This window comes from Myotis lucifugus, unplaced genomic scaffold (assembly GCF_000147115.1).
Source record: "Myotis lucifugus unplaced genomic scaffold, Myoluc2.0 scaffold_53, whole genome shotgun sequence".
Classification (NCBI taxonomy): Eukaryota; Metazoa; Chordata; class Mammalia; order Chiroptera; family Vespertilionidae; genus Myotis; species Myotis lucifugus.
The window spans coordinates 6,298,796-6,370,884 of NW_005871101.1; the positions used below are offsets into that span (position 1 = coordinate 6,298,796).

The following is a 72,089-nucleotide window of genomic DNA, read 5'->3' on the forward strand; positions in this document are numbered from 1 at the left end:
ATCAGCCAGTTGAGGGAAAAAGGCTAAACATTTATTAAGAAATCTCTGGGCATATAAATATCCATGACATTAGTTATGAAAGTTATCTGGTCCGGAATACAGGCTTTACCATCTTATAAGTTCAATGGTAAATTTCACAGTCACTAGGGTTAACTATATTGTATTTAAGAACAGACACAATCTGACATTGCTGTGGGGATGTGAGAAATAATGGTTGGCCCCACTGAAAGTTATTTTATTTCCAGAAATGAACTATATGAATGAAATTACACATAATTACTATTAGCTCAAGCTTATCATTTTGCTCTTCTTCTGCAAAGCTGTAGCTCTTACTCTCCATCGCTATGTTCTATAATCTGGTAATATGGATTATATATAGTTTTACCAGAATGTCACATGCTTCCCTTCCCTGTCCTTGTTCAGGTTATTTTTTAAGTTCGGAATGCTTTTCTTTTAAATGCACAGCAACTAAATTCCTGTCTGGCCCTGAAGGAAAAGTTTAGGTGGTAAGTCCTACCAGCAGACCAACTCAGTTTCAGAGAGAGATCATTCTTATCCTTCTATTCAGGTGATTTATATCTACATCAAAGCTAATCATTCATTCATTCAATCATATAAATATATAATATCCCTTCAAAGATTTTACAGAATTTTACTTATTTATTTACTTTTTAGCTTTATCGCTTCTCATCATTAAGTGGTTGCTCTAACAAATAAAACATGCACACATTTTAATAGACCACTTAGTTAATATTACAGTGCTTAAAAAATAGAAACTTCCCCTACCCACATGGGAGTCTATGCTGTAAGATACTTTCCCCTTCCCACGTGGGAGTCTGTACTAGTTCTTCAATAAATTTCCACCTTTGCTATACCAAAAAAAAAGAAAAGAAAAGAAAAAAAACTTTGCAGCTATAAGAGTCTATTTACCACCAACGCAACATGTATGCTCTAAGTGTCAAAAATTTTCACCAGCACACATTAACATTTCATAATATATTCATATTTACCAAATAAAATGCTGGATGCTTAGTTAAGTTTCATTTCCAGTAAACAAATACTTTTCAGTATAAGTATGTTCCATCTAATATTGGAACATATGTATACTTAACAATTGTTATCTCAAATTTAAATAGAAATGTGAATTCCATATTTAATTGGAAATATTATAAATTCCTCAAAAATATTATAATTTAGTCTTATTTGCTTTAGAGAAATTGAGAGAGAGAGAAAAATTTTATTTTACTCATCAAGGTTACTCCCACTGCTTTTCATTCCTACCTAAATATTCAAGTATCCATGAGTAGCACTTCTTTTCAGACTTAGGACCCTTTAAAAAAAACAAGGTCTGTAGATTCTAAGTTTAACTGCTATTTTCAGTAAATATCTTCAGTTTTTCCTTCCTGGGAAAATGATTTAGTTGTATGAAACACAAACAAAACACAACCATTTAAATAATTTTCCTTAAGCCCTGTGCTATAGATTATTTGTGTTCCCCAAAAATGTATATGTCGAATTTCTAACCCTCAATATGATGGTATAAGGAGGTGAGGAAAATGTATAAGCAATTGGTCATGAGGTCAAAGACCTCATACATTGAATTAGTGTCTTTTTAAAAGAGATCCCTTCCACCATCAGAGGCCACAGAAAGGGGACAGCTACCTGTGAAGCAGGAAGTGAGCTCTCACCAAACACCAAATCTATCAGCACCTTGATCTTGGACTTTTCAGGCTCCTGATGTGAGGAACAGATTACTTTTGTTTATAAGCCACACTGTTGTGTTTTGTTAGAACAACCTGAACAGACTAAGCCACCCTGTGAATTTACTTTCTATTGTTTATTTATATTTATTTGTTCTTTACAAATATCTTCTCTCAATCAAACTGCTATTCATTTGTAGATTTTTCTTCATTACTTTCTGATTATTTAACATTTCTTTCCTTTGCCTTTGGTGTTGTGTTGCACATTGCTATGTGTCCATCAGTGGTTTTTTGTTTGTTTGTTTGTTTGTTTTTTGTTTTGTTTTTTTTTAAAGCTATGTATCTATCTGTAAACTTGGAATGATTCTTTCAAACTTGGACTAATGCTTTTCTTCCATTTTAGAAAATTTCAACAATTTTCTCATTAAATATTGCATTTTTTCCATTGTCTCTTTAAGTTTCTTCTGAACAATATTTGGAGTTTCTCACTCCTCCTTGTGTCTGTCCTATTCCTGTCTCTTTATCTCTCTTTACTCCACTGTGGGTGATTTATTCAGACCTACACTCTTCTATATTGCATCTCTCTTCATTTAATACACTCTTTAGCTCATTCACTAAGTATTTTATTGAAGTATATTTTAGTTATTTCTAAAAGTTCTATTTATTTTATCTGGAGTTGTTGGCTCTATGGTTCATGGTTTGCTGCCTTTTCATTGCATTCTTTTTTTTTTCTTAACTTCTACTTCATGAAAAACATTGTAAGGAGGGAAGACAACATGCCAGAATTTCCTGTTTTTAAATCGAATTCATTTTCCCCAAATTCAAGCTTGTTCTTCACTTTCTGCCTGGAGAGCTTCTGTATAGGACTCCTTATATTCCTATTCCTATTTACAATAAAAATATCCAACTTCCGGATTAGTTATGACAGCCATCCCCTCACATACAGATCTTTATACTTTCTGCCTCCAACTCCCATCCTTATTGGACTTGTAAAACTTCACTGTGTCCATGTATTTTATGGTCAGCCATCAAAAAATAGGGAAAAAACCCTAAATCTATGCTGAATATTCTCTTTATTTCGTACTTTAGATAAATTATCAATCACATTTTTGGTCATTGTTTCATCCATAACTCTTTCAAATAATGACTTCTTTCTATTCCCAACCACTGCCATTCTTCATTGTCGGAATCAAGTATTGTACTTTTGCAGTCACCTACCTACACTCTTTCCAAATAATTTCCCCTGAGTCCCTGGTTCCAACAATTCTTCGACCCTGCTGGAACCAACTTCTCACTGGGCCTCCCTTTGCACTACAACTACCAACTTCACTTCCATATTTCCTTTTTTGCATGACTTGGAATTCATAGTCCATTGTTATCATTTTTCATTCCCATTCACTCAATTGGCTCCTGGATGTTTGCACCTATACATAGCAATTTCAACTTAGTAATTTCCCTATATTTCAGGTATTCACTTGGCACCATATACAGTTGCACAATATTATTAGCTATATTCCCTATGCTGCATTTTACATCCCCATGATGATTTTGTAACTACCAATTTCTACTTCTTAATCCCTTCACAATTTTCACCGAGCACCCCCCCACCCCATTTCTTCTGGCACCCTCCATCTATTCTCTGCAATTATGAGTCTGTTCTATTTTGTTTGTTGATACTGACATAAAAACAGACATATGAATCAATGGAACAGAACAGAGAGCCAAGATAACCCCACACTTATATGCTGCAAAAGTAACTTACCACACTAACTTCCTATAAAACTTACTTCTTTCTGGATGCACTTAAACCAGCCCTTTCACGTGTGTGCTAAAAGATAGCCCCTCTATCTTTTCATCCACATTATTTTATACCAGTGTTCTTCTCTCTGTCCTGTATTAATATTTTGACACTTTATTGAATTATTCTATCAACATACAAAAAAGTTTCTATTTCTTGCAAATAATTGAACTAACAAACTGACACACAAAACCAAAAACCTATCTTCAATATATGTATATCTCCCCTTCTGCTACAACCCATTGTTCTCCCCTTTTTAGGAAGAGAATCTTAAAGAATTATGCTCAATATCTCCTGTTGTTAAGCTTTTATAAAAAATGAAAGAAGATTGATAATATGAGGAGGGGAAAAGGTATAACTAGGGAAAATGAGAATGTAAGTGCTACATGGCATGTCAGAAGTTATGTTTCCCTTGCCCATAACAAATATATGGTGCATAAAACTACCTCATAATTATTTAAATTTCTCAACATCTATATTTTTCCCAAATATGCCATTACATTCAAAGATTATGTGAAAAAAAAGAGCCTAGGTTCTAAGCTAGATATAACATTAAGATAGACTAATATGCTTTCAATAGTTAAGATGAACTTACAGTCTTAAGTTATTTTCAGGAGTATCATTGTAATATATAAATAAAAATAAATATTGCTATATTTATGCAAACCCAACTCCTTTCTTTACAAGTGCTTAAAATAGGCACAATGGAAAAATCTCTTAGAAACGTTTCATTATGCAAATTCAGAAAAGAATTATACAATTATTTATTTCCTTTCTATGGTTTTCAAATTCTATTTTGATTTATAGTCATTTTTATAAATGTCAATAACTCCTCTAGTATACATATTTCCACATCTACATTATAAAAATTTTACTTAATTCACAAAAAATATATACATTATAGTTTATTTAAAATACCTACTTTGCTAAATACTATTACAAGCTGAATAGATAGATAGATAGATATGTATTTCCAAATATGAAAAAATTGATTTGCCCTGCTATTTAAAATGTTCTGACTTCAATTTATGTAACAAATGCTATTTATGGCTCATAAAAAAAGATTCTCATTGGAAACTAAAGGTGTAAGGCCACACACTAAAGATGTTACAATGCATGCAAAGAATGCCTGTTTAATTTTCAACAGCATAGGTGTGAAATATTCTTCCTTTCCCCCGAGTTTATCGTTTAGCTATGAAATATTTATGACAGAGGAAAGAATAAAAATGAGAAGACTGCAAAGTGTGGGGCATTAAAAGTGTTGAAATAAACTTGATTGATTCTAAAACAGAAGAAGAACCAAATACTAAAGACTATCACAAATGCTTGTCTTAGAGATAGAAATGCACTGAAATCCAAATGCAATAGATATTTCCTGGCTATAACATTAGTTTGCTTAAAGAATAGTAAGAGAAAAATATGAATCAGTTAAAACCTTAGTAGAATCTTTAAAGTTATTTTGGAGTGATAATCAGAGAACTTCAGAAAGGACATAGTTAATTCACACACACAAAACAGCAACAAATCACACACACACACACACACACACACACACACACACACATTCACATACACAAACTAACCTAAATATTTGATTGCTGCTGGGTAGCTCTAGTGATCATCAAGGTATATGACCTTTTATGTCCCTTCCTTAAGTTTCTCTGACCTAATAGCTAAAACAACCAGATGAATATGCTTTGGGTGACAGTAAAGAAATTGTTCTCCTAAGCCTGGCTCTTTGGGGAATCAGTGAGTTTTCTTACATGGGAAATATTTTAACATACTAGTAGCCAAAACAACCACTTGATTGGGAAAATGTAGAAAGAATTATGAGCATAATTGGTATAAATTGCACATTTACAAGGTTTAGATGCGGGAAAATGAACCTTTATATTTCTATAACTGAACCTAGTTTATCTTATTAATTTCCACTTACATTTTGGAGTGTGATGTCCTGAACTAATAATAAACATAGTGAAGGGTTTTCCTTTCTTCTTCTTCTGTACTTAGGCTCAATGGGAACTTAATGTGCAGAGTTCCACGTGCTATCATGGTATCCAGGGAAATATGGCCTATGGCTTACGACTGTCCTCTCTCCCCTACTAGACTTTGCAAATGTACATAATCCTCTGTGCAATTTCGTTGTTAGGGGACATTTTTTTCCTGCCTTTGTATCTACAATGCTTTCATTGACTCTTTTGTGTTTCTGTTTCCATGTTTATTCAGCATTCTATTCATCATTCTCTTTCCAAACGTGATGCCTCTCCAGATTAGCTCACCAGTAGCTAATTTTTGTTTTTCTCAGGAACATTGGAACTATGCAGATGTAGTATCATGCCCAGAACTCTGTGTGTCTCTTTTCAGCCTCATACAATCTAGGTGCCTTATCATTTCACTGACTTGCTATTTAACTTGGTACCTCACACATCTGCTTTTCAGTTTCTCTGGCATAGATATTTAAACTTCTCTAAGAAGGTTTTAGTCCCCCATACTAAAAGGCACAGTCCTGCGACATTCAGAGATCTCTAAGCCTATACAGGTTTTCCATGCCCACCTTCCTCCAACAACTTAGGGTTTGGGCAAGTATAAGGATGGAGCATTGCCTTCTCTGGACCACTGTCCCATATCTAACTGTATTACTTTCTTTTTTTTTAAATATATTTTATTGATTTTTTACAGAGAAGAAGGGAGAGAGATAGAGAGTTAGAAACATCGATGAGAGAGAAACATCAATCAGCTGCCTCCTGCACATCTCCCACTGGGGATGTGCCCGCAACCCAGACACATGCCCTTGACCGGAATCGAACCCGGGAACCTCCAGTCCGCAGGCCGACGCTCTATCCATTGAGCCAAACCGGTTTCAGCTGTATTACTTTCTTTATGGTCTTTCAGTTCTTAGACTATTCCAAACCTTGACCTAGTCATTGACTTTATTTCTTCTCTGTGTAATGGCAAAATTAGTTCTTTTATTTTTTAATGCATAGTTTCTAATTTATTTCAATGACATACTCTCTGTGCCCGTAAAGTGGGTTGAATAGTGGCTCCAAAGAATTGTTCACATACTAATTCCTGGAGCATGAAAATGTTACATTATTTGGAAAAAGGGTCTTAGTCTTCCAATTATTAATCAGTTGATTTAGTAATTTTTAAATTTATATTTCAATTTTCTTCTATTATGCTCACTGTAGGTTTTTTTCCCTTTTTTTTCACCCAAGATGATTCACTTAACTTCCCATTAAACTGGCTACACACACACACACACACACACACACACACACATCCTAAGACCATTTTTACATGAAATATAAAATAAAAATTACATTGTATTCTTCTACTATATAACATCTAGGGCATCTTATGATAAGCATCTAAAACTACCTAGCCTTTGTAATATGAAATTTTTCCAAATTAGAATGGACCCACTTTTGATTTAATATTTCATGGCCCACAAAGTAAATATACATGCTACTGGATTAAATGTCCTTGCCTGCATATTCTATCTTGTCTGTATTGAGTTATTCAAGACATACCAAAGGAGACAGGTAGTGGAAAAAAGTCCATCCCTACGTTGCCTGCAGCTGAAAGATAGCACATGACTGAGGGGTTTTTTATGTTTTTTTAAAATATATTTTTATTGATTTCAGAGAGGAAGGGAGAGAGAGAGAGAGCTAGAAACATCAATGATGAGAGAGAATCATTGATCGGCTGCCTCCTGCACATCCCTTACTGGGGATCAAGCCTGCAACCCAGGCATGTGCCCTGACTTGGAATCAAACTATTACTGCCTGGTTCATACGTCGACGCTCAAACACTTAGCCACACTGGCTGGGCACACATGACTGAGTTTTGCAATGAAAACACATTAACTGTTTGGGAGGCCTATTCTAGTCTGCTTTTAATGCCATGAAAAGCTGACAGCTCTTAAGCCTTACCAAATACACAAAAGGGACATAGGAAGAGTTGTTTTAAAAGAAAAATAAGAGAAATAAACAAAACAGAGAGTATCTGATTTCTTATCTTTCAAGTTTCCATCCCTCTTTAACTTCTTTTCCCCTTTCTATGGTGACTACAAGAAACATCAATTAAAAGTTACTACCGTAAAGCACCACTGTGTTAACGGTGGCTGCTCTCTCCCCCTTGCACAATGACAGTTCATCCAGAGGCAGGCTTCTCCTTAATTACTGACAGAAGGAGTTTCTCCAGGCTGTGTAGATTCAGCTGCATATGAGGCAGTGAGATTGGCAGCTGTGGTTGAAAAAGTAAAGTAGTAAAGACTAAATACTGGCAATAAATACAAAAGGCAACTATCACAGTGTTAATGTGGTATTTTCCTTATAGCTTGCATGTGTATGACATGTCGCACAAGGTCACACATAATGGCTACACATTTAATACATATAGCAGCTGGTTATCACTCATACCATTTTATTGAAGGCACAACATGACTACATAGGCTTCGACACAGCAAAAGCCTGTGGAGACATCAGCTAAGCCAAAGCATCCCAGTCATAGAGACACCATCAAGGCCCTGCTGAAACAAATCTGAATTTAATTTAAACTCCGCAGGAAAGGGTGCTCTTTATTCTCACTGCTGTTTTTGCCTCAGCACCAGGGAGTGGGGCTTTTTATCAGCCACCTGCTCTTCCACCAAACTGTTTTAACTGAAATGGATTTTTTTTTGTCTTTTTAATTTTATGGTTTTCAACAGTCAAGGTCTATGATCCAGAACTGTGGGCAAAGGTATTGCTGAAGAACAAAAAGAGTAAAGCCTTTTTAATTTTTTGAATCAGCTGAAGCAAAAGAGGAAGATTTATGAGTAAAAAGCATTACTTAAGACTCTATGTATTGATCGTGAGCAGAAGGGAAGCCAATGCCATTGCTGTTTCAGTCTTTAAGTATTTTAATGGGTGGATACAATTTCCAGTGGAATGCCATCTCTTTTAATTATTTATTCTGCATCACACAAACCATTTTTTGAGGCAGATTGCAAATCATTGTTTCTCTTTAAACAAAAGTTTTGGTTTCAAACAATTCTATACCATTTCTGGCATTAAGATAGACTAAAGAAGATTAAATGCTATGGTTGCATGGACTTAATCAAGGCAGTATTTAAAGCATTACTTCAATACTTCTTTGCTTATGCTATTTTTACATATTCTGATCATTAAAGTCAGTTCAGATATCAAAAGGGTGAGGAATTAAGGCCAATGTATTGTATTGAAAAATATTGGGGGCTAGGGATCCATTCTGGTCCTATTAAGATTTTCTCTTTCTACTTACACAAAACTCCCTTTATTTAGCTTTCAAATTGAAATGCCATAATGTGTATTTTAAGCATGATTATTACATCCTGAAATGTTATGGGTGGTATTTTCCCTAGATAAAATTTCAAATTGCCTTAGTAATTTTATCTTTCCCATGTAGTTGAGACTCCAAAGACTTTTTTTTTACTAGTAGATAGTCAATATATTTTAAATAAATTGAGTCTTATTTTTTCTAGGGCAGCGGTTCTCAACCTTTGGGTTGCAACCCCTTTGGTGGTCAAATGACCCTTTCACAGGGGTCGCCCAAGGCCATCCTGCATATCAGATATTTACATTACAATTCATAACAGTAGTAACATTACAGTTATGAAGTAGTAACGAAAATAATTTTGTGGTTGGGTCACAACATGAGGAACTGTATTTAAAGGGCCAGAAGGTTGAGAACCACTGTTCTGGGTTTTTGGGGGAATATAAAGTTGAATAATAATTAATCCCAGTTCTCAATAGCATTTTAATATAAAACTGGAGATGATTAAAAGAAGTGCCATTTAAGAACACAGTCACGTTCAGCCTTCTTTTCAATTGGGTTAAGCAAAATTTATAGGTTGTTGAAAGACAGAAATAGATTCTTGGGGTTACAGCTTATTGAACATTATGGTTGTAGATGGAAAGACCCTTGAATGTTACTAATGACCAATTTATATTTAGGTGAAAAAGGGAAAACTACAGACATTTGAATAAGTGAGTGCCATAGTCAATTTTCAAAATTTCTAGAGTACCCAACAGAGCAGCCAGTAGCCGGTGATTAAGTTACTGTATTGCTAGAAAAGAGGCAAACACTTATCGCTGTGAAGATCATGTAAGGATGGGAAGATGTTAAAAATCATATATGCAAAAAAAGAGAGTTTAAAAAATGTTGGAGGTGATATAAAAATTTGGGTAAAAAATTCTTAAAAGGTGGGTAGACACATGAATAAATTGCTATTTGAACTTGCTCTTTACAAGAAGATTGTACGCATGATAAGTAAATAACAAATAACAATAATTAGAAATATATACAATTTCATAGAAACTTCTATTTGAAAGGTTGAGAACAGAAGGAGAGGGGTGATTAAAAGATAAATCTAACATATTACTTTGAGAAACAAGTGGTACTACTGTTAGAAATGGAGAAATCTGGATCTTTGAAGCTTATTTGGAGGAAAGATAATTAACTCAGCAATGAGAATGTCAATTGGAAGTGCCAGGGATTTCCAGAGGGGATTTTCATAAAGTTATTTGAAATTTTAAATGAGAATACAAGTACACCGGTAAACGTCTTACTTAATAAAGGTAAAAATGCAATTTGGGGGCATAAATGAAGTTAGAAAGAAAAGATTTCCATGACTGAAGCAGAAAAGGCCAAGTAAGGGAGTCTTAGCGAATGTGAACATGTGAAAAATTATCTCTGAATATTTGGGAGTAGATTACAGAACTGAGAAAGTAGATATTATCATTAGTGAGAAAAAAATGCTTCATTGTGTTTCTGTTGTTTGTATTTGTTTATTAGTTTTTACTTATTGCCAATTTATCATCATGCTAACAGCTTATATATAGATATTTTTTTATTTCTCTGCCTACAATTCAATAAGAGAAAGGAAAATGTAGAGCAATCAAAAGAAAAAAAAGTCATATTTTTTTTAGATTAGCTCAGGGTTAGTCACTAAATAACTTTAATATTGATTGACAAACTCCAACCCCATCCCTAGATCTCAATTTAGTTTATTTGACCTGGAGCATGGTTATTCTCACTTGTTAAGTATCTTCCAGGGCCTCTAGTATAATCTTGAGTTAAGAACACTGTAGTCCATGGTATACTTATTGTAGTTTCTTTAGCTATTAAAAAGTGTGGACTATTCTACAACACTATGAATATAAAAATAGTAATTTTATCACTAAGGTAGACTTATAGTCAACTCTTATAACCAAACACCTTAGTGTCATGAAGACTAAAATGTCCTTTAGATTTACAATTTTTGTAAGTGAAAACTAAGACTTGTAGACTAACCATATCTTAACTAGCAATTATGGAGGGCTCACTGTGAGCCAGGGGGCTGTTCTACATCCTTTGTATACATTAATCGATGTGATATTCACAATCAACTTTCATTATACAAATGAAACAAGGAGAAATATATAGGGATTATGTCACTTGCTCAAGGTAACACATACATTTAGTGGAATATCTAGCATTGCTTCGTAGCCTCTCCAGTTCCAGAGCCCACTGTCTGAGTCACAGCTTTATCACAGCCCTGTGAGTCTCCTCACCGCTTTGCCAATTTTCTTTCCACTGCATGACGCTGTATCTTCTTTGAGGTTAAAATGCAGGTGGTCTGTAAATATATGTACAAAAGAAGACTCCAGAAAAAAGTGCTCTGATAAGTGTATGTTGCTATTTAATTTGTTCCTTACAGAAAGGGACTCACAGGCAAACATTTTTAATATATTTTCACCTTGATAAGCATTATGAGATATTCTCAATGAACATGTTTTCCTTACATTTAGAAATAATGAATTCACTAAAATTAAAAAGTGCAGATTTTATTTATTATATGACACAATAAAGCTATATGCCAATAAATTTCTAGCTTTTTGGGTCTTAATCATGAAATTTAAGAGTACACTTGACAACAAGCTCAGCATTCCTGCAAAAATTATTTTGACTAGAACAGCAGCCACTGATAATATGTGCGCAATTATGTGAAGATATATTAATTCAGTTATTTGTGATAATCAAAGAAATTGTGCACAAAACCTGCCTTATAAAATATTATTATAGCCTAGGTATGTCAAGGACAACATGGTTATAGTGAAATTTTCTTGTTCTAATTTAAGACTCAGAAGGGTCTATAAATAACTAAAAATAACTTTAAAAAATAATGAGAACTTGACCAATTTGGGGGAAGTTTTATACAAATATTTTCACTTAAGTGGAAAAGGATTTGTTATATGACATTTTTGTAACAATTTTAAAATTAAATAAGTTGCTAGGATTTTTAGCTTTTGTTATTGCTTTTAAACCAATAAATCCATTAGAAAATGATAAACATATGCATGAAAGTTTGATTTTGATTCCCTAAAAGAATCATGTTTAATTAATCTACATAAATAATAATTGCTCAGTGAACTAATTTTAAATGAATAAGTTATTTGCTTTATTCATTGTACTAAGTAAGTTGGTTTTAGATTAGACACTAGTTGTTTTTTATTGACTATCAAGCAGCAAATACTTTTTCAGTTGGGAAAATTCCCCACAATAAGAAATGTCATGTCTTGCCTTAATTCTACAGAAAATAAAGTACCCAAATATGCCTTCTTATTCCTCATGGAATAAGAGCCTAACATCAAAGTCTTCTTTATTGGGCTAAATACTATATAAGCCTCATGATAAGATTGATAAAACTGCCTTCCCTTTAGGGGAAAAAAACAAAACAACTAATAAATTGTGACTAAGTATGCTTATTATGTTGAAAAAATCACATCAAGATCACAGTGTGCCTTATCCAAAAGATAATTTACAAATAATTCAATAAACTGACTTTGTAAATTAATTATAAATATATTTCTCTCTAGAGGTAATTTTTGCCTCTTTCAAGTAAGAACCATGACTATTATATTTTTAAAGTACAAAAATATGTTTTTTTTATTTTACCATAGTAGAAATAAGTTTATGCAATATTGAAAAATTATTTTTAACCCCAAATAGCATAAGACAAATGTATGGTTGCCATGAGAGTTCACAGAAAAACCCATCACATGTTAAATTATAATTTTTAAAAACTTGCTGACAAAATGAATTAAGGAAGTAAAAGATATCATATATAATTCTCTGAAAGCTTATGTATCATCAAAAATTGACATAGCAAACACTTTTTATTTTAATAAAATTAAAAATACATTTAGCTTAATGTTAAACACTTTTGGATTTCTGAGATATTACTTCTTAACCTGCATTTTCAAGGATTATAAAAATACCAGTTATGCAATGTTTGTCTTTGCTTCTCTGAAGTGCCTACACATTGTTCTAGAAAGTTATAATACATTTCTAAAGGAGTACTTCAGCTTGAATCATAGTTATGTTAATATTTTCTTTTATATGAGAAATAGATTATTGGAAAAGTTTAAAAAGAAAAAGAATATGCAAGTAGAGATTTCCCTTTAGAATGAAATTCTTAATTAAATACTTTGATCTTAATTATTGTTATGATTTCTCAATTTGAAGTATAGCTTGCTGAAATATGTTTAAAAGATTACATATACCAAACAAATTTTGAAGTCACACACACACACACAAACACACACACACACACACACATGCACACACAAATAAAACTTTAAATATTGTTTGTTTCAAGAATGAAGGGATGTTTTATTATTGTCCAAAACTGTTTATGATTTGTGATAGGCAGATTTCTAAGTTGCTCCTATATTAGTTTGCTAGGGTTGCCATACCAAGGTCACCCACTGAGTGGCTTAAACAACAGCAAGTTATTTTTCACAATTCTTTAGGCCAGAGTCTGAGGGCAAGGTGTCAGCAAGTATGGTTTCTTCTGAAGCCTCTCTCCTTGGCTTAGAGATGGCCACCTTCTTCCTGAGCCTTCACATCATCATCCTCTGTAGGTGGTGAGATACACTTTCTTCTTATAAGGACACCATCCTAATATTGGGTTCGCACATATCCTAATAATCTAATTTTAACTTAATTACCTCTTTAAGGACCTCATATTTAAATACAGGTACTGGTGACAAGGATTTCAACATAAGAATATTAAGGAGATGCAATTCAGCCCATAACAGCTCCCAACACCACCTCCCCTTGGCAGTCCTATATACTCTTTTCATATAATTACTTCTTGAATTTGTGTAGGGCCAGATTAAAGGATAAACTATTTCTTTGATTATGTCCTCTATCCATTGATTTTAAGTAAATATAAGAGAAATTACTTTGGGCAAATTTGACCTAATCAGGTGACTCCTCTAAAAGAAGGTGAAGCATCAAAGACCCTCTCATGCCAAACTCAAAAGAGAGGGAGAGAGAGAGAGAGAGAGAGAGAGAGAGAGAGAGAGAGAGAGAGAGAAAGGAAGGAAGGAAGGAAGGAAGGAAGGAAGGAAGAAAGAAAGAAAAAAGAAAGAAAGAAAGAAAGAAAGAAAGAAAGAAAGAAAGAAAGAAAGAAAGAAAGAAAGAAAGAAAGAGAGAAGAAAGAAAAAGAGAGAAAGAGAGAAAGAAAAAGAAAAGAAAAGATAATTGACATGTAGTAAGGGGGCCTAATGGAAAGGGTCATAGGGAAAGCTCTGGGAGTGGAGAGTGGTTCCAGCCAACAAATAACAAGGAAGCAGGACATCATTCACAGAGCTCCAAGGGAGAAAGATCTGTTAACAATCAACTACGTGAGCTTGGAAGATACCGTGTGGTTCAGGTAAGTTCACTGCCCCACTGACATCCTGCTTTCAGCCTGGTGCAATCCAGCAAACCTTTACTCAAATCATGTCGCGAAAAATCTCTGAGATAATATGTGTGTTGTTTTAAGAAGCTAAATTTATGGTAATTTGATGTGCAGAAATAGACAACAAATTCATGCTCTTAAGTCAAACACAATTACTGTGCACATTGAATTATTTTTCCTATAATTATTGTTCCTCATAATTAATTCAACATCTATCAATAATAGACATTTAATATAATTTATGCTGATGTCTAATTATAATGTGGCACACCTGAAATTTATATAATGTATATACCTAATTTACTTCAATAAAAATAATAGATGTTAAATATAATTTGATAGACTTGTCAACAGATGTGCCACCTCACACACCTGAGTCTAAACCAATATTTTCAGCAATTAAAATACTAAATATTTTTGCCTCAAATGTTAGTGGAAGAAGAAAAATATACTGTATACTTAAGTTAACCTCAAATTATATAAAAAAAATTGTTTGATCAACAGTATTACATTTGAGACTTTAGGCTTTACTAAACTTAATTTTTTATCAGATGTTATAAAATCAATCAAAAAGGAAGCATATATGGAGAAAATAAATAAATATACAGAAGGTAAAATATTAAATAGAGATGTCAATTGAAGTTATATAGTAGTGGTTTCACAAATATATTAAGACAACTAAGTTTAGAACTTACAATTCATCAGTCCAGATGAAGTGAGACAGAAGGATATGATTTGCCTATACAAATTAGATGGATCATAAGAAGTAAATATAAAGTTGACATTTTAGGAAAATAGTTCTTTCACTTCTCTGTCTACTAAGTCTCTGAAAGTGAATATTAAATGGGATCCTCTCTGCCAGACAAGTAATTGAATTAATAGGAACACATCAAGTCTAAGAGGGAAACAATATTCTCCAGTCTTTTTCTTTCTTTTTAAAATATTTATTGCCAGCACCGGTTTGGCTCAGTGGATAGAGCGTCGGCCTGCAGACTGAAGGGTCCCGGGTTCGATTCCGGTCAAGGGCATGTACCTTGCCTGCGGGCACATCCCCAGTGGGGGGTGTGCAGGAGGCAGCTGATCGATGTTTCTCTCTCATTGATATTTCTAACTTTCTATTCCTCTCCCTTCCTCTCTGTAAAAAATCAATAAAATGTATTTTTTTAAAAAAATAAAATATTTATTGTTGAAAGTATTAAAGATGTCCTCTTTTTTCCCCATTGACCCCTTCTAGCCTGCCCCTACCCCAAGCCTTCACCACACTATTGTGTGTGTTCGGGGGTTATGCATATCTATATAATAAAAACCTAAGCAACCATTATGGCAGAATGACCAGAATGACCAGTCACTATGATGCGCACTGACCACCAAGGGGCAGGCGCTTGATGCAGGAGCTGCCCCCTGGTGGTTAGTGCACATCCACAGGGGGAGTGCTGCTCAGCCAGAAGCTGGGCTCATGGCTGGCAAGTGCAGTGGAGGTGGTGGGAATCTCTCCCCCCTCTAAGGCAGTGCTAAGGAGCAGCAAGCCGAGCAGTGAGCAGGCGAGTGGTAAGGAGCAAGGGGTCTCAGACTGCAAGAAGGATGTCCGACTGCCAGCTTAGGACATCCCCCAAGGGGTCCTGGACTGCGAGAGGGTGCAGGCCGGGCTGAGAGACCCTCTGCCCCCAGTGCACGAATTTCATGCACTGGACCTCTAGTAAGTATATAAGTTCTTTGTTTTCTTCCCAACCACCCCCACCTTCCCTCTGAGAATCTTCAGTCTGTTCCATGCTTCTATGTCTCTGGATCTATTTTGTTCATCAGTTTATTTTGCTCATTATATTCCACATATGAGTGAGATCATGTAATACTTGTCTTTCTCTGATTGGCTTATTTTGCTTAGCACAATTTGTTTAAGGAAGAATTTTATAAAGTATGAAGTTGTCTTATGCCTCATGTTCTTAGAGAACAACTTGACTTTACATGCATTTTTGGAAAATTTTATGTGTAAATAGAGTCTACTCTCCTTGAGAAAAAATGGAGGTCACTTTTGATATTGTCTAAAGAAAAGCAGAAATGGATGCGGGTTGTTTTTTTTTATAATGACAAGTAATAATTTAAATATTGATTCTAAGGATGGAGGTAGGAAGGAAGGCATAGACATATTTAAAATAAATATAGTGCAGGTGCTAACAGAGGAAGAAATAAAATATGCATTCTCACTTGACATTTTCTAAACAACTTTTATTTCCTAGGTTACCTCATTGGTTCCCTAAAATATATGGTTCAAGTACTTCAACAGGGAAAGATACAATATTGTCAACTACTTTGGCTTGCTTGCATGACAACTGTTCTTAGGTTAGGACAATTTCGGACAATCACCCCTGGTCTTGAGGTGACAGACATCCTGGCCGAGGCTTCAGAGGCTGATGGGAGTAATACGATGTGGATGAACCAAATAGCTCTTCAAGTTAAAAAAGAAAAAGAAACCAAAGATTGATGCTAATTTACATATAATCATCTCAAACTATCTCCTCTGTTATACATTAAATTTAGTACAACAGCTCCACACCACCTTTTTACCTGAATGTTGCCATTTTCTGGTTTATTTCTGTCTTAAAGGATTTCCTTTCTTAGCTGTTTTAGGCTTATTTCAATGGGTTGGGAGGGGAGGGTGGGGTTGGGGGAGAACGTTAGCTTATAAAATCAATTGTGAGTTATTCGTTCATTAGTTATAGTTTGTTTCATGAGGTGATCCTATCCTTAAGTATAACTTCAAAAGTCCTTGACTATAACAGAAACATAAGAGGAATAAGTAAATCCAAACATCTAAGTGTACATCATAATTAGTAAACCTTTGAGTATTGTGCTGTAACTTAAGTATGAGGAAAATAATTATCATTTTCAATGAGATTAATTCCAATTCAGAGAAGAAATGACTTTGATGAAATATTACTTTGCTAATTTTCTTGGAGTAATTCAAAGGTTTTAGTAATTTGCTAGACTGCCTTTACACAATACCGCAGCCTGGGTGGCTTAAAAAATAAAAATGTACTTTCTTTCAGTTGTGGAGCCTGGAAATCCAAGATTAAGGTGCTAGCAGGCTTAATTTCTGGTGAGATATTTTCTCTCTGCTTACAGATGGAGGCCTTTGTGCTGTGTTCTAACATTGTCTTTCCTCTGTGTGTCTGAAGAAAGGGAGACTTCTGATGTCTTTCTCATCTTAAAAGGACACTTGTCCTGTTGGCTTAGGGTCCACTTTTATGACCTTATTTAATCTTAAATACCACTTTAAAGGCTCTATCTCCAAACACACTCATACTGGGGGTTAGGATTTCAACATTTGAATTTTGAGGAAACACAAGTCCGCAAAGAGGTAATAATAAAAATGCTTTACAATTGATAGATCAAGAAAACAATCACTCAGAGTGAGGGCAAAAGTGACCACAACAGAACTATAAAGACCTCAATAAAGTCTCCATACCTGATAAAAGCTCATTTCCATCCTAAATAATATTAGCTTATTTGCTGTTTTGGCCTCTTTAAGCCATAGGTTAAATCTGTCTAGTATCATTAAAATAGTACCCATATTAACTCTTCAAAGGTAGCATTTACTTCCACAAATTTAAAAGTTATCACATCTAATACACAAAAACCTCTGTGCAGCACAATAGTAATAATTGTTATACTTCTCAGCTGGATGCTGCTATAATGTAAAAGTAAGAGCCATAGTCATCACAAAATATTATTCTTGGCAAAAAATCAACTGTATAGATATGCTTTAAATGAAAGGCATAGCATAAGAAAGCTCAAATTCCTTTTCATTAGTTCAATATCCAGATTTCCAATTATAAAGTAACCTTTTCTATTAGTGTTATAGTTTAAACCATTACCATCTCTTAGAATAGGCTTTGTATAATTTTCCTTTCCTTGGGTTTAACATGATATCTTCATCAAACTTAATGGCTTTTCTGCTTAAGGTTTCAATAAAATGTGCTAACAATTATTTGCATGGTTAAGGGAAGTCTCATATTTGAGAAAAAAAACCAAGTGTTTAAATTTCTTCTTCCTTTTTTAAATGCAGTAATGTTTTAGCTGAGTGTCTAACATTCTGTCTCAATCAATTATATTACATTTCCCATGAATCCTCCTTTGTAATGCTTTTCTATCAGGAGATTTTAATAATAGCACAAATCCCCTTTTCATGGAAATGATACTTAACTTCTAAGTACTTCTTTAAAACTTAAGTTTATAAAAGTTTCTTTTCCAAAAATAATTCACCAATGAAATGGCTTTTTAACATCTAACTCAAATCAGACTGCCAAAGGATAGAATAGAGCCATGATATGTACCAAAGAGAGTAATTATCCACTATTAAACAACTAACATAGGCCACTAAACTTGGGACAAGCATTGTCTCTAGAGGTAGTTCACCTGGATTTATATGATTCCAACTACTGGTCATTCTAAGAAAAGGCAAAACTATGGAGACAGTTAAAAGATCAATGGTTGCCAGGATTTAAAATGGGGAAATGATAAATATCCAGAGCCTATAGAACTTTTGGGGCAGTGGAACTATTTTTTGTGATACTATAATGGAAGATACAGTTTACTATAGATTTTTCCAGACCCATAGACTGTGCAACAGCAGAGGTGAAGTGTCAGCTGAGGGCTGCAGCTCCTTTGGCATGACTTTAGCATGTTTTGTCTCTCCCAGTCAGACCATGCTGACTTGCAATCCTACTATTGATCTAACTGACAGGATGAGAGATGGAGAAAGTCCTGAGGAAGTCAGAATTGATTTGTGAGTCACTTTCCTCAATTAGTCTTTGGCAGTGTCTTCAAGCTAGAGGTGGGTTTTTTCTAAGAAGAGCACATGGGCCAACTCTGTACACTCAACTGTTTAAAAGACTTCCTAGTTTCATGCAGGTATACATTCTAATAATTACATTGCTATAGCATAGTAGATATTACTAGTATCTCTTCTAGTGACTAAGTATTAGAGTACAGAGTAATGGCGTTGCACTGCCAGCTACTTGGGGAATAATAAAGCTCCAGGATTCTATCCTTAATATTTCTTGTTTGACCCTCTCCTGGTATTAACTCTTAGGTCAGGGTCTCTAACAGCAGATTTTAGATGATAATTCTTGTTTCAGTGATTAATTGAGAGCATGCTCTCAGAAGAGCTCTGTATGAGAAGGAAGCATGGTCGAACAGTTAAAGAAACTAAATTAAATGTGAATTCAAATGAATGTAATAAATAATATTTATAAAGTTGCAGAGAGTTGTTCCAAAAAATAGTAAATTTACCTAGTAGAATCCTTCCCCCCACTCCTCTTAGTATTTATCAAACCATGTGTTAGCTTCCTCTTTTATACTCACAAACTTTTTATATACCATTTTAATTAATTATGGATTGCCTTAATATTCCATCTGGTAAGTAGTCTAGACCACTAATTCAAGCCATTTTACTATTAATTTGTCTGAGTTTTCTTTGCCTAAACAAATTGTAAATTCTTTGAGGTCTGTGTGTTTAGCAGCTATATCTCTGCATATACTGCAATGAATAATCAAATGTTTTTAGACGCATGTCTAACGTTTCTAATATAATTTTAAAGAATACTTGGTTTTGAACTTCAACTACATTTACTCCTATTTCTTGCTTTTTAAAGTTTTATGATTTCAAAATATTTCCATTAAAATAAATTAAATCTATACTCATGAAATATTTATAATTAAATAAAATTATATCTAGGATTTAACATATAACAAATCAGGAGGGAAGTAGGTGTATAGATAAAACAACATTGTCCTTGATGGGTAGGTGAGGACTCATTACACTATACTCTCAAATTTTGAATATGTTTCAAATTTTCCAAACTACAATGTAAAAAATTTATAATAATGCTAGATAAAAACTACCTGTGTAGAAATATTTCTGACTCTTTCTAAAGTAACATATTTTTATCTTTTTATTACACTGAAAGAAATGGTTTTAAATTTATACTTAATGAATGTTAGAAGTCAACTTTTTGGATTCCTGGAATAGTTTTCATATTTTAATGCATATTGATTTACATAAATGTTCTTTATGAATATATTTGTCTAATTTTTAGCTAAGTTCAAATTCTGGCATAAGGATGTGGCATTAGATATTTAAAATATAATGTATCTGTCTGACACTAAGGAAGCCTATTATGTGTCCTTGGATAACTGAATTAAAGTCATAAGCCAAATATTTACATATTAAAACAATAAAAGTAGGCAAATCTAAATTATTGTTCTATATTTTCATTATTTTATTTACAGCCCACTCATTAAATAAAAAATTGTTTAAATGCATGCCTTTAATGAACATATATATATATATATATATATATATATATATATATATACTGTCCCTTTGTTTTGACTAAGCTTAATTAAAATATGATTTAATGTTTAAGAGAGGATAAACATGGAGTTCTTTTCCAAGCCAATAAGTTTTATCAACATTGCCTAACTTATGTGATACAGATTTTTATAAGTTTTTATGTTATCTTTGCCAAAGTTCATTTTGCATCAGAGAATGACTCATTAAGTTACTGTAACTTTGAAAGTACAATTCACCCACGTTGACATTAATTTTTAATTGCTATAACAAATCTTTACAAATGAAACAGATGTCTTCTCAACTTTTGTTTCTATTCCCTGAATCAATTTATCTTCCAATTGACATTGACAAATTATATTTATATGTTTATGTCTATTCTTAATCTAAGCCAAATTCTAGAACCAAAATGACTGTTTCTAAACTCCTTTTGCTAATATAGAGAAAAAAGCCATCAAAGAATAAAATTAAAGGAAAAAAGTCATAAAGGAAAAGATAACTTTGAGTAAATAGATATTAAGTATATCTTAATTTTTAAAGAGCACAACATTTAAGGTTACATAAAACAAGAAAGCAGTGGTTATTAGCTTATATTCACTTTCACATGCCTTCCATGTCTTTGTAATGCTCTTTAAGGGACATTGCTTTTGGGGATTTTGGCAGGTATTGAATCAGTTTATAGCTGGACAATCTTTGCAAGGGCATTTGTACAGAAAATGGCCTGGGAAGGTAGATAATGTCACCTTCTAGGGCAGAGGGCAAGTTTGTTTCAGGCAAAGACGATAAAGATAATGTCTTCCTCCAGGCAAAGGTTGCTCCTGTTCACTAGTACACTGTTTAAAAGATTGGAAGACATTAATCTCAGGGTCTCTAATCTGTGAGGCGAACCTACCCCAGGGTACAGTATCCCCATTGGACTTGTGGGTCAGGGGGAACAAATGAAAACATAAAGCTCACGTTTCTTACTGTGCTATAAAAAATAAAGTTTGTGTGTGTTTTTCTGGCCTCAAACCTAAGAGTTTCATGTCTTTGCACAGCATTATGAAACTGCCAGGCTAACTTGTTAGCTTCCAGGTAGAGCAGAATATCAGTCCCTGCATGCTCTTGACACACCATGGCCAGGTGCCGTGTATATGATACATACTGTAGGTGGATAAATAAAATGTTTAAGACAAAGGGTAACAATTGAGACCTAGGAATGTCCTATTTTGCTTAGTTTACACCTTAGTGCCTAAAAACATCAGCAATTAAGCACAAAAAACAAAGTATCCTATGGCTCAATAAATGTTTGTAAGATTTCAGAAAATAGAATTTAATGATTTTAATAAATTAAATACTCAGGACAAATCTATCACCATTTCTTTGAACACATTGATTCAAGCTGCCTTATAGTGTGTCCTTGGTTCATTTTATATGCAAAGAACAGCATAACTGGAACATTTTATTTTTATTTAGAAGACAGTACAAAATAGCTGTCTAAAACTTTATTTGCATATAAAATAAACTAATTGCTAATCCTCTTATGTTTTAAATATAATCATGTCAAAACTAAATAAATAATTTTTTATTTTAAACTCATGTAGTACACAAAAGTATTTGTCTTTTCACATAGGAGCAAAGTGAATAAACTTCTAAAGATGTGCCTTTTATCACTTTGTCTTTTTGTTCTTTTGCAATGAAATGAAATGGAATGGGAATTATGTTCTTGTCATATCTAATTCAAAGTGGAAGTGAATTCTCCAAAAAAATATGTCTGAGAAATAAGTAGGCATACAGATACATGAAGAAAACAGAGTGTGAAATGGAACTAGATATAATATTAAATAATGTGATTTCATAAAAACTAGTGAAAGAGCACAGCAGTAAGATCCTTATATTAAATCATGAACACTTGCAAGAAAGGGTGAAAATACTAATGAAAATTAGAAAGGAGGTTAGTGAAGAGAGAAATGAGGCCTGTTCAGAAAGAAATGTATGTTTTTTTTCCCCTGGCAAATGAATTCTGTTATAAAAAAAGGTTGTCATCTCATATATTAGAATACTGATGAATGAGTTGGTTTTCTTGCTACCATCAAAGGGCCCCAGATAGCAAACATTATGATAAAAAGAGGTAAAGAAAGAAGAGGAGAAAATGAAGGAATAGAAAAGAGCTGCCTATCAGAATTCTTCCAATCCTCTTTGGAATGTAAAATAGCCCTGTGAAATTTATGGCAAATCAGAAAGTGCTACTTGTTTTTCTAATGAAGAACCTGTAATTGTTTTGAAGATTCAATTACAAATTAAGTAAATGAGTATTAAAGAACTAGAGGCCCGGTGTACAAAATTTGTGCAGGGGCGGGGGGAGGGGATTCCCTCAGCCCACTCTGCACCCTCTCCAATTGGGGAACCCTTGGGGGAAGTCCGACTGCCGCTTTAGGCCCGATCCCTGTGGATGAAAAACACCAAGCCTGCATTAGGAAAGAGGCCTGGTGGAACCTGTAGTTCTCTGGTGCTATTGTATCTCTCTGCACAGAGTGTGCAGAAGGCCCAGCAAAGGCAAGGGTATAATAATTACAATCAATGCCATTGTGTCTTTTTAAATGTGTAAGTCTTTTAGTAAATCATAAATAGATAAATAATATCATAGAAATGTCTCCAATAATTCCATTATACAGAGATAACTGTATTTAAAAGTTTCCTTTCTCTCTCTCCAACAACTTCATTCCAATTACATTCCAGGCATTAGGGGGATCATTGAAGGAAAAATGATCAACAGAACACGATAGTTTAATGCATTTAATGCTCACATATTCTATTAGAGAGAGAGATAAGAATGAGGTACAGAAACACATTTTTTAAAAGCTATACCTTGTAGTAAGTGTCATAAAAGATACAAGTTGCATGTTGATTAGGAATTATTGGTGGTGCTGAGTAGAAAGGCACTTTGGGATGGTATAGGAAGATTTCTCTGAAGTCGTTAACTCTAAATTAAGTCAGGAGGGATTGAAAAACATCCAGCCATGTGCAGAATGACCAGGAAAAGTGACCACATGGGTGACTACAGAAAATAAAATATTAAAAAGAGAGTGGCACCTGACAAAGTTGGAGGAGTACAAAAAGCACAAAATATCACATTCTCTGGTAAACCACTCATAATTGATTGATTGATCCAATTTTTCAATAAATATTTATTGAGTACCTATTATGCTTCAGAAACTATTCTAGGGGCTGGGGAATATTCCTTATGGAGTTTAAATTTTATGTGATGAAAGCAGAAAATAAATTTAAAAAGTATTTAGTATATTGATAGGTGATTAATGCTTTGGATAGAAATAAAGTAGTGGAGAATAGAGAATAGCCCCATAGGGAACAGCTTACACATTTTATTGTAAAGGGGTACACAAAGATAATAATAAAGATTTGAGCTGGTTTAGGGGAATGCCCAGGTGCTACATTCAAACATGTTAAATGGAAATGATTCTTCGATTCCAAGTGAAAATGTGGGTGGATGTAGACCATGAAATAGCAAATACTGAAGAATGTCATAACTGAGGGTAGAAGGGAATAAGAGTGTTTATCCAAGCTATGACCAGAATATGGGATATGGAAGAATAGCAAAGTCATGAGTTTTTCTTTAGCATTTATAGAGTGAAACATACAAAAGTGAGTTGATCAATAAACAAGTTACTGTCAATAATAATTTTTAAGTGGATGTTTTGTGTCAGACACTGTTACAGTCCCCAAGGACACAGGGGAACAAAATAGAGAAGTTATTTAATATCTTGGTATCATTTTTCTCTTCTATAAAACTAAGTTAAAATGGTATCCACTTCATGGAGTTGCTGTAGGATTACATAAATAAATATGCACATTTTCTCATGGTATTTGTGTTTGTTTAGAACTGACCATTACAGGATAAAAATGAGATAGCAAACTAATGTTGAAAGAAAATATGCTTCAAATTTAAATTTGATAATTTAGTAACTGCATGCAAACATTTAAAAACAATTCGTCCTGCAAAAATAAAATGTTCCAGGGTAAGAAGTTTGGGTGGAAAAAAATTAGATTCCTATAAAACATTGTTTTAAAAAGCTAAAGTCTAAATCTATGATTTCTCATTTGGCAAATGTTGCTTGATTGGATTGGCTCAAACATCTATTTCCTACCTTAAATTTAATTTCTCCAAATAAGTGTATTAAGTCTTCCATACTGAGATATTAAAAAATAAAGATAATCTACACTCCCAAGGTGAATCAAATTAATTTAACTTCCAAAATTCACTAATGTTATTTCAGCTCTGTCAGATTCTGTTCTGAAATCTGTCAAATTTGCATGCACCAGTGATACCTCCACTTCCATTTCTCTGTTATATACAGGTAAATTAACTGTTTTCTTTAAAGTGCTTTTTTCTTCTCTTCCTGAGTTCATGTTTTCACAGTGAACAATTTACCATTTTAAAGGTGTTTTCTGCCATCAACATTGAAAGCAAAATTTATGGCTTCAACTATTTTTACTTTTCAGTATTGGGTTTATATGTTTTCTTCTTTTTTCTTTTTAAGGAATTTCTCAGTTATTGCTTTCCATTGAAAAGCAGCGCACTGTTACAGACTTAACAACTGTTGAAATCTACAAGGACCCTTCTTCTTGGCAACACTATTGATTGGTTGAATTGGTAGGTTTGGTGGATGGGCTGGGGATTTCTTTTGCAACTCCCAAGGAGATATTTTGAAAAACTGGTTTTCTATGTATTTTTTTCTTGATCAATTGCACAATATTTTCCCCCTGGCTTCCTCTTCATCATCTGTGTTTTAGCTTTAAAAGTATCTTCTTCAGAGAGACTTCTGCCGATCACTCTATCAAATTAACTCTCTTCCTACTGTACTCTATCCCTATACCTTCTTTATTCTTGCAACAATTTCTAATTATCACAATTTCTAAGTATCTTTGTATTTACTTTTTATTTTCTCAGCTACTTAACTTGATTACATAAGTCAACGGGATCAGAGACCATACCCATTTCATTCACTTACTTGAAAATATACTTATTACTTAGAAAATCTTTCAGCTAGCTCTCTGCTTCCGGTTGATGCAGTGCTAAGGTGGCCATGGGCACACAGGCTCTTTCACTCAAGTGCCTCACCTGGAGCCCATGTTCATTGCTGCCCTTTTTATTATGGGCTTCCTCTAAAGCCCCTGTGAGAGATGACCCTGGCTCCACCTCTCATTCCTCATGCATACGAAATCCAAAATTGTATGTAAGGTAATGCCTAGGAGATGCTCGATCAATGGGAAATGAGAGCTGAAGGATGAATGCTTCTCTCTTTAATTTTCTGTGTGGACAGTTTTGAAATGAATTTCATAAAGCTCCTCAGAAGCCCTGAAAAACTGAGCATCAGTTGCAAGAATCAGTGGCCAATTCGATAATGCGTCCTTTCATTAACTTTCCCCTTTGTCTCACTTCCTGTCTCCCACTCCTGCTCCCTGGGGTGAATTCCCAAATGAATTATTTTTATGCCAGCCATTGGTTCAGGCTACCCAACTGCAGGTTATTTCCATTTAAATTAATTAAAATGAAATATATTTTTAAAACTAGTTTATCTGTCTTGCTAGCCATTTTTCTAATACTCAGTGGCCCCACATGCCCAGTGATTACCATATTAGAAAGTGTAGATATAAAACATTTTCATTAAAGCAGAGAAGCCTGTTGGCTAACACTACCCATGGACTAGGGTACTACAAATACTTCAAAGACAAGTGATGGGCATTAAGTAGAAATTAATCTACCTTTCTGACTAGAGAGAGGGTCAATAATCCTGATTGTTTTTATGTATGTGACAGAAGTCTATTCATTGATTTGTTTCTCTTAGCTCATATACTTTAATTTACAGGATTTACCAATATCCACAATTTATGAAATGACCATACCAGTGGTGGAATTTCTTGGAAGAAGATGTGAATAATTTACAAAAGCAGCGATATAGCACATGAAAAAGGGATTACAGCTTTTTTCTTAATAAAAATAACAGCAGTACTCCTTAAAAATATAAAAGAAATATAATATTTTGTATAAATAGATGTAGAACATTTTTGTTAAATGAATATTTTGATATCTGTGTCTCAGATGGAATTATAGGGCTTAACAGTGAATCATATAGGGTAATTTAAAATAAAATGAAAAGTACCAGTTGCTAGTAGGGGTGGATTTATTATGCTACCCCAAGAAAAATAATTTTGTGAGACTCGCACGGGAGGATGAGATATAGTAGAAAGCCTTATTTCCCTAGAATTAAATCCCTGAGTTACCAAAGTCTCATTTCCCTTAGTCCAGTCATGGAAGATGTATAGCTGGGGCTTTAGTAGACCTAAAGTCAGAGCCAGTGTTCAGAATTTCCTTTCCATGTCTGTGAAGTCCAATATAGCATCAGGCTAGCTTAATTTACCTTTTCCTACTACAGTCCATCAGCCCATTGCATGTGGTGTCCGCAGGTCCACATGGTTATGGAAGAAACGGGCAAATGCAAGGAAGCCAAGAACGAGCCAAGAGCACAAGAGAGAACTCCTTGGTTTAGAGGATTATGTATTCCAAAATTGTTGTGTGCCTGCACTGGCCATGCCCATTCTGGCCAATGATTTCTGTTCCAGATGTGACTGATAGGGAGTATCTTCCCCATATCACCACAACTTTACTGGGCATGTGTCTATCTTCCCTTTGTTGAATCCCTTCCCCTAATGTTTATAGGGAATAGGCCCATGATCCTCTGAGTACTGTAAAGTTGCAGCATGTGTCATTTAAAAACTGAAAATTACAGGGATTTTCATAATACCGGCATTTATTCTCATCTAAAGACTTTCAATAGTACTTTTATGTTAGCTAGATTATAAAGAATAATATAAAATTGTGAGCCCATATTAATAATATTCTTATTAATAAATAGAAATTTTAGCCGAAACCGGTTTGGCTCAGTGGATAGAGCGTCGCCTGCGACTCAGGGTCCCGGTTCGATTCCGGTCAAGGGCATGTACCTGGGTTGCGGGCACATTCCCAGTGGGAGATGTGCAGGAGGCAGCTGATCGATGTTTCTCTCTCATCGATGTTTCTAAAATAAAATATCAAAAAAATAAAATAAAATAAAATAAAATTGTGAGCCCATATTAATAATATTATTATTAATAAATAGAAATTTTAAATATTTAATGTAATTAATATTTGGATTAGAAAATATTTATATTTATATAAATAAATATCTATTAATATGATTATTAAAATTATATCTAAACACAAAACAGCATATTTAAATATAAATCGTATATTCATATCAAAAACTTAAAGTATCAAGTTAGAAGTCTCCATCCAACAAAAATGAGTCAAGTGTTCAAAAATTTTAATATTTCCTTGATACAAACATACATGTTAACCAACAGTATAAGCTACATTAATAAATCCACACTAATAAAAGAGAAAGATGCAAATTGACTGTATCTTTGCGACGCCCACCAGCCAATCGGGAGTGGGTATGCAAATTAATCCAACAAAGATGGTGTGTTAATTTGCATATGCAGGCGCCGAGCTGCCGGGGACGGGGCGGGACACTTGCGTCATTACCATGGCAACAAAGCAGGCGTTCCGCACCGTCCCCAGCTGCTTCGGGCCTCTGAGCAGTGTGGGAAGGTGGAAGGCGGCTCTGGGCCAGAGCGAAGGCAGAAAGGCTGCTCCAGGCCGGAGCTAAGGCGGTGCCAGCAGCCAGGGGAAGGAAGGCCCATTCTTGCACAAATCTTCGTGCATCAGACCTCTAGTTTTCTAATAAAATTGAAACTCCTTCATCTCCACTTTCTTCTGATTTTTTTAATCTTTTCATATTTTCTATTCTTCTCCTCCTAAGAGTATCTATGTTAGCTAACTTAAATTCTCATGAACTGTAAAAATGCATGTTTTCTTTTTTTCCCTAAAGGGTTAACTTTACCTTATCTATCATGGCAATGAGGTCAACTTATTTCCCACATATACAATAAGCACATTCTCAACATCTAATCCTTAAAATTTGTCTATTTTATTCTGAAAATTAGAAAAATTCAGTGTGAAATTTCCAGCCTACGATTATTTCTGGTGGTAACATATTTAGAATTTACTTTGATGAAGGTGTTAGAGAGTTGATATATCATTTTGCCAGACAGTAAAAATATGATCCAGCACAGGCCAACCTATCCTTAGGCAGTCCCACTAAGACTAACAATTTGCCAGACAAAGACAGATTGAGATCATTTGAGACAAGTGCAAGAGTATGTGTATAATAAATCTCTTCTCTAGAGCCCAGGATGTGGATCCAATAGTCCAGGTGTCAAGAACAGAACAGCCAGCATCCACCAAGAAGACAGGTCTGGAGCTGATGCTGTTTGAACAGGTGCAGCATGCTTACAAGTACAAAAAGTGCCTTCTATGGAATGGAACATGTCCAGTTGGAATCTATACTGATTTGTAACAGATGAAGAAAATCCACCCAACACCTGTTAGGTTTTCAGAAGATAAAATATGTTGGAATCTTAACTAACTAGGTTGTCAGATGTTACAAAAAGATATTACGAGACAACTAAATTTTTAATTTTGTTGCAATGTATCACACACTGAACTAATTCCCCCAGATGTATGGGTGATACTAGCTTGCCATCAGCAAAGCAATGCCTCCCAGAGCAAATGCTTGAGGACAGAATTAAACATAAATTGGAACTTTAAACTTATAGGAAAGGAAAACATAAATTATGTGTAAAATGAAGTACAACCAACTCTTCCCAGAAAAAAATCATAGTTAAAATAAGAAAATAAATATTTTTATATTAAAGATATAAACACATTAGTTTATGATTATAAAATTTTAAATAGATTTAAGCTGCTCAAATGTGGTAGATAACTTAAATACACAATATTATTTAAGTATCACTTTTTTAAATAAAAATTTAGTTTATTATTTTTTAATTACATAGGAATTTGGCCCCTGAAATATATCTCTAAAATTATTTTCAAGCCTTATGATAAAGGTACCACAACTATTTCAAATTTTTGTGAGATTAATTCTGAATTATCAATATTATCTACCTTTCCCTGATTTGACATGCAATGAATTTAAACAAATAGAGAAAAACTATTGGCCTCTGAAGTTCATCCTGAATATTTGCAAACTCAGAATATCACTGGAATATTTAACAAGTAACCAAAATAATTTGTACTATATTAAGTAAAGTTTATTTTAAAATTTAATTCATTTCTTCAGAAGTTTTAAATTAAATACTTGTGGACAGTTTTTAGTAGAAAATATAGGTATTCATGAAATCTATGAAGGTTTACAACTCTGAAACTTGGGGTATTATAAGATAAATAGAGGCCCAGTGCACAGAATCATGCACGGGTAGGGTCCCTAGTGGCTGCTGGCTGCCTGCCGGGGCCTCCATTCATTCCGCACCGCCCCCTTGTGGTCCGCACACATCATGGCAAGCAATCAATCTCCCAGTAGGTTGAACTTCCGAGGGGATACTTTGCATATTAGGCTTTTATATATATTGATTTCTGTGTACAACTAATGATAATGTGTTTTAAAAATTAACACTTTTGTTATATTGTTTCCTTTTATGTTGCCCTTGGATTGTGTTAAACCTCCACTAGAGTTGCCAAGTTTTACTTTTATCTGCCTTGAAACTAATCCTGTTTCCAGATTTGGTGGCTACTATTTTGGCCAAATTCTACTTCTCTGGAATGGAATGCTTCCATTTAGGGTAAAGGTTATTTGAGTCCATTTAAAAGTACGTCTTTCTCTTTACCTTTATGTTATTTTTTGCAAAAAGCTATAACTCTAATCCAACCAAATGTTTAATAAGAAAACTTTGGAAGAACCCAACTAATGGGTATTCTATAAAATAGATGAACAGTACCTTTCAAAAGGGCCGAGGTCATGAGTAACTAAGAAAGACCAAGAAACTGTCACAGATTGGAGTAGACTGAAACATAAGAAATAACGATTAAATGTAATGTGACATCCTGGATTAGACTGTAGAACAGAAAAAGAACATCAGCAGAAAACCTGGTAGAACTACTGGTTTAGTTAATAGTATTGCATTAGACTTATTTTTTTAGTTTTTATGAATGTATCATGATTAGCATTAGAGAAAGCTAAGTAAAGTGTGTCGGACAGGAGCTCTTTACTATGTTTGCAACTCTTTTGTAAATCTAAAATTAATTTGAAAATAATAGTATAAAAAGTAAGTGAAAATATAAATAAAAATAAGTAAAAATTGTCAAAGTCTTGTAACTTTTTCTAGGAATCTTTAAGCAATCTCTAACGGTGGGTATACCAGTAGTAAAAGAGGTGAGGGACAGGGTAGACATTTTGATGCATACCTTTGATAGTGCCAAAAATGACCTGAATTTTCCTATGACACAACTTATTTTATTTAACTGGTAAAAAATGAATTATATGCTTTCAAATAGTTTAATAACTATATTTCAGCCACTTTTTATTTGTTGTTGTTTGGTCAGGCATTATGTTTATCATGAGTAAATACAGGGGAACTATTTACAATCAAGTTCCTTATTCTTCTATACATACATTCTAATGAAGGAAAGAGAAAAAAATATTCAAGTGGACTTAACAAGAAATTATAGAATGCTATAAATTCCAAAAAGAAAATAGAGATTCTTTAAAAGCAATGTGAGAAAAACTAATGGGCCCTGCATCTAAACTTGATAGTCCTATAACACAAATAAGGTTCCCCTGACAATATATTGTGAATATGACAGTCAATATATATGTTTGGATTTTACGGTAATAGGTCTATGGAATTTGGGTAATATATAAAAAAAACAACAGGATAAATTGTGAGTCAGAAGAGAGTTTGGATAGAATAATGAGAAATTGAAGAGAAGCAGTGGAAGATATTTAGGGTCCTCTGCAAACTTGAAACAAATGTTATACCGTAAGTGGTCAACTAAGCTAAACTAAGAAATTGTGATTTTATGAATGTGTCACATGTGGAAAAAGGCAAATTTAAGTAATAGTTTTAAAAAATCAAACTGATAGTGTGATTTCAAAAAAGGATGGAGGCAGAAAGTTTAATTCGGACATAACGATAGTAATAATAGTGGCTAATGCTTATGAACTCACTGTACATATGTCAGTATTTACAATACTTCATGTTTAGTAGCATGTCTATGATGCAGGTACAGATTATCATTATATATATTATGTAATATATTATTTATTATCATATTTTGTGTGATAAGAACAGTTACCATGAGATTTATCTTCTTAGCAAATTTTTAAGTATACAAATGCAGTGTTATCATAGGCATTGTGCTGTACAGTAGGTCTCTAGGACTTGCTCCTCTTGCATAACTGAAATTTTGAACCCTTGGACTGAGGGGGGAATGGGAGGTATTAGAGTTTGCACTATGGTGACAGAATGTGTGATCCAGCACGGGAACAGTGGGAATGGAGTAAAGTGGACTAAAATACTGTTACAAATACAACCAACAACATGAGGCAATTTCATTAACTTTAAGAAGAGGAAGAGAAATTAATGACACCAGTGTTTCAAACCTGAGGGGGGGAAGAGGATTTACTAACATCAGAACAAAGAGATGGTTCTGTCTGTGAAGATAAAATATAATGAGGTCATTCTAGCAGAGCCTGAATCGGTAGGGCAACTTTTATCACGACGAATGAACCCCGGATCCTCTGTAAATCAGGAAATGAGCACAGTAATTATGTGCAGATACCAGTTTGTTTTTACAACCTCATTTCCATTTGTAAGATTCACATGTTATAATGTATTTCAAGTCTATGCTTTTTTAAAATAACCAGAAATGCTTCAGTTTTCATTTCATTCAAAATATAAAATCTTTATGAGAGATGAGGAAGAAACACTAAAATCCTTGTGATGTCTCCATTTCCTAAAGGATTTATTTAGTATGTTAAATATTCTGATTCCATAATGCCAACAGTAATTTAATAGGGCACATGGGATAAAGACAGTTCCTCATACTTTATTCACACCCTTCCATCTCTATCATTAATAATGCTTCTCATTCCCAATGTCTCTTGTATTAGTTCAAAATCATGCTAACAGCTATCCAAGGAAATCTATTTGACATATAGACAAGAAAGAGGTACTAGGCTACTGAGTTAACTGGAAACATTTTCAATTTTCAGAAGCGATATCTTCATTGTGTTAATAAATATTCCAGACTTTAAAATATCTATTTTGAAAACCTTCATACAACAAGAAATATTAAATATAAAAATACATGGGAATTGCAATTCTTTAAAACTAATCTCTCAATTTGCCATCTCATGTTCAATATTAGGCATAGCATCTATAAGGATACTAAAGAACATATTTAAATTAATATAATTTATGCAAAATTCCACAGCAGGCTGTTATAGTGAGGTTTCAAAACTGTATGATTTAATTTCTTATATATTGAATTATTTAAAAATCATTAATTATGAATATTTTATTGCTATTTATGTTATAATTTTCACTTTATCTTTGCACCTCTGCATTTTTGTTTTACTGTATTTTTAAAAATCCCAAAATTATATTTTTTACTCAATTTTTCTTAGCCTATCTTATAATCAAATTTAGCTTCCTTTTTTCTTTTAAATATATTTTACTGCTATTCAGTAATGCCATTCATAGGAGAGCAGGACAGAGGATAGTCTAACATTATAGAAATGAATCCCTGCTCTAGATCAGGGGTCTACAGGTTGAGCAGGCAAGCCATGTCCCTCCCTATATAAATATTTCTCTGTGGGGTATCACACACATTGTCTTTGCCTGCCACCAACTATTCTTAACTCAGGGTCATAATTTATTTAATTCTTTTTTAAAATCTTTACTGTTGAAAGTATTACATATGTCCCCCTTGGTCTCCCATTGACCCCTTATAGCCCAACCCCCACCCTACGGCCCAGGCCTTCACCACTCTATTGTGTGTGTTCATGGTTATGCATATATGCATACAAGTTCTTTGGTTGATCTCTTCTCACCCACCCACCCAACCCCACGCTCCCTCATTCCCTCTGAGATTCTACAGTCTGTTCCATGCTTCTATGTCTCTGGGTCTATTTTGTTCAAAAGTTGATTTTGTTCATTAGATTCCACATATGAGTGAGATAATGTGTTACTTGTCTTTCTCTGACTGGCATATTTCACTTAGCTTACAGAACCATAGACAGTATGTATTTCATTCTCTCTTTATCAAATCAACAGCAGTGAATTGATCAGAACTCATGCCAGAAGTTTTGAACCAAAATTCTTTTCATGTTCATGCCTATTCCCTGTGCTGTCCTCTATATTGTGGTAGCTCTGCTTTTACCTCTGATGTGAAATGTCCATAGGTCTTTGGGAAGGTCTTTTCCACATTATTTGGAATTACAATTTTTACTTCTGTGTTTGTGATGTGTTGTGGTTGTCTCCATTGTCAGGGACTGTGGAGTTGAATTAATATTGCTCATTTAGTGTTTTCACTGCCCGGTGTTACAGCACTAATACAAATGTGTTGTCCCACTCCTCCTGGAACTTGCAACTTTGGGTAGACGAGTCTCAATTATGCTATTATAACGCTGTTTTTGTTATTGCCATTTCATTAAAATACAGGTAGCTGTCAAAATTTTTTGTGTGTTTAGTGGAGTTCTCTTTAATCTAGATTTTACATTTTTAGGAATATCTAAATTTCAAGCACTTTCTCCAACTAGTGAGGAGATAGAAGAGGGATAAGTAGATAGGGACAGGATCATAGGAGGGAAGGAAAATAGGGAAATCCAAGAATAACAGGATACAGTTTGCTGACTAGTTGCTAAGTCAACCTGGCTGAGCAAAAGCCCAGCTAGAGGGAGTTGCTGGGGCAACCAACTGGGCAGGAAACAACCTCTAACCTTTGACAGAGAGTTTCCATGGAAGAACCAATCAGAAGCCAGCAGTGCACATACATGCATACATAATACATACATGCATGCATACATACGTATATACATACATTGTATATGTACATTGTTTATATCCCTAGACAGAGAGTTTTAGCGGCAACCCACTTGGGCCTCCTCCCTGCTAGAGGGAGTCTGTCTATCTCTCAATAAACTTTGCTTTCTCTTTCACGTAACTCTTTGTCCTTAAACTCATTCTTTGATTTCCTGAGACAAGGAATTCAGACCTGATCACCACATCTTGGTATCACTAGGACTACCACTACAACTGAGAAAGAAATAAAGAAAGAAAGAGAAAGAAAGAAAGAAAGAAAGAAAAGAAAGGAAGGAAGGAAGGAAGGAAGGAAGGAAGGAAGGAAGGAAGGAAGGAAGGAAGGAAGGAGGGAAGGAAGGAGAAAGGAAGGAAAGAAGGAAGGAAGGAAGGAAGGAAGGAAGGAAGGAAGGAAGGAAGGAAGGAAGGAAGGAAGGAAGGAAGGAAGGAAGGAGGGAAGGAAGGAGAAAGGAAGGAAAGAAGGAAGGAAGGAAGGAAGGAAGGAAGGAAGGAAGGAAGGAAGGAAGGAAGGAAGGAAGGAAGGAGGAAGGAAGGAAGGAAGGAAGGAAGAAAGGATGGAGAGGATGAACATTTAATTACCCACCCTGGAGTAACTCTATTTCACCATGCTTTCCACTTTTGTCATGGGGAAATTTCCTCCCACCTATTTTTGTGACATTTATATCTACAGGAGCAATAATAATACGTCTGCAACCCCTTTGATATTTTTCCAAAATAGATAACTAACTAAATAAATAAATAAATAAATAAATAACTCTCCTCTTAGGCTCCTGGAATAGCCTCAAATAAAATCTTATTTAGCTAGATAATTTTTGGGACCACTTTCGACATTTTTACTATGGCAACCATTTCTAGGACGCAGTAGTGCAATCATCAAAATGCCTCTGACTTGATCAAATTGCTGGATTAAAAGAGGAAATTTGTCATGTTTAGAAAGATTAAATAGATAGTTGATAGATAAGAGATGGATGAATAAATATATGGGTAGATAAGTAAACAGATGATAGATGATAGATAGATAGATAGATAGATAGATAGATAGATAATAGATAATAGATAGAAGATAGACAGATGGACAGATAAATTTGGCTTCTGGAAGAGTGAGTTGAATTTTAAAAGAATAAAAATCCATTACAGAATTGGTAGAGAATGTTGGGCATATCTCTTTTCAATGCAAAGCACAATGAGTAAAAAGAAGTTGAAAACACATCAGAAACTTACTAAAAAGATTCAAGTAGAAAAATAATGAGAAAGCCTCATTAGAAGTCAGAACAGCCATATGAATTATTTAGGTTTGTAGAACAATATGCACACCATTTCCTTTGCAATGTCAAAAAGGGAGAAAATTAAAATCTCCCCTTGAGTCCATTAGGGGACTTTGAAAATCTTCTGCAAATAGAACACTGGTACAATAGTTATAGCTCTGAATCATTTCTAAAAATGCATGTCTGAAGTAGTCTTCAAATATATGTATCATATTTTAGGCAATTATATGATATACTAGAGGCCTGGTGCATGAATTCGTGCACAGGTGGGGTCCCTAGGCCTGGCTGGAAATTGGAGCTGATCGGGGCCGATTGGAGCCAGCCGGCTGGGAGGTGAGACCACAGGAGGTTGGCTGGCCATGGGAGGTTGGCTGTGGGAGTGCACTGACCACCAGGGGGAAGTTCCTGCATTGAGCATCTGCCCCTGGTGGTCAATGCATCATTATAGTGACTGGTCCACCAGTCTTAATGGTCACTTAGGCTTTTATATATATAGATGGCATAGACACCTACATTTAGGCAAACCATTTTAATTATATGAACCAAACATACACACATATTAATAATCAGGATGCATATAAGATATTTGGTTAATCTCTTTCCCCCCTCTCCCTACCCCCCTCCTCTCTTCCCTCTGAGATTCATCAGTCTGCACCATGTTTCCATGCCTGTGGTTTCCACTCCTGCATTGAGTGTCTGACCACTGGTGGACAGTGTGCATTATAGCTACCAGAAGGTCTGCTGGCTGGCCAGTTGCTTAGGCTTTTATATATATACTAGTGGCCTGGTGCACAAAATTCATGCACATTAAAAGGGGATTAATTAGAGGAAATATTTTAATATTGCTATTTGCAGTTTCTCTATAATAGAAGTGTCAGAGGTGAAAGAAAATCAGTAAAATGTATATGAAAATCTTCCTCCTGTTAGAGTCTGGGGCACACCATGGGACCCAGAGTCAAGTCCCCGCCCACCCATGTGTGCCTCAAAATCACGTGAGACCCAGATCCGGCCGGCCCCCGCCCATTTGGCTAGATCAGTGGTTCTCAACCTTCTGGCCCTTTAAATACAGTTCCTCATGTTGTGACCCAACCATAAAATTATTTTCGTTGCTACTTCATAACTGTAATGTTGCTACTGTTATGAATCATAATGTAAGTATCTGATATGCAGGATGGTCTTAGGCGACCCCTGTGAAAGGATCGTTTGACCGCCAAAGGGTTGTGACCCACAGGCTGAGAACCGCTGGGCTAGATCAAGACCCAGCTGGTCCCACCCTTATCAAGCCCCACCAGGAGGGGGTCACAGCTTCAGGTCCCCCAGCCCGGGCCGGGGCAGGGGGCACACCTTGAGGTCCCCTGTCAAGCCCTGCTAGGAGGGGGGGCACAGCCTCAGGTCCCTCATCAAAGCCCGTTGGGCGGGGGAGCAAGGCCTGAGGTCCCCTGGCCCAGCACTGGGGAGGGGGGCACACCTTGAGGTCCCCTCTCAAGCCCCACTGGGCAGGGGGCATGGCCTGGGGTCTCCCGGCCTGGCGCCAGGGCGGGGAGAGCAGCCTGAGTTTCCTTGGCCCAGAACCAGGGCAGGGGACACACCTTGAGGTCTCCTGTCAAGCCCTGCCAGGAGGGGGGTGCAGCCTCAAGTCCCCTGTCCCTGTGCTGGGGCAGGAGGCATGGCCTCAGGTTCCCCATCAAGCCCTGATGGGTGGGGCGTGAAGCTTGAGGTCCCCTGGCCTGGCACCAAGGTGAGGGGCATGGCCTGAGGTCCCCAGTCAAACCCCATGGGGGTGGGGGATGGGGCAGCCTCAGGTTCCTGCTGATTGCTCGTTAAGGCTCATTAGGGGAACTTGGCCTCTGCTGTGGGTGCAGCCCTCTTCTGTTACAGAAAACTACACCTCCACTGTGGGCACTGCCATCTTTGTGGCAGAGTGATGGTCAATTTGCATATTCCCTCTTTATTATACAGGATGTAGATAAGTGAAAATATATTAATTCTGCAAGGATTATTGAAATACTATTTTAATTTGAATCTCACCTCTTATTTTTCTTGCCTAGCAATATTTATACTGATATTATTGAAAAAAAAAGAAAATCTATAGAGTTTTGTAGGAGCATTTCCACATTTATTAGAGAATACATAAAAGGAAGAAAAAATTAAAAGCCACATTCAATCATGTCATACTAATATACAAATTATAATAATTGTGGTGAATTCAATTATTTAATTATGTGTACACAATCCTGGTCTCACTTAAAATGGCATCTGTTATATTATTAGTGCTGTCTTTACACTGGGTAAAATTACCACATGGTCTTTATCTTTTCCCACTTTCAGTACTCACCTGGTCCAAATTATAACAAGTAACAACTGCAAAGGATTAAACACAATAATACCTCTCAGTAAGATTATATTACAGCGCTTTCTCAGACATATGCCCTCTGAAGATAGAAACATTGGTTATTTTCTCATTATCTTAGGAAAATGAGCTCATGTTATATACAATCACCAGCATCTTGCTTTTTTCATATATTAATTAATACATTGTGGGAATGCTTACACTCCAACTAGAATTTGTTCTAAGGAACAGCTACATATTTCATGACCTTAAAAATATCGGTGCATCTGGTCTCCTATTAATTCCCTATTGAAGTGCTTCCACTTTCTTTCTAGTTCTATTTTTGTTTTATTTTGCCTTGCTTTTGCTACCACAAAGGACACTTCAGAAGACATTCTGAAGAACAAATTGCTGAGAGCAGACCTTTCCAACATGATATTATTTTAGTTGGTATAGAGTCCCAAGGACTGAATTGCTGACAATGAGTACATGTTTAATGCGATGGTTTTTTAAAATATACTTTTATTTCCATTGTATAGAGTTCCTGAAATGAGATTGCTAAATCAATGGGTACATTTTTAATGCAATTGTTTCTGAGATACGCTTTTATTGCTATAGCGTAGAATTTCAAGAATGGCATTTCTGAGTAAATGTGTGCATTGTAATGCAGTAATTTCTAAGTGGTGGGTTCTATGAAAGCATAGATTTTTATTTTTGTTATTATTTTTTCTATATTTTAAGGGTTTGGGAAATATTTACGGGGTGTTATATATAGCGGTTCACTTTTGTGTTTCCATCAGAGCAGGTCCGCTTTCTATACATTTAATATATCTCTATGGCAGCTATTGCTAACTATTCACAAGAATGGTATTTGTTTCCTTCAGGACACATATCAACATGACATTTCCTAGGTTCTCTTTTTAACAGGGCTGCATGGCAGAGTTCTAGACATTGAAAGAAGAACAGAACAAATGGATCAGCCACTTCCAAGGCTGCCCCGTGGAAACTTCCAATGTGCTCCATGAGCCATTCACCTCCTGGCTGACCCCAGTGCGGGCCATCATAGTGAACTTGAAAGCCCTACAGTGAAGATTGAAGAAAATCTCTCAGTTTAAGTAATTATGGGAAGATATGTCCATCTGTTGATCAGGAAAACTCAGCATGGAAGATTATTTTGCAGATAAGATATCATATTATGTTTGAACCACTATACATTGTGGGATCCATTTGTTTTGCAGCTAGTATTAACTTATATTCATAACCCATGTAAGACTTCAGTAGAGTCAAAGCTTTCTGAAGTCAGGTACCCTGTATAATACCTTATTCAGTCTTTAATATAATATCTAAAAGAATGAATAACTTAATTTTCTGATAATAATGACAAAGAAGATGATTGTAGAAATAAAAAGAAAAAAGATATTTTTAAAAGTGCAATATGGTCTCGAATGATAGATAGTAGTTATTTCTAGTTGGAGAACTCAAGAAAATAATATAAATCATATATAAATTTCAATTTATTAGCCTCTATTTTAGGATCTTATAAAAGACATCAACATGGTCTGTCTTTTACAAATTCTGTTTTGGATGCTGATAATTGCATGATACTATTTAATAAAGTATGATAAAATCAAGATTAAAATGTTACCACTGAGCCCAGCTAGCATGGCTCAGTGGGTTGAGTGTCAAGCTATAGACCAGGAGGTCACAGTTTGATTTCCGGTCAGGGCACATGCCCAGGCTGCACACTTGATCTCCAGTGGGTAGTGAGGGAGGCAGCCAATCAGTGATTCTCTCTCATCATTGATGTTTCTATCTCTCTCCCTCTTCCTTCCTCTCTGAAATCAATAAAAATATATTTTTAAAAAATGTGACCACTGATAATCCTTGTGACACCATTTACCAAGAGAAGTCATAATCCTATATAATAAAAGGTAATATGCAAATAGCCTGAATGGCAGAAAAACAGAACAACCAATCAAAGTGTAATATGCTAATGATATGCAAAGGCTGCTCAACCGCTCAAAATGACGTGCACTGACCACCAGGGAGAAGATGCTCCAACCGGTAGGTTAGCTTGCTGCTGAGGTCCGGCTGATCAGGACTGAGCGAGATGGGCCAGACACGCCCTGGAGCCCTCTCGCGGTTCCACCCTGGCCTGATCATGCACCAGTCCCTCAGCCTGGCCTGTGCCCTCTCACAATCTGGGATCCCTTGGGGGATGTCAGAGAATGGGTTTCAGCCTGATCCCGCAGGCCACTCCCCTGGGAGGGCGTCAGACGCAGGGCTCATGGCTGGCGAGCGTTGTTTCATCAGCACCAGCCTCTCCCGATTGGGAGTGATTGGGCACGAGCCCCTGGTAGGCACAGTGGGGACCTGGATGAGCAGGAGTAGCAGGTAGGAGCTGCAGGTGGCGTTGGACTGTGGGTTTTGGCCTATCCCTGAAGCCAACCAGAGGGACCACACCCATGCATGAATTCGTGCACCAGGCCTCTAGTCTACACTGATAAAAGACAAACATGCAAATTGACTATACCTTTGCTACACTTTAAGCCACGCACACCAGCCAATCAGAGCGATTATATGCAAATTAACCCAACCAAGATGGCAGCCAGCAGCCACAGAGCTGGAGCAAGCAGGAGGCTTGGTTGCCCCAGTGATGGAGGAAGCCAAGCTTCCTGCCTGCCGTGGCTGGCTTTGAGCTCCACTCAAGGCAACAAAGTTTTAATTATAGAAGATAAATAAACCTCAGATACCTGCTTTCAGCCGGCCATGGCCACGGAGCTGAAGCAAGCAGGAGGCTTGGGTTGCCCCTGGTGATGGAGGAAGCCAAGCTTCCCACCTGCCCTGGCCAGCTCTGAGCTCCACTCAAGGCTACAAAGTTGCAATTATAGAAGGTAAATAAATCCCAGATTTAAAAAAAAAGAAAAAAAGTAGAGGCTGGGAGCTTCCGTCGCCAGGGGGCTTGGCCAGCCAGAAAATGGCCCTCAGACCCTCACCCAGACTGGCCACTCACCCCAGTGGGGACCCTGCACCCTAAAGGGGGTGTGGCCAGCCTGAAAACAGCCATCAGTCCCTCACTCAGGATGGCCAAACCTCCATGGCTGGCCAAGCCCCCACTGGGGGGGCTTGACCAACTGCAAACAGCCATCAGCCCCTTACCCAGGTTGGCCAGGCACCCCAGCAGGACCCTCACCCTGATCCTGGACACCCTTCAGGGCAAACCAGCCATCCCCCATGCACCAGGCCTCTATCCTATATAATAAAAGGGTAATATGCAAATTGATCCTAACAGCAGAATGACTGGTCACTATGACACACACTAATCACCAGGGGGCAGATGCTCAATGCAGGAGCTGTCCCCTGGTGGTCAGTGTGCTCCCACAGGGGAAGCTCTGCTCAGCCCCAAGCCAGGCTGATGGCTGCCAGCACAGCGGTGGTGGCAGGAGGAGCCTGTCCTGCCTCCTCAGCAGCACTAAGGATGTCCGACTGCAGCTTAGGTCTGCTCCCTGCTGGTAAGTGGACATCCCCCGTGGGATCCTGGACTGCCAGAGGGATGTCTGCCAGCTTGGGCCCGGTCCCTCAGGGAGCAGGTGGACATTCTCCGAGGGGTCCCAGACTGCAAGAGGGCATAGGCCGAGCTGAGGGACCCCCCCCCCCCAGTGCACAAATTTTTGTGCACCGGGCCTCTAGTATTACATAATAAAGATCAAGAGAAAAACTTTATTCCTCTTTATGAAATAGAATTATATTACATCAGTCTCTCTCTTTTTATTTTTTTTCCTTCTTCATTGATCTTGTCTTAAAGTGAAATGAGATTTGTCACCCAAACTTTGTCCCCCAAAATATTCTGTATGGTGAAGCTTGAGGCTTGTGTGAGGAAAGAAACCAAATAGGGTGGAAGCTGCATTAGTTATTCGTTTATACACACACCAGATGTCCTACCCATTCATTCTTACACATATGTTTAATAGAAATCCCTGTGTATATTCACTGAAAGACTTGTATTAAATATGAATAACAGCATAATTTATAATAACCCCAAACTGTCCACCAATCATTAGGAGAATGGAAAAACATGGTATACTGATTAGGTGGAAAGCTCTGCAACAATAAACATGACAGTTTACTACATGAGATAATAGGAATAGGTTTCATAAACATAAAACTGAGTGAAGTAAGCCAAATGCCCCTAAATAAATTGCAGCCATTTACATAAAGTATAAAACAGTCCAACCTAATTTATTGAATAGAAGTCAGAAAAGTGAATATCTTCATTTGGGGGAGTCTTAATGGATGGAAGGGGGCACAAGACCTTCTAATTTAAAGCTGATGCTTGGTTTCTAAATTTTAGTTCCAGTTACAGAGATGTTTTCATTTTGGGAAAATATATTGACCTCTATACTTATGTATTTGTTATTTTCTGTATATACAACCATTTCAATAAAAAAAAATCCATTACATGGAAGTTACTGAATGAGAATTAATTTTTATCATATGCTAACTGAAGTTCTCATATATAAAACTGCATGACTCAGAAATTTGAATTAAAAGTCTATAAGAACTTATTTTGATAATTTATTTAATAGCACATTTAAATAAGCATGTCTTGTAATAAAAACCACATGATCAGATTAAAACTTTCTACATCTTTAATTATGTTTGTTGAATGCTTGATTTTTGCAGTTGTCAAAAACTAAACTTATGAAAACAGATTTTTTTTCATAGTAATTCTCAGTATAACAATGTAGGCATTTCTGACACGGAAAAATTTCATTCCTACAGTTCTGTAAAATCCACATGATACAACTTTTCAATGTAGCACAGTTAATTTTTAAGAATGCATGGTGTAAAATCTAATGAAAATTATCACTTTATGAACTGAAATAATTTTTAATTAAGTGATTTAGTGAACACCTTTCTTAGTGGAAAAATAATTGAATTGCATTCTAACATCTTAAAAATGGAAAAGAGGAAAAGAAACAATGAATATGTATAAATTTATCTCTAAAATATTATAAATAAAATAAAAACTACTCTTTTTCTTATATGGGCTAAAGTGTTTTGTTTTTATTCCAAACCTCTATTTTAATAATATTTAATTAAAGTCTAGTGATAGGTGTCAAAAAGATAATTACCTATGTATACATCTGTTTTTTATGTGAAAGTGTTGTTCTTTCATTAAGTATTACAGTATTGTCCTACGAGCTCATAACTTGCAAAGTCAAATTTTATAGGTCTTTGTGTATATTATAAGAATACTAGAGACCTGGTGCACAAGATTCGTGCACTCGGGGGGGCGGTGTCCCTCAGCCCGGCCTGCGCCCTCTCGCAGTCCACAGTCTGGGAGCCCTCGGGTGATGTCTGACTGATGGTCTGCAGGGTGCGGGCCTAAGCTGTCAGTCGGACATCCTTAGTGCTGTCGCAAAGGTAGTAGAGCTCCCACCACCACCAGCCCAACTCAGGGCTTCTGGCTGAGTGGCGCTCCCCTTATGGGAGTGTACTGAACACTAGGGGGAAGCTCCTGCATTGAGCATCTGCCTCCTGGTGGTCAGTGCGCATCATAGCAACTGGTTGTTCCGCCATTCAGTCTATTTGCATATTAGTCTTTTATTATATAGGATATCACTTTAAGAAATGTCAATAGTGGTTCTAAAGTATTCACTAGTCACCTAAAACATTCACTAGTAATGTGGTTATGCCATATGATTTGGTTCTTTTCCCATTAAAAAATTTATTTTTATATCTATATATATAAAAGGCTAATATGCTAAGTGTCCAACTGTTTGATAGTTCAACAGTTCAACCAGTAGCTATGACATGCAATGACCACAAGGGGGCAGATGCTCAATGCACAGGCATGGAAACATGGAACAGACTGATGAATCTCAGAGGGCAGCAGGGAGGGGGAAGGGCAGGAAGAGATTAACCAAAGATCTTATATGCATAGTGGAGGCCCAGTGCACACATTTGTGCACCGATGGGGTCCCTTGACCTGGCCTGCAGGGGCTAGGGCCGAATCCATGCACTGGGCCTCCAACATCCCCCAAGGGCTCCCAGATTGTGAGAGGGTGCAGGCAGGCCGAGGGACCTCACTGGTGCACAAATCCATGCACCGGGCTGCTAGTTAGTATTTAAAATGTAATGCAAAGATGACCTTCTAGTTCTGTGTGGTAAGTAATACCAAGTCACATTTAAGCTGAAATCCAAAATGTTTCAAGATTACTTTGTGATGTTTCACCTTGTTCACTTTCATGCTTTGTCATTATGCTCCCCTATGCTCCCTAGACATGCAATTTCCTTTTGTCTTACTCTGTTAGCCATATCACCTTCTAAATTAATAATGTAATTGGATAGAGCAATAACCAAGAGCATTTTGCTTTCAGAAATGAAATTATATAAAATTGTATTTTTTTGGTTAGCTCTTTGTAAATTATGAGCTTAATAGTCAAATAACAAACTGGCATACATTTATAGCTTCTTGCAGTGCTTCTGAACCTTTTTGTGCCATGGTGCATTTAAAAAATGATAATATCCGTGTAACTCATTGGTATAAGCAATGGAGGCTGCCTGCACAGGTAGGTGATGAACAAGGCAGCTCCAGCTAAAAGAGGACCTACTCCTCAACCACATGCAGACTGTCCTAGGCTGGGATCACCCAAAGGAAACCCTGAGAAAAAGGTTGTAGGTAGTTTGTTTACAAAGTGACATCAGGGAGTAGAATGAGAAACAAGGGGATCACAAGAGGAGAAAGAATACATTTTACCATGTTGGCCGTTACTATGAGACAGGGGGACTCAGTCACAACTGTTTACCTGGCGTACAAAGAGGAACAGCATTTATTTATTTATCTATCTATTTAGCTATCTCTATTTATTTACAAATTTATATACATTTTGGCTTCCATTCTCCATGGTCCAGGTTGGCCCATGGGCATTAGCAACACAAGCTTGTGCATTGCACATTCCTTGAATACTCAGTGGATTTCCATACCGCTCAGGCACATTTGAGAGCAGGGTTATGATGAGAAGTGAGAGACACACAGTGAGGGTCTGAGAGGCACACAAAGAGTCGCACACAGTAAGGTTGTGTCTGGGCAAAGCTGGATGAGTTTTCCTTCTTTCATATTTGTAAACATAGCTTCCCTTCTTCATTTTGATGTTGACTTGGCAGCCATTTAGATCACTACTCTCAATGACTGATTTCAGCTCCATGCAAGTTATGATAGTTGGCATTGCAACAGCAACAAAAACAGGAGGAGAAGAGAGAGAGAGAGAGAGAGAGAGAGAGAGAGAGAGAGAGAGAGAGAGAGAGAAACCTTCCTGACTGGAGGGAGTTAAGACATCAAGACACTTGTGATATACCCAAGCTAAAGACAGTGTAAAAGTCAGATATCCACAGACAGAACTAAGTAGTTGGGTCAGTTACAGGCTGTTACAACTTTGAAAGGCCACTTTCCCTATTTTAAACTTCAGCAATTTTCTGTGTGAAATCTTATTAGATACATAGTTAAACTTGTGTAGTTTAAAAAGGCAGTAGACACCAGAGATTCTATCCGTGTTTGGTCTGGAAATTTCTCATTTAGATACTTAATGAACATAATTTGACATTGTGCTAATATTTTTTTTACCTTTCATGTTTTGGTTTTAAAGAATTGTGATCTCTTGTGCTTTAATTGTAATATCCATTGAGGAGTTAGAACTCTTTTGTACTGATGATTTTAATGGATACTAAAATTCCCTGCCATTGTCATATGATCAGCAGACCTTTTTTAATATCTGATTAGAGTTTATGAATCAAGTCATAACTGGTCTGCAAGTCTGCCTCTTGAACTAGTGAAGGTCAAGGTCATTATTTTATTATTAGCTTTCTATTTTTAGAACTTTTGAGTAATAATACCTATTATTAACCACTGTCATTGCCTCATTTTCAACAGAATAAAATATACTTATGACAGCATGTAATATTTTAAAAGACAAATGCAGTCTCCACTAAAGATTTACTTATTTAAATATTTAAAACATGGTCTTGAGGATAGGTAATAAAATGTATTAGATACATTTGAAAAATACTAATAATAAAGGAAAGAGCACTGAATCAGGTGTCAGTAATAAACTCCTGCTTCTCTTACATAGATGGAGGCCTTGAACATAGCACATGTCTTCTGTACCTCAACTCCATTATAAAATTTCAGAATTTGAAGAGTTGCTTTCTAATGACTCAAATAATTAAAATTGGTTTTGATTCATATATAGTGCCTCTTGATTATCTGTAACCAACCAGAATTACCTATTTTTAGGATCCTTTGGCACATAAAAGGCACACTTAACTGTTAGACATTAATATCATCATAAATAAAATTGCACATATATATGCATATTCAGAATATAATTTTTATATGGATTATTTTATATATACATAATCATCGAGCTCTTACTAAACTATAAAGTCTTAGAGTAAGAAATGATTGAGCAGGGTCAATGCAAGAATTCATTATATTTCAAACCTTAACGAGAGTCATCTGGAAATCCCTTTAATACTTCCAGTAATGCCCTAGCCTGTTTGGCTCAGTGGATAGAGCAACAGCCTGTGGACTGCAGGGTCCCAGGTTTAATTCCGGTCAAGGCCGTGTACCATGGTGGCAAGCTTGATCCCCAACCCTGGTTGGGGTGTGTGGGAGGCAATCAATCGATGTGTCTCTCTCTGTGTCTCTCCCCCTCCCTTCCACTATCTCTAAAAAGTCAATGGAAAAATATCCTAGGGTGAGGATTAACAAAAAATAAATTAATTAATTTTAACAATACCCCCAGTAATAAGAACTTCAAGTAACAAGAAATATTACTAACATATAAGAAATCTCATTCAATTTTGAATACATTAGCTATTCAATTTAATTAAATATAAATTTATTGATCAGTTATAGAAATCTTGCTACTGTTTCAAGCATTTATAATATTCTTCCTTATACTGAACTTAAACTGTGCTTCAGTGTATTTTTTTTTCAATTGGATTATGTGATTAGTGAGTGAAACTTATATGCCTTAAGACTATGGTTATTTTTTTCAAATACATTGAAATGGTAATCTCACATCTTTGTTAGAGTTTTCATTGTTAATTTTTCCATTCAGAGATGTAATCTGATTCTTTCTAACTCTCTAGTGGTGTATTCAGCATAGAGGAAAAAAATGACAAGACTTTGGGCGCGTTCTCTGTACAGTTGTCTTTTCCTGCAATTTCTCAGTGTAGCGTTGACAGGTAATGTAAGTTTGCCCTATTCTATGGGTAGTTAGACGACACTTGCTTCATAAATTGTCAGCATGTTCCCTCTTCAAAGATGTAAGGCTGACCTTAAACAAAGACAAATGTCTTGTTAGAATACTAAATTGCTTCTTCAAAGCCCTAGCCTTGGGATGAAATATCAAGATCTTTTTATAAGAGGACATTGGGAATTTTGAAACACAAATAAGAATAGAACAAAGTGATTTCCTTATGTTACATATATACATATAGGAGTATACCTAAAATTCTCCAAGGTTTTTCTAATAATAATTAAAATAAATTACATTGAATAAAAGTATTTGTCACCCTGCAAGAAATTTTATGTAGGGGAAATATTTCAATATCTTTCTTTAATATTTATCTCCCTCAACCTTAAATTATACTGGGGAACACCATGATTTGTGTCCAACCAGGACTTGTTACTGCAGCTCTTCTTTTTGTATCCAGAGTATAATTTATCACTACTCAATTCGGGATTTCTATTTTTAAAGGGTTTTGCATTACTTTTACATATAATGAAATGCATCATGATAATTTAGATGCAAAATAGTAATCTGAAACTCTTTCCACTCCTGGACAGTATCTGTGCATTCTGTTAGTTGGTTCTCGAGGCAATGTGTATAATTCTTTTACATAGCACTCAAAAGCATCCCACTAAGTCAAGTTATATAGAAAGGATGGGTAGCATCATTATTTTCCTTGCTGCAATATAGTTTATACAGGATGAAGAGAGTTAACAGTCTTCAAATGATATTGTGTAGTCACAAATTACAACATCTAAGTAGATGCATATTTAATTTAAAAAATAATCCATAAAGTTGTTTACTTGTTACATCAACTAATACTGACTGCTACTATGTATAAAACACTTAGGATACTTTCAAGGAATTTTTTGTTTAATTTAGTATAAATACCAGTCAATACAGTTGTTAGCCATAAAGTAAACAACTATTTCTACTTTTTAATATTAGTAAAAGTTACAGTACTTGTCTAAGACTAAATTGAATAGTAGGTATGGGATGGTGGATTGCCTCTATAAATTGTCAGAATAATCCCAACCAGCACAGCCAGTTGGATCAGTGGTTGAACACTGACCCATGCACCAGGAGGTCACTGATCTGATTCCTGATAAGACACCTGCCTGGGTTGCAGGCTCCTTTCCCAGTAGGGGGTGTGCAGGAGGCAACCTATGGATACTTTTCTCTCATTGATATTTCTATCTCTCCCTCTCCCTCCCTCTCTCTGAAATCAATAAAAATATATATTTTTAAAAGATTATTCAAACCATGACAATTAATATTTATTTATTATGATTTATGTTTATCTGAGGAATTAATTTCAGAGTGTAAAGTGATTTTTTTCTTTTTTCCTTTTTTCCTTTGTAAGACACTCCAATCATCATTCTGTACCTGTAGAGAAATTCAAAAGCCCTTTAGATCTCAGAAGTTTGCAGTTACATAAATTTTTAAATGATGATAATGCAGAAATTCAAAGCAGTCTGTAGCAATTAGGCAAAAATAAATAAGTAACTAAGTTAAAAATAAATAAAATAAGGGAATTAGAAGATGGCAGATTAGAAGATCATTTTCATAGTAAATTAATTATTCAAAAGGTAGTGATGTTTTGTTTGGAGAACTGGCTTATTGGAGCAAATTTTTGACAGAAGTAGGTATTTCAAATTGAACAACTACATGTCACATGGTTGTTGTTTTTTCCAGATTATAAAGTAACTGTAGGTCATTTGTGAATTTCAATAAACTTTGAATTATGATTATCTTGATCCTTGTTATAGCTGGATTTTTATTGTTGTTGCTATTTTCTTTTATTGATTTAAATGGAGAATTCTAAAAGTTGTAGTAAAAAGATTTGTTCCTTGAGGAAAAATAAATTTGTTTTCTACTAGTGTTTTCTCCAAAATAATAAGGTATAGTGAGAATGTAGTCATTTTCCCACTTAAATAGAAGTATGCAGTATAGAATAGGATGTTATGACTTGCCATCTGTGTTTTTAAAGAAAGTTTTATTGGGATACAGCCAGGACCATCCATTTACTAGTACATGTTATGCCCAGATTTCAGGATCCCCAAGAAACCAACAGGGAGCCAGCAGTCCGATGCAAAAGCATAAGAATCTGTATTTCAAGCTAGCTTGAGCTCCCCATCCACCAGACTCACCGACACAACGGCAAACCAAGTGGCTGAGAGACAGAACCCCGCCTAGAGACGGGTTTTAAAGGGGGGGTTGGAGTAAGGGGAGGAGAAAGGACTGTGATTGGCCAGGCGCAAGTCGATGTCTTGTTCCTGGGTGTGGCTAGCAGAGTCTTAGACTTCCGGGAAGAACCTTCTTGCCAAGCACGTGGCCAAGGTAAGATGGAGGGCGTAGCCTTTACCCTGGGGCAAGGTGGAGGGCCTAGCCCTCGCCCTTTCAGTACATACTACCTGTGACTGATTTTACACTACAAAACTAAATAGGTGTGAAGGACCATATTGCATGGTCTGCAAAATTTTAAATATTTACTATCTGGCCCTTTTACAGAGATTACCTGACCCCTTCAATAGAGATTAAAAAATATGTCTTTCCAGAGAATGGGAATAGAAACCAATATGCAGAATATTCACTATTCAATAAGAGAAAGAGGGAAATAAAGAGAAGAAAAGCAGAGAAATCATAAAAGTAACAGAGAAAATATATATACACATGTTTAAACAAATAAGAAGCCACTGTCAAAGCAAACAGAACGTTGGTTGTGGAAATTACAATTGTACATTCTTCTCTCAGATATTAAAGATTAGAGATATTATGAAGACAATAAGTAATTGTTGAGAGGGAGGCAAGATTTGGGTCAGGTCCCTAAGTAATCCCATTATGGTAAGATTACTGTACAAATGTCCTGGTTTTAGGGCAAGATGATGGAAACACTCTGAGTTGTGCTGAGTCCTCAAAACCAAACTAGTCTAGGCTATTGTACATAATGTTGCAGTGAGCATAGTGTTACATGTATCATTTCAAATTAGTGTTTTGGATTTCTTCAGATAAATACCCAGAAGTGGAATTACCTAAAATATCCAAGATATGGAAGCAACTTCAGTGATGTTGGGGAGCACACGAGACTTGGATGGGAAGTTTGTAAGGAGGACAATCTGAGAAAAGGAAAGTGTGTGGAAGTCCGCCTGCCCTGTTTATTGGAATTCCGACTTAGGGGAGACTTAGGGGAGTGTCGAAGGAGGCACCCCTAATTGTTCCTTGACCTTTCCAAATAAGTCCGTGCATGTGCAGACCCCTGGGTGTTTACTGGAATCCTTAATCTTAATCTTTGGGTGCCCTTGCATATGTCCTCCCAAGATTACTTCCCCTACTGATTGTATCTTAAAGATAAACTTTATCTCAAATTGCTGTTACAATAAAAGGCTCAGGAAGCAGGCAATCAAGGCCGTCTCTTAGCCTCTCTTTCACACTGAAACTGTGTTGGAGTAATCTGTTCATCCATCGTTCAGGGGCTGCTAGTCAGCCCCAGCAAAGTGCCTATCAATAGAGGATAATATACTCTTGTCATTTGCAACAACATGGATGGACCTAGAGGGTATTATGCTAAGTGAAATGGGTCAGGCGGAGAAAGACAATTATCATATGGCTTCACTTATATGTGGATTCTAAAAAACAAAATAAATAAATAAACAAAACAGAAACAAACTGAAAGATACAGAGAACCAATTGATGGTTGCCAGATGGGAGGGGACTAGGGAGATGGGTGAAAAAGGTGAAGGGATTAAAAGTTAAAAATAGCAGTTTTAAAAATAGTCAAAGGAAAATAAAGTACAGCATAGGGAATGATAGTCAACAACGTTGTTATAATTATACACAGTGATAACTGGGTACTAGACTTATTGGGGTGATCACTTTGTAAGTTAAATACATGTCTAATCACTATGCTGTATACTTGATACTCATATAATATTGTATGTCACTGTAATTAAAAATATTTTTAAAAAATAACATTCCAACCTCAAGAATGAAGTGGAATTGGGCAGTTCAGGAAAAAAAAATACCAAGAATTGACAGCAATGTATTAGCTCATAGTTTTTAGGCAGCAATTATCTGTAAAGCTTGTGCCCCGGAATCATCAACCCATTGTCTGCTGGACCCCTATGCAGAGGAATTAAATTCTGAGAAATGGTAATCACAACAGTAGACTCCTGGTAAGAACTGTAGCCCTGAAAGAAAGAGGGCAGGTGCTATCACTGGAGAAACAATTCAAGTGTCAACCGTGATCACTGATGCTTAATGCATGAAATGATTGACTAGGAAATAGTATGTGCTTCATGATGATGCCTGCAGAGATCTTTGCTCTTCAAAGGAAAGCAGTGGGGCAGTGTGACATCTGTTTTCTGACTTGCAGTCTCCTCACAGAACAGATTGGTGGACTTTGTAATGCAGGTCATGGAAGGGTCCGGCAGGGAGATCATTGAGATGAAGCTGATGGTCATTGTCAGAAATGTGGATTGTGACCAAGGATTTCTTCAATAATATTTAGGACATCTTTTTGGATCTTCTGACCTTCCTCCTCAATTTTCCCCATGCTTCTGTGACTGTCTTGGTACTCGGTTTGATTGTGTTGTATGTGTGTGTTTTTCCTGGTACAGAGCCTAATTTTCAGATAACAAAGCTAATGGCTTTATCTCTATATTTTGAGAATAAAGAGACAAAAAGAGAAAGAGTAATGTCTTCACCAGAGAAATAAGTTAGAAATATTTTAAGAAACTGACAATGGTATTTTTTTATGCAGCAAATCAGGGAAGGACAATAGATCCTGTGGCCAAGAAAGAACGTCAATAAGCATTTGCCTTAATAACTGTGTCCAGTTCACTTAGAAAGTATAAACTAAATGTTATATTATTTATGTTTAATGTGATCAAATGTAACTTAGCTTTTTATAGTTTTATGAATATTCAATTATTTGCATTGTCGAATGTCTTAGTGTTAGGACTCTATTTAAAACAGTGGTTAAGCCCTAGCTGGTTTGGCTCATTGGATAGAGTGTCGTCCTGGGGACTGAAGGGTCCCAGGTTTGATTATGATCAAGGGCATGTACCTTGGTTGCAGGCACATCCTCAGTAGGGGGTGTGCAGGAGGCAGCTGATTGATGCTTCTCTCTCATTGATGTTTCTAACTCTCTATCCCTCTCCCTTCCTCTCTGTAAAAAATCAATAAAATATATTTTAAAAAAACAACAGTTGTTAAATGTGACATTTTTAAAATTACTTCAGCTATTGACTTGCTGATTAAGCTGGGGATAAGGCAAATTATATTTGTACCTTGCCTATGTCCCCACCTATTGCACAGAGAAAATTTAATTAATTTATTTAAACAATGTATATTTGAATATTATATATCTTCTCTAAATACCTATTTATTTAATAGTTATAATATTGCATGTACTACTGGTAAATCTATATGCTGGAGATACTGTTGTAGACAAACAACACAAAAATTTCTCCTCTCATGGATACATAAATAAAATTATATAAACAAGATACATAAAACATATTTTGCTAATCTATATATATAAAATGCTAATTGATCATCCGACTGTCCGACTGTCTGGTAGGTATGACGTGCACTGACCACCAGGGGACAGACACTCAACACAGAAGCTGCCACGCTGCAGTGACTTGGCAGCAGCGTTTCTCAGGTGAAGCACTGCAGAACAAGAGAGGAGGCAGCCCGATTCCTCACAGGGCTGTGTGATTCCACCTTCAGCCATGAGTTATGTTGTTGCTGGGGGCACTGTTGGCCTTGAATCTGGTTTACTGCTGAGCTTCTGCGGAGACCTCAGATACCCTTTGAGCCATAGCGCCGCCCCAGATGTGGCTGGCCGGGGAGGGACTGTGGGAGGTTGGCTCCAGGGCATGTCTGGCCATCTCGCACAGTCCTGCCCACTGGCCACCTTCTAATTGATTTTCTTTCAATGTGCATGAATCCGTGCATTGGGCCACTAGTATGTAATAATATGTAGTGTTCCTATATGTAGGAAACTGAATCAGAAATGGGGGTAAAGTGAATGTATATGCATGAGTGCATATACAGGGATAAAAAAGGTGTCTGGGAATGGATTCTGTTAGGTAGTGGTATTTGAGTAAAGAGCTGTATGAATTTAGGAATGTGTCATGAATTTATACACTAATAAAAGAGAAACATGCAAAGTGGTGTCACTCTGCTACCCCCACCAGCCAATCTGCTGAGTATGCAAATTAACCCAACAAAGATGATGGTTAATTTGCATACACAAGCACGGAGCGAATACTGAAGGCTCCGGCAGGACTGAAGACTGAAGGCTCCGGTGGAGTGAAGACTGAAGGCTGAAGATGATTGAAGACTGAAAAGGCTTGGCTTCTCCACTGCGGCCGGAGCAAGCAGCCGAAGCGAAGGCCTGGGTCCCAGGTGCCAGAGGAAAACCAGTGCCAGCAGCCAGGGGAAGGGAAGGCTTATTGCACGAATCTCTTCATTCAACAGGCCTCTAGTTGAAGAAATAACATCCTTTGAAAAAGTACAACAAATCTAAATGCCCTGAAGTGAGAACTTACTTGGCATATTAAGAAATTTTAAGAATCTATGAAAGATGAGGTAGAAGTAAAGGATAAAATGTAGATAGGGACAAAACCAGGGTATTTGTAGGCCTTATAAACCATAAGTGATCACTGAATTTTATTTTATTTTTCTCACAGTTGGTAGCTGGAAGGTCAAGATCAAGGTGCTGGTAGGGTTTATTTCTCCTGAGACCTTTCTCCTTGACTTGCAAATGGCCCCCATCTTGCTGTGTCCTCACAAGGTCTTTTTCTCCTTGTGTATACATTCTTTGTGTCTCTTCCAATTCTTATAAGGACATTAGTCATATTTCTATTTCTTATATAAATATTGTGAATTAAATCAATTGGTTATCACATGTTAAACCAAACTTGTAGCCCTAAGATACAATCCAGTTGACAGTTATATGTTATCATTTTTGCTTAATTTATTCTGCAAATATTTTGTAAAGACTTTTATATGTATATTTACGAGAGATATTTGCCTATAATGCTATTTTCTTATAATATTTTCTAAGGTTTTTGTTATACCTTCTGTCTTTGTCGGTACATATGCAGACTATGAATTTTATAACCTAATTCTCCTTGTGTCAAAGAAGCTTTTTCTCTCAAAATATATTTTTTAAATGTTGCTAATTAAAAAAACTTTATTCTTTATTTCTTTCTCTTTTGTAATTAAATTGGATAATATGTCCAACACAATTTTAAAGAGAAATAAAGCTCCTTGGTGTTTTGTGGGTTTTTTGGTTTGTTTTTTATTTTTTGTTTTTTCATCTAATGGGAACTATTATTCCCCACTAGGTTGCTACCATTTGGATTAAATATTCTTTCTTTATTTAAATATTAAATATATTTTCATTTGTTTGTTTTATTTTAATGTTTTAAAAATATGGGTATTTTTATCCTATTCCTCTACATATATAGAAATTTAGTAATCCTATATAATAAAAGGCTAATATGCAAATTGTCCCCTCAATTCGACCAGGGGGTGGGCAGACCGGCCAACAGCCCATGGCCCTGCCCCTGATTGGCCCTCCCAACCCCTATCAGGGCGGGCTGGCTGGACCCTACCCATTCACAAATCCGTGCACTGGGCCTCTAGTACTTTCATATATCCCTATACATATGACAGATTTGTTGATGGATTTGTTAGCTCTATTAATATAATAGAGGCCTGGTGCAGGAATTCATGCAAGGCAGGGGGAGGGAGACCACGAGAGGTTGGCTGGCGGGGAGGAGGGACTGCGAGACGTTGGACACCGGCCCCAAAGAGGGAGCTGGCCCTCGGCCCCCTGCAGAAAGAGCCGCCTCTGCCGCCACCCATCCCAGTTTCCCAGCCCAGCCCAGGGCGCAAAGGCCCCAGCAGGATCAGGAAAGGAGGCAATGGTCATTGGGCCAGGCACAAAAGGAACAGATGCTGACACCACCATTGGTGCCCCACCACCTTGCAGTTCCCTGCCTCCCTCCCTCCTCCTTCTCTCACCACCGCACTGCCACCACTGTAGGGAAGGTCAAGGATGGGAACGAGACAAACCCATGTGTTGAGGGCTGACTTTCAATAGATTGCAGTGAGGGAGCTGCTCTGCTGCTTACGAAATCCCGACCAAGAAGCAGGTCGTCTACGAATGGGTTAAGAACCAGGGGCCCATGGGGGCCAGCCAGCCAGGGGTAGGGGACGTGGGAGGTTGGCTATGGAAGCGCACTGACCACCAGGGGGAAGCTCCTGAATTGAGTGTCTGCCCCCTGGTGGTCAGTGCCTGTCATAGCGACCGGTCGACCGGTCATTCTGGTCATTCCAGTTGTTTGGTCGTAATGGTCGATTAGGCATATGTATATATATATATATATGTATATATATATATATGTATATATATACATACATATATATATAATAGTAAGAGTTCTGACTTTGAAGAAACTTTGTTTTATTTGTATTTTTAATGTACTATTGAATTCTCTGTTACTAATTTAATTTTTATGCAAAATCCTTAATTTATTTTTAAAAATGAATTATATAATGTTTATATAATTACAACAATATATTGCTATGGTCTGATTGTTTATGTCCTCCAAAAATTCATATGCTGAAATTCTTTTTTTTTTTTTTTTAAATATATTTTATTGATTTTTTACAGAGAGGAAAGGAGAAGGATAGAGAGCTAGAAACATCGATGAGAGAGAAACATCGATCAGCTGCCTCCTGCACATCTCCCACTGGGGATGTGCCCGCAACCCAGGTACATGCCCTTGACCGGAATCGAACCTGGGACCTCTCAGTCCGCAGGCCGACGCTCTATCCACTAAGCCAAACCGGTTTCGGCAATATATGCTGAAATTCTAACCCCCAAGATGATAGTATTAGGAGGTGGGGTCTCTGAGAGGTTATTTTGTTATGAGGGTGGAGCCCCCATGAATAGGATCTGTGCCCTTATAAAAAACTACCCAGAGAGCTCCCTTGCTCCTTTCCCATGTGAGTTTACAATAAGAAGTCTGCAATCTGCAAGAGAGCTGTTGTCAGACACTTAAATCTGCCTGTGAGAAATAAATTTCATAGCCTCCAGCCTGTGAGAAATAAATTTCTGTTGTTTATATCCATTTAGTTGATTATATTTTTGTTATAGCAGCCCAAACAATATATATATATATATATTAGTTTTCAATATCATATTTCTGGGTGTGTATTTAATCTAGTTCTGCCTCTTACCAGCTATATACCAACTGTATAATATTAAGTTACTAAACTTTAATTTATTGCAGTTTATTCAAATATATTATTTGAATTTTAGAGAATCAAATAAATTACATAAATAAAATTCTTAATAAAATTCTTGGCTCAAATACTCACTCATTATTTGACATTATTAAAACATGGTTATATAGAGCTATTCATTTATGTTGATATGGTCAAAAATAGATTTTTATTCTTAATACAATGTATTTCCTTCATTTATATAGTTCAAATTTATTTTTTCTTGGCTTTGCATTATTTCCTCTTATAAATGTATCATAATTCACTGAAATATTGATATATTGAGGGGTGTTTTTGTCATTTTTTAAATTTATTTTTTGACAAATGCTGCCATATATAAGTTTAAATATATATTATTTCTATAGAATTAGTCTTATAAAATAATTTTTTAGAAATGGGAATGATGGTTCAGAGCCTATATGTATTTTTATATTTTTAATAAAAGTCACCACCATTTTGCTTTAAAATTATTTATATTACTATAAGTTATATATAAGATAAATATACTCTGATTCTTTATCTGTAGTATTATCTCAGTTTTAAAATAGCCAGTACTATGGATAGAAAATGTTTATTCATTGTTACCTTCATTTGCATTTTGACTACTAGTCAGAGTGTCTTTTCATATGGCTATTCACCATTTGGGTTTGTTCCTCTGTGAATTGCCTCTTCATACTGTTTTCTATTGAGTTTTTTGCTCCTGGCTTATCAATTTATTTTTCTCCTGTGCTTTAAGATGTTTCTCTCCATTTGATATTTTAAGCCAAAAATTCTGGTCTCAACAGTGATTGTATCTTCTTCAATTCATTTACTGAATTGTTCACTTGGGGAATCATATTTTTGTATATTTCCTAGTTCTAAAAAAGTGCTTGCCACATGAGTATGCTGCCTTTGAATCTATCAAATTTCTTTGTTATTATTCGAGTTGCTGCCTGTCAACACTAATGGCTCTGTTTTTCTTACCCAGTATGAATATTGTTTTAAGTGCTACTCTTATCTTGTTAGCTAGAAGCCTTCAGTTTGTTGTTATTATTGCACTTTCTATTATTTTGTGGGCTTCAGGCTTGATTGTTGCAGCGCCACCTAAATGTGAGCAAATGGCATGAAAAGCATTCTCCACTCCTGTGGATAAGATGCCTTTTACCCACTAAAGGCACTTAAATAAGTGTGTGCCTGAGTCTTCTCACTTTTAAGGCCTCAGGGTTGAGGAGGGCCCAGAAAACTTTTTCAAGTTTTCACTGTCCTCATTGTGTTGACATTTCCTATATGAGTCAAAGGATCTCAGAGAGCCAAGATTTTTCTAGGATATGTTGAATTTAATATTCACCCAGAACTGTAGCTCATCTCATAGTGTCAAGGGACATCACAGAGTTCTAGTGAGGTAGAGAAATTGTTAAGGTCTCAATCGTCCCAGATGCCATACCTGTATTTTCTTTCCATGATTAAATTCCAATTATTTAGATTAGCTTATAGTCGCTTGAATATAGGGAGTCCCCCCAAAATGTATACACATGCTTTGAATAATTATAAGGCAGTGTGTATTAAAATACACTTCCATTTCAAAATTGAGCTGTTAGCTGTTAAAGTGTGTATACATTTTTGGGGAAACCTTGTATATTGAAATCTTTAAAGTATTTATTCAAAATTGTTTTCAGCGTATAAATACAACCTGAAAATAATCTACTTTAAAATAGATTATAGTACCGTTAAAATTGGTAACTGCTGTTTTGTCTCAGTGAACTGAAAATACTTCTTTTTAATTTAGTGATTTGAGAGAAAGAGAGAAACATCTCTTGTTGTTCCAGGTATTTATGCGTTGGTTGGTTGCTCCTTGTATGTGCCCTGACCCACACCTTAGAATATCTGGAAGATGCTCTAACCAACTGAACTATCCAGCCAGGGCTGCAAATACATTTTTAAGCCTCTTCCTCTATTTGTATTGTGATGTAATATTCTAACTTGTCAATCATAAAGGTAAAATTCCAAAAGAAAAAACATTTAAAAAGTGAGATGAATATAAATCTTGACATCTCTTTTATATAACTTCCAGCAAGCAAAAGCCCACCAGCATTCAAGTTCTTAAAATACAAGTTGTCCTGCGAATTCACACAAGAAAGAATCTGTGAGTCATGTACTGTACAATGTTTCACTCTGACAATAGACTGATGAATGGTATACGTAATCAGTAGTCTCTGAATGTCAATAAATAATTATCTAATAAGGAGGGAATATGCTAATTGACTGCCCTGCTCTCAAAGATGGCAGCACCCACAGCCACAAGATGGTGGTGATTAGTCCCCTCAGCCCCGCCGGGTGGCAGGCCATGCGCCTGCCTCTGGAGTCCCCCAGTCCCCTCAGCCCCCCAGCAGCCCAGGGCCGGCCTGAGGTGCAGGCAAGCTTCAGATGGAGGCTACCCCGATGCCCAGGGCCGCCTGAGGCTCAGGTAACCAGGGCCGGCAGAGGCTTGTGCTGCCGGCAGTGGCAGCAGCAGAGGTGTGATGGGGGCATCGCCTTCCCCTGATCGCCGGGTCGCCTCCCACCCCTGAGAGCTTCCAGACTGTGAGAGGAGGCAGGCCGGGCTGAGGGACCCCCCTCCAGTGCATGAATTTTTATGCACCAGGCCTCTAGTCTTTATAATAAATGTATATTTTTCTTTTTTCAAGTTTATTTTCTACAAGTTTTTTTTTTTTAATTTTTCTCTTTAAATGCTTTTGGTTAGAGTTGATTATGTGTAATTACAGTTCACATTTCATGTATGCCTACTTTTGGAGTAACAGTTCTCAAAGTATTAATGCTTTGCTTTAATGTTGCTTATTAACAGTATACTAGTAGGTTGATGGACAGTTTTCTTATTACAAATAGTTCACTGTATCATAGGTTATTTTTACGTCTATTGATTGGTTGTCTCATGCTTTGTACAAATCGCATATCATAGGCTCATTATCCCAAGCATGAAGAACTACCTATCTAAAACTTTAATGTAATTAGATTAGCTTCATGATAATTTCTACATTATCTACATTAATACATTAAGGAAAATAAAATCAGATGCCACATTCTAAGTTATAATAAATTATAATATTATACATAATAGCATGACATAAACCTTAATGCATTGTTCTTTGTGACTAAAGAATTCATAAAGGTATGCAAGTCAGAAAATTAAATAATAACAGCAACATTCAATAATTCAGTAAGGCAGTAATACCAACTAACATTTCATCTATGCAATATTCCTGACAAATAGTGGATTTTTAAACCAAAGACTTGAGGTTATCCCTGCCTCTAGTCTTTTAAAAACCTGATTTAAAAACCTTTGAAGCCCCAGCCAGTGTGGTTCATTGGTTGAGTATCAACCTATGAACCAAGAGGTCACTGGTTCAATTCCTGCTCAAGGCACAAGTCCAGGTTGCAGGCTTGATCCCCAGTAGGGGGCATGCAGGAGGCAGCCGATTTATGTTTCTCTCATCATTGATGTTTCTATCTCTCCCTCTCCCTTCTTCTCTCTAAAAAATCAATAAAAACATATTTAAAAAAATAGCTTTTAAAAATTCACTACAGATTTTAGAATTATATTCTCTTCATGGGACACATAGGGAAAATAGGATTACCATAAAAGAAAGGGATATATTGAAAGGGATTTTAAAATTGTAAAAAGTGGTAGCAATGTGAAGTGCTACTTTAAAGATTAATGCATTTTAGCACATAAATAGCTGAACACATCATAAATGTAAATTTTTAATTTCACATATATTCCACGTTATAGAGACTGTTATTCAGGGAATTATAAAGTTGGTCCATATTTCTTTTTAAAAAATGAGAGAAAGAAGAAGAAGAAGAAGAATGTGGAGGAAGAGGAGAAGGAAGATGAGGAGGAAAAACAAATAGAAGAGGAGGATGAGGGTGACCAGGATGAAAGCAGGAAAACATGAAAAACAAAGCAAAACTATAAAATCAAAAAAGACTTTCAGACTGGTACTTGTAGAACAGGTCTATATACTGTTTACAAAAATGAAAAATAAGAAAATGTTAAATTGTCACATTAATGAAAAAATTTTTTTAAAAAACACAAATATTTAGTTTATAGTTTTAACAATAAAGTGCTTTTAAAAGCTTCACATTTTAGCATTCAGGTTATATCACAAATGGAATCTGAATCATTTGTAGATGTTTGACATCATGATGTTGTGAAGAGAGTAGAGGGTTCATTCTCTAGTAGGGTATTTTTTTTAAACAATTGAATATGTTAAGTTAATCCAAGTTAATATTTGTAATCACTCTCTCAATTATATATGATTTCCATTTCACATAAGAGAAAACTGGTAAGACATTCAACATTACACATTTGGAAGAAGTGAACCTAGATTTGAAGCCCTGTATTAATGAGTTCAAAGATATTTTTATTTCATTGAAAGGGAATTAAGCTAATATGGGTAATATTAAATACATGTAATGTATTAAGACAAGATTAACATTTTTAGGCAATGTTTATAAAACTGGTAAATTTAGAGAAAACAAAATCAGCAAGATCAGTAGTCTAATTTTCAACATAATCCTTCAGATAATTTTTCTAACATTTAATAAAATGAAGCATGATTACTCTTAATTGGAATGTGGATGTCTTTTTGTAAAAACTTTCTTTACTAATTATTAAATTTACAAGAAAATCATAATATAACATTTTCTGTCATAACATTTCCCACCTTTTGGAAATAGAAAATAATCTCATTGAAATCATGACCTAGTTTAAAAGAAGTTAAAGATTTTCATTGTTTGATTGATAGGGAGAATGACAGTTGCACAGATCTCAATTTTTCAAACTACTTGGTTTATGGCAAACTATTACCATTTATATAAGAAGTCTTATTTGAATTTATTTTAACTTATTTTTCTCTTAATCCACATTCTCTAATCTATATTCCCCATAATGCTCCATAAAGTCCATCATAGGCACATATTCTAATATGATTGATGTATGTTCTTAGATAATGATGTCCTGGAAAAATGTGTAATTTTTTTCGGTTTGTCTCAAATGTAAAATTATAACAATACAAGTGTGCTTTGTATCTTGCTTGTTCTGTTTCCTACTTTTTATTAGCAAAATTATATTTTAATATTTCTCTGTTGTTTCAGATCCATCTTATTTGTGGTTTCTAAATACATGGCATCAAAGAGAATTCTATCCACGTATTTAATTTATCCATTACCCTAGAGATGAATGCATAGGTTTCCTTCAGCTCTCAAATACCACAAATACATTCAGTAAACAAATGTTACACGGTTCCTCATGGGCCTATTATATAAGCCAGAGAAACTTTCTGTATATATAAATAAGACAAAGAATTGTTGCACTGAAAGGAATACAAATATTAAATTCTGCTAAATATTGTCAGGTTGCTTTTTAGAATGGTTAATATTTTACTTCATCTTCAATTAGTAGGGATTTTTTTTGTATATTATATTTGTGAAGATAAGCAATCTTAGTTACCTGACATCTTGGAGGTTGCCTGGTCAGAAACTGGCTTGTGTCTGGATCCTGCCTTCACCCCAGGGCAAAGGGTATACCCAACCAATTTCCCTAGAGACTAATGGCCCCCTCTCTACAGCAAGATGTACCACTTTCCTTAAGCCCTGATGGTCTCCGGAGTTTGAGCAGCCACTGTCCCAGTGATTGCTTTAAATTGTTGTCACCTAATGTCAAGCAGTCATCCCATAAACACAGTTAACAATAGGAGTTGGTATCAAGTACATTCAGATCAGCTTCAGAATAAGCTATCTACAAGTTATCAGGAAAGCATAGAACTACCTACTAGTATCTGCTACCTGTATGTCCCTGAGATTTAGCAAGCACCAAGCAATGCTGGTGGAAATCACCCTGAGCCCAGAACACACAAGCAGCGTTTTTCAACACATATGAAATATTACTACATTCCCTGCTTGCAATCAGTGTTCTTGGAGAATAATCTGATTATGATTTGATTCTTGTTCTTTTTAGATTATCAGCTTATTTTTTTAAGCTTTTGTGATCTTTTCTTTATTTTGCTTTCCTAAAATTTTATGACAACATGGAGATATTTGGAATAGTCTTTTTGTTCAGGTTTGTTAAATTTCTCTATAAGATGTCAAGGTGTGGTTATGAATTTAATTTTGGACAAGTTAATGTGATATGCCCATTAGATTTACAAGTGAAAATATTAAATAGGTGCTTAGAAGTGAAATTCAAAAGTTCAGAAGTAAGATCTAGGCTGAAAAAAAATTAAAAATGTATGCATATTGATTGTTTTTAAATTTATGGAGATGTGATCGCTTAAGTGTGAGTAGAAATAGAAACTCCATATTTCAAGGTCAAGAAGATAAAGAGAAACCACCAACAGGAGATGGAAGAGGAGCTTCCAGTGAGGAAAGGAGGAAACCAAAATTGACATAAAATTGACCATTGGATTTGGTCATTTGAAAGTCATTGATGTCATTTAGAAAGTTTTTGTTGTTTGTTTGTTTGTTTTTTGTAGTAGAAATGGAAGTCTAATTGTTTTGGGGTTCAAGGAAGAATGAAAGAAAGGCTTCCTTGTCCATCGGACAAACAGACTAAATCAGTTTATTTCAGCATCATCTCCAAATGCATAACATGAACAAGGAAAACTAACAATACAACATATAATTTACAAGTAATAGTATCCTGCAGCATAAATTAAAGACAGAGAATGCAAAAAAATTAACTTAATATGAAAAACGGGGAAGTAGCCCAGCTGGTGTGACTCAATGGATTAGGAGTCAGCCCATGCACCAGGAGGTCTCCAGTGATTCTGGTCAGGGCACATGCCTGGGTTGTGGGCTCGATCCCCAGTAGCGGGTGTGCAGGAGGCAGCTGATTAATGTTTCTCTCTCCCTCTCCCTCTCCCTTCCTCTCTCTGAAATCAATAAAGCCATATTTTAAAAAATGGGGAAGTAAACTTCTGCAATCAGGAAAGACAGCTGCAATATCAGAGCATAGAATTGAAAGGAAAGCAGACAGGAAAGAAAAGAGACCTTTTCTAAATAGAGCATATGTCCATTGGGATTGTGCTTTTCCTGTGGCTACTTTGAAAAACCTTTTTAGTTCACCACCTAACCACGATCATTACATAAATGATCGTGTATGTGTAGAGATCTTGTATGAGACTTGCTGATAGAATATTAGTTATTTCATATGAATGATGTTAAAATATTAGCCATTGAAAACTCATTTCTGTTGATATTCCCCTAAATTAATAGTTGATTTTTTAAGAATAAAACTTTTAAATGCATGTATCAAGTCTATCTTATGAGAAATTAAGTGGAAGATTGAGTTTTAATTGAATCTTCAGCTGTGTTAGTCTTAAATTTCTATGTAAAAACTGTAATTTCCAATTATGCAATTCATCATGAAAGTTTGACATAGTTTGACAATTATGTTAACCAGAAATACATAGAAAAGTTGCAGAAGTATATATGTGACTTTGGAATTTGTTTCTAAATAACATGTAAATAGTGTGACAATTATTCCAGAGGATATTAGTCATTGTTTCATTAGCCTGCTTAGATACTGAAATTTTATTAATGCATAACTTATATTCAGTCTTCCATGATGATATGCAATGTAGGGAAGGAGAAAGATTAATGATATTTTCTAAAACTAAAACTATATATAAACACACTATAGGCAAAATATTAAAATAGCTCCTTCATCATTTAGAAAAGGAAACCAGTGCTTTACATCTGTCATTTAATTTACCTAATTGAAATTGTACACTAAAATAAAATGTCCTCTGTGTGTATAGTCATTGGCAAAAAAATAAAATGAAAAATCTCCATCTTGCCAAAAGAGTGAAATGTCAAAACTAACAATTAGGGGTCATTTGAGTTAAAGGGGAGAGTTGGGAAACACTTGAACTTGGAATTATAACACTCTAGACCAGTGGTTCTCAACCTTCCTAATGCCGCGACACTTTAATACAGTTCCTCATGTTGTGGTGACCCCCAACCATAAAATTATTTTTGTTGCTACTTCATAACTGTAATTTTGCTACTGTTATGAATCGTAATGTAAATATCTGATATGCAGGATGTATTTTCATTGTTACAAATTGAACATAATTAAAGCATAGTGATTAATCACAAAACAATATGTAATTATATATGTGTTTTCCGATGGTCTTAGGCGACCCCTGTGAAAGGATCATTTGACCCCCAAAGGGGTAGCGACCTACAGTTGAGAACCGCTGCTCTAAACCCTTTGGCAAATTATTTCATCTTCTTACTGAACTCATAAGTATTGTAATAATTAGATAAAATAAAACTCCAAATATGTATATCAGATATGACTAATTTTTACATAATAATATACACAACTTTTATGTATCAAGTACATCACAGGTGAGCTATACCAGGAGAAAGAAGACAACATAACACAATGATGTAGAATAGAACACTTGCATATTCAGGTCTTATTAAATAAGATATTTCTATATATAAAAGCCTAAGCAACCGAACAACTGGCTGACCAGCTGGTAGCTATGATGCACACTTACCACCAGGGGGCAGATGCTCAACACAGGAGTGGAAACCGCAGGCATGGAAGCACAGAACAGACTGATGAATCTCAGAGGTAAGTGGGGAGAGGAAGGGAGGAAAGAAATTAACCAAAGATCTTATATGCCTGGCCTGTGGGGATCGGGCTGAAACTGGTTCTCTGACATCACCCAAGGGGTCCCATATTGTGATAGGGTGCAAGCTAGGCCAAGGGACCCCACCAGTGCACAAATCCATGCACCAGGCCTCTAGTTAAATATAATTATATTAATTGACATTTTATATTAAATTATATATTACAATGAATATTTACATATTGCTATTAATGGAATTAACAACCTACTGGCTGACTTTTATCAAAGATATAATTAGCACTAAGCTCATATAAAACACAAGTAGAGCCAGAACCGGTTTGGCTGAGTGGATAGAGCATTGGCCTGCAGACTCAAGGGTCCCAGGTTCGATTCCGGTCAAGGGCATGTACCTTGGTTGCGGGCACATCCCCAGTGGGGGTCGTGCAGGAGGCAGCTGATCGATGTTTCTCTCTCATTGATGTTTCCGGCTCTCTATCCCTCTCCCTTCCTCTCTGTAAAAAATCAATAAAATATATTAAAAAAAAACACACACACAAAAAAAAACACAAGTAGACCTCAGCCAGAAGGGGATGGCTACTGGGTAGCAAAGAAACAATGCATTGTGGTGACTCTACATCAAGTTATTTCTATTAAAAAATTTTGTGTATTTAAGTTTGTTTGTTTTTTAAATATATTTTATTGATTTCAGAGAGGGAGAGAGAGAGATAGAAACATCAATGATGAGAGAAAATCATTGATCAGCTGCCTCCGGCACACCCCACACTGGGGATCAAGCCTGCAACCCAGGCATGTGCCCTTTACTGGAATCAAGCCCAGGACCCTTCAGTCTGCAGGCCAACGCTCTATCCACTGAGCCAAACCAGCTAGGGCTCATGTATTTCAGTTTTTCAGTGATATTCCCTCCCCAAGAATGGCTATGAGACATGTTCCAAAGATGAAATTTAGGAAGTTTGTGAATTAGAGTACTGAAATATTATTACATTGGGGTGGGAGAAGTTGAAGGGATCCTCAAAACTCTGCCCATGATTTCTGTTTTGGGTAAGATGGCACAGACTTTACCTGTAGAATAAAAGTTATATTTAAAAGAAGCAGATGCTCCAACACCTGTAGTTGTTCCTTGTTAGTACATCATTATTTATATGCTCTCGAATCCTTAGCTACACCTCCCTTCTATAGACATAATGTAATCTCCTTCAAATTCTCTCAAAAACAGTTACATTTCATGTGCCTGAGGATTAGTCTTGATTCAATTTTATAAGAACTCCCCAACCTGCCCTAACACATAACAAATTATTTGTCTATCAATGTGTTGGTGACTGTAGGTCCTTGTCTTTGAGACAAAACTTTTCATTTCTTTTATTCTTAGAGATAAAAGGCATAAATGTATACGTTAGTTCAGGATGCTCATTTTTCTTAAAGAATAATAAAATATGTCAAGTGTAGAAGATTGACAAAAGGATTTTTATTTTGCTTTGTTTTGTTTCTATTTTAATAGGGAAAATCCTTACAGAAGTTAAACATCAATCATGTCTGCACAGAGAAAGAGCTTGCTGCCTGAGGCAAAAACAAGCAATGAAAAGATTTCAGAAAAAGTGTTTCCCAAACAAGTGATTTTCACAGATTTCAATACTTTTTAAGAGTTAGATTTACTTCCACCTGACTAAACAAATAGGAGCTATATGAATCGGTACAAACCTTTAAGCTCATGGTATGTGAGGTTATTTTATTTCCATTTAACAGAGTTGAATTATTTATAAAAGAATTTTATTCCTAGAAGATTCATTAGTCCAGGTAATAAGTTATATGAGATAGTAATTAAAAGGCTCTACATAAAAAATAGGTCAGAAGCCTTGTCGAAAAGTACTGAGTTTCGTGTCCCATTTCAGAGATTTGGTAAGTCAAGATGGAGAAAAGTAGTCCAGGTGGTTGGATATGAGTAGTTCATAGACAGCCACATGTTGTAAAACACTGTTGGTGGAAATTGTGTAATGATGACCATATAGAAAGCCTGTGCTTTCGCGTGGGCACTGAGAACATTTACTTAGCAATTTTTTCTGCCCCAAGCCTCATAATAGTAACTAACATTTGTCTGAAATTACTATCTGTTGAAGCCTCACATCTATCGTGTGATAGCGGCTTTATCACCATTTCAAGTTGAGGGAACTGAAATTCAGTGGAAGTAATATATTCTTATTCACATTCCTTCAATAAATAATAATTATGTGCCTCCTATGTGCCAGGCATTTTTCTTGATAGTAAACTGTAGTGAACAAAAACAAACTAAATTCTTGTTCTTATGGTGGAACCAAGTTTTAGTGAGAGAAAATAAAATATGAACAAGTAAATATAAGAATGAAACAATGTTAATGGTTTTCAGGAAATACTATAAGACAATATCAAATAAATTAGCTGATCATAGAAGGCCTGAGAGAGTATTTTTTGGAGTGAGACCTTGAATAATAAAAAGGATTCTGTCCATGAAAAGTGGCTAATAGGTAATTCCAGACAGAGGAGACAGCAGGTGTGAGAGACTCAAGGCATTTATAGTAAAGGTTACAGTTGTACCTGAGCTCTTTCTTTTTTTTAAATGGCTATTTTATTTTGTTCCTTTCTCAAACAGGAGAGGTATGTCTTGAGGTTATAATAGAACAGGACTCTCATACTAATTATCAAGTAACAAAAAACAAAAACATTTTCTCTTGGCAAGCTGGACGTAGTGTACTTCCATCAGATGAGAAAGAAGCTGTATAAGGACAAGTGTGTACTCATTTGTTTGTGCAATGCTGAAAGTTTAGGAATAATGAACCAAAAAGGAAGAAAAGTGAATGCTATGAACATGGAGAAACTGAGTAGATTCAACAAGTAGGAAGCTCTGAGCAAACAGCTTAAGCCCGTGGTCGGCAAACCGCGGCTTGGGAGCCACATGCGGCTCTTTGGCCCCTTCAGTGTGGCTCTTCCACAAGATACCACGTGTGGGCACGCACGTACAGTGCAATAGAAACTTCGTGGCCCATGTGCAGAAGTAGGTATTTTGTGGAAGAGCCACACTCAAGGGGCCAAAGAGCTGCATGTGTCTCTCGAGCCGCGGTTTGCCGAGCCGCAGTTTGCAGACCACTGGCTTAGGCTAACAAACACTAAGGGTACTAACTAGAGTTTCAAACTGGTGAATATAATAGAATCAGGGGCATAGAAAGGGAGTGGACTGACAATTCTATTTGACATAAAAGAGTTGAATATCATGTGATAAACTCGTGTTAAAAATAATAAAGATGTCAATTGCTTCACTGTGTGAGCAAAAGTGATTCGTTGAAAAGTCTTTCAAATGTAAAAACCAGCTGGTTAAAAACTAGCTACCAGTTGAATAAGTAAAGTGTTCACCTCTAAGATTTTTTTTTTTGGTCCCATCTTTTATGTACTATTTAATGCATAAAGCTAAATCCAATTTCAAGGAGGGAACTATCTATTTTTGCCTTGGAAAATTGAAAACAACACAAAACTAACTTAGGAGCATTATGGATTCTTAATGCTTCTACTTGAAAACTTAAGAAAACAGAAAATGCTCTTAGGTGGTAATAACATGATTTTTTTTTTAACAAATGGAATAATTTTAATAAATCTAGACATTTTACTACAAATAACAATAACTTAATCTTGCCATTAAAATAAAAATATGACAAGCATCATATTTTCAAAATGAAAAGTGAACTGGGTCCTGGGAAAATCTCATGTTCTATCTTGTTTAGAAATAGAAAAATAGAAGAGGCATAAAAGTCAAAAGCTGCAAAGCATTTCAGGGTTGCTTGCTCTACCTACTCTCACTCCAAGAATCCCATTATCCCAAACTAATGTCATTTAGCCTTCACTATAGGCTCAGGACTTAACTTGATTACTAGCAAAGGAGGCCATCAATCAAAGCAATTTAAGATTTGGCCTCATATCCACCCTACTGCCTTCCAGGACTTGTACTTTTTTTTTTCATATTTTTGCTGATTTTTCATTGACTTATCTTTCTTCATCATTGAGAACCTTTGCTGTACAATTACTAGTTTCCTTATTTTGCCCTTGTTTTTGCCTGGGGTTCTGCCCTCAGAAACCTGGTCCCCAAAGCAGCCTCCCCTGCTTTTTGTCATATCTGTGGATCAGCTCCTGCTATCATCCAAGCCTATATCCATTTGCCATTATGTTGGGGCCTGCCCACTTTCAGATTACCTGAAACAGAGGTAAGCATTCACTTCCAGGTGACTTGTCTGCTAACAAAATAACATATAATAATCATAGGAGTGATTGAAGAAGCTATAACTTCTGAAGCAGACAACCCAAGCCTATTGAAGGAGAAACATCTACATTGCACAAATCCATATTTTGGAGCTCACACACATACATCCCCCCTGTGACTTTTATCTTGCAAAGATGAGTAAATCACCTAGAAACTTAACTAAATCTATTTCTGGACCCCACTCAGTTATATTTAGTCAGAATCTTTGGAGTGGACCCAGATTTAGGTAGCATTTCTTAGTTTGCTAAGTGAGCTTAATGTGTAATCAAACTTGAAAATCATTGTATTCTAACCAACCTGTTTGGCACTGTTCCAATATGCCTTCAGTCACCTACTGCAGATTCTTCTATTAAACTGATAAGAACAGATACTACACTTGATCTTAGCCAAAAGGCCGAGAAGCGATAGATTTTTCTAGATGATGACTTCATTTGCCTTTAGACTGACTGATATTATTAGCTATTTACATATTTTTTACATAATGCTATGCTCCACTCCTGCCAATCTTGAAAAATTCCTACAGACTCTGTGTTTGCTCTGAGAAGGGGAAAAATGGATCAGTAAAACTTACAGTGAGGTATTTATAAAATAGAAAACTTCTGAGATCCTATAGCCAAGGGGTAGTTTTCTGTAGGTGACAGGAATCATGGTTTCACAAATTTAGGCAAAGCAAAGCAAAAAATAAAATAAAATAAAATAAATTGCCAATAATATTAAGCATAAAATTGTGCATTTTATTAAAAAGAAAAAGAAAAAAGGCATGGCCATAGTACATAGGAGAGAGAGACAAAAGGAGAGGTGAGAAGAGGGGAAGGAAGGGAGAGGAGAGAAGAAAAATATATTAATTGGACAAAATGAGAAATGAAAAGAAGCTATTCCTTGGTAACCAGAATGTGCATTTTTCAGTGCATGACTGATCCTAGGGAAACGTCTTAGGTTCAATATTCTTGGGCCTTCTATCACAGTGCTTTTATTTTCCTCCAAGGGACATTAGCAATTTCTGTGAACATTTTAAGTTATCACAATTAGGGTAGGTGCTACTAGGATTTAGTGGGTAGAACCCAATGATGCTGCTAAACATCCCACAATGTGAAGAACTGGCCTCCACAACAAAAAATATCCAGCCCAGAATACCAATAGTGGAGAAGATGAGAAAACTTGATCTATAATAGTAAATCAGGAAGAGGCAGAGATGAAGCTAAAAAAATATATTTTTTAATAATGGGAATTGGAAAGACAGAAATCTGAGTTTAAATAAAAGCTTTCTTACAAAGAAATTAACATTATAGTCCAGACTAATCCAATATATGGAACAAAGGAAGAAAACAGAACATATATAAGTAGAAAATAACCCAAATAAAACTGTGACAGACATAGCTAATGCACAGTCTGTGATGTTGGAAAGGTCTTATTTCTGTACTAATGAAGTAGCCAGTAGCCACCTGTGGTTATTGAATACTTGAAGTAAGCCTCTTGAGCTAGTGTGAATAAAGAATTGAATTTTATATAATTTTAAAGAATTAACATTTAAACAGGATGGGCTCGGTGAGATTTACAGTCCATCAATCAGATGCATTTATATGAAGCTTAAATTTAGAATTAAGTGGGAGAGAGAGGCAAGTCATGTGGATTTAGCCGAGGTGAATAGACTCTGAGGCCAACAGCTATAATGACAGTTGACCAAATTAGGAGGAGCCATTGGTGGCTTGGATCATTGATGCAATGTGGCTTTTGGAACATTCTTGGAAGCTCAGAGTAGAGCCCATGTATTCATCGTTCCTAATGAACCTGTGAGCTATCTAATACCCTGTGACAAAACTTCCTGTTTCAAAGTGCCCTTAGTGTCTTAGTAATATTTTTATGGTTTTCATAGGAATTTAAACTCTACAATTCAGGTAATGTTTATAGTGCATTCTTCAAGCACATATATTATGTTCCATTTATTAAATAGATCAAAACAACTTAATGGTACTAGTTTCCACAGTGTCAAACTTGTCCCTGTGCTTGGATCAAAAATTAAGCTACCACTTGTCATCCCTGTGAATTGGTTACCTTCATAGTAACACCACAAAGGGCTTTTAGCTGGTTTGGGAACTGTGGCCTAAAGGTAAATTACACTCTGATCAGACAAGCATAGAGTCTATTTGTTCAGCCTTTGCAATGTTTCTGAAAGCTCATTAGCATAAATTATTTCTGTTCAACCTAATTAGAATAGATTCTATATTTGCAACTGAAACCAGCCCAACGCAGAGTAATCCCATCATCACATCCTTGAAGCAGAGGAGAGAGGTGCATTTTGAGAAGACAATCATTTCCCCAATCAGCTCCTAGGTGGCAGAACTGGGATCCTCAGGCAGCTAATGCTCCTCTAGAACTA

General features: G+C 36.0%; 1 pseudogene; it reads right to left on the reverse strand.

The window, feature by feature from the left end:
* Nucleotides 1–69,898: 69,898 nt before the first annotated feature.
* LOC111826083 lies at nucleotides 69,899–70,118 on the reverse strand (annotated as a pseudogene).
* Between the last annotated feature and the right edge of the window lie 1,971 nt (nucleotides 70,119–72,089).